The following is a 72089-nucleotide window of genomic DNA, read 5'->3' on the forward strand; positions in this document are numbered from 1 at the left end:
CAAGCATGGCATCTCCATCCAAACTAGAACATGGGAGAGGCTACAGGCAAAGGACAAAGTCTGAATGCCAGCTGAGGCTGTTACTATTGAAAGAGCCTTCCTGGAAGCCTCGACCGGTGACGTCTGCTTACATCTCTCTTTCCGGAACTAGAATACATGGTAGTTCTGGTGGCAAAGATTGGGCAGAGATGCGCATTTTTAGCAGGGTGCTTTGTGACCAAACTGTACGTTTGGTTAATAAAAATGGAGGGAAGAATGGAGATTGGGCAGAAACTAGCAGTGCCATACTTGGCGATTTAGGTGAAAATGTCTTGAAAGAAAGCTCTAAAAATGTGGAATATTCACCATTGACTCTGTTATAGGTGAAGGCACTAAAGTGCATGGTGTACATAACACTGTAACAATAATCATTCCAGCTAAGAAATGACCTACTTTGCTAAAAAAAAAAGAATGTTTTTCATTTTTCTACACTTCATTCTGGTCCCACGGAGTATGCCCCTGTGATTTTTTTCTTGCATACCTTCTACATACATACAGTCTAGGATAAATTAAATTTAACATCCTTTACTTTTTAACTTAATATAAATATTTTAAAACTTTGCTGTCCTGTTTTCTAAATATTCATGTAAAAGAATTATAGTAGATCCCACCAGTTTGATATTTTATTTATTTATTTATTTATTTAAATCTACAATGTTATGTATTTAGAGGTTTTTTTTTCCATTTTAAAAAGATAATATTACAAGGACTGTTTTCATATATCACTTTTTATTTCTTTAGGACTCGTCCTTTATGTATACATTTCAATAAAATGAACTATGGTTGAAGCATATGAACATTTTTATGATTGTCGGGAAAGGAAGCATGCTATTTTTGGGAAAAGTTTTTACCAATTTATATTCTCATTATCACTCCATATGTGTATCTCTTATCACAGTAAAAAAATGAAATAAAGAGAAACAAAGAAGGAAAAACGGAGAGTGGTCCAGGATTGAATCAGCCCTGCCCTCTTGTGGTAGATCTTAAAATTTCAAGGCAGGCCTTTTCTTTCTCTAGGGCTTGTGTTTAGAATGCTGTGCATAATGCTGTTGTCAGCCACTGACCTTTTCAAATAAAAAGTGGGGACCTCAGTATTAGTTTTACAGACTCAGAGAATAGGAATGATTTGGCCTTGAAATTCACAATAGTACCAAAGAAATGACTTACAATAGGTCTGTGTGGTAGCAGCTAAATTCTTGTTCTGTTGATTAGGAATTGGTGGTATTGCTTGGGAAGCAGTCTTCTGAAGGGGACAGTCCTTAAAAGATGATTTAAAGGAAGTGACAATATTTGGTTTAAGACTGATATCTATGCCTATATTTATGTCTATATCTATATCTATCTATATATCATCTATGGAGACAGAGAGAGAGAGAGATTCAGATGAAACAATAAGGATTGTCTAGCTTAATTATTTTACTTTGCAAGTGAAGAGACTGAGAATCACAGCAATTGGGGGATTTCCCAAATAAAGTCCCAATAAATAACACAGAGCCCGTAGTCGCCCTGTTAGCCCTGGATTTTGCTATTGGACTCCATGGTCTTTCCATTAGATTTCTTCTTAAACAGTATGAGCACCAAATGAGATAATACACAGGAAGTACTTTGAGAAATATTCAGTACAAACACAAGCAAGCAGAATTATTAGTTAATATAGCAGAGAGGCTATAGCAAAGTGTGATTTATATCTGTGGCATAGTTATTTTGCCTAAAATCCCCGAAATGGCAGAATTCAAAAGGTTTTTAAAAAATTCATTTTGCTGTACTCAACTTAATGGTAGAATAAATGCATCTGAACTAATTACACATGTAGTGCTTAGCATAGTGCTGGAGCCTAGCACTGATCTAAAACTCTTAATTAATAACCATTATACTATATGCTTCACCTGACCTAAGTGTTTTACATATATTAATTTTTTCTGTCGTCACAACCACCCTATGAAGTAGATTTTTTTTAAGTTTATTTATTTTGAGAGAGAGAGAGCAGGGGAGGGGGCAAGGAGAGGGAGAGAGAAAGAATCCCCAGCAGGCTACACGCTGTCAGAGTGAAGCCCGACGGAAGTCAGAGTTAAGGGTTCAGGCTTACCAACCATGAGATCGTAACCTGAGCTGAAATCAGGAGTTGGATGCTTACCTGACTGAGCCACCCAGACGCCCCAAGGAGATCCTATTTTTAATTCCATTTTATGAGGAACCTGATGCCTGGAGAGGTTAAGTAACTTGCTATGATCACACAACTTTAAGTGGCAGATCCAGGATTTGACTACAAGCAGCCTTACTGTCTCGCTAAACTACCTGTTATGACATCTAGTGCTCAGACTAGAAGCCCTTTTCCTGACTACTTGTTGGGAGCCGTTCTGAACTCAATAGTTGAGAAAACTCCTTGTGAGGTTAAGGCAGGTTTGCAAGGTCTCCTGCTGTCAGACGATGACCGATATCCATCCCCATTCAATTGTTTCTGCTTGAGCACCAACTCCCAAGGCACCTTGTTGATTGGTATCGGGAGTGACTTGTCCCCTTATTCTGGCCCTCGTATGATGATTGCACCTTGTGAAGGAAATTATTGTAGGAATTTCTTCTTTTGTGATTATGTGAGCAAACATTATGTTTCCTGAGAATCCTGTTTTTTCCCTTTAAGCAAACAAGTTATTGACCCCTACTCACAAAGAACTAACTTTTGCCTTTGCTATGCTAAAAACATTGTCTTGTTTGTATTTGAATGCTAAAGACACCTTCCTTCCCCATATGATAAGCATCTAAATCACCTACATCAATCACTATTGATAAAGGTTATGCATGAGTCTTCTACAAAACTATGTTCTGGGAAATTTTTACGTATCAAAGAAATTCATCATCAAAAATCATTGTCTAAGGCAAATGCCACTTCTGTGCTGTTCCCCATACACTTAACCATAAATAAAGCTAAGTCTCAGTCAGTGCAGAGATGCCTGCCTGGTGACCAGAGAGACTTCTTGGCGCTCTCATCCCTGGTCTCGCACACCGCGCATCCTTCAGGGACCCCTGGACTAGCTGGAGCACGACTCCCACAGCTGTTATTAACACACCGTGTCTTCTCTGTTATGCATGGCTCTATCTTATGCTGGAAAACAGGAGAGGGTCTCCTCAGACCTTTTTAGACAAGGAACAATGTAACTTTATTGAGAGTCCATGTATTATAAAAATGAAGTGTTACAGCAAAGAGTAAATATTTAATTTGTTTCCTTTAGTCATAGCAGTGGAGAAAGAGATATGCCAGGGATCTTTTTCTTCTCAATACCAGAGGGCAGATGATGTGAAGAGACTCCTTTTTCACTCAGAAGTCAACTAATGTTTATTGAGTGTTTTTTTTAGCATAAGGGCTGAGGTGAGGTTACCTTGATGAACAAAGTAGATGGGGTGTCTGCCCTTAAGGTACTTAGATTTTTGAGGAAATGAATGCCAATTAACTGATCACAAGGGCAAATGTGATAATTGAGAAAATATAAAAGAGAGAAATAGATAAAAAGAGAAAATATATGGCAGAGTATAATAACACTGACCCATGTTAATATGGAAAATTAGAGAAGGTTTCCGAAGAAAGTGACGTTTCAGGAGGAAGAGTACTTCAGGAGGAGGAAATAGGGTGTGCAAATCCTGTCACAGGAGGGAATATGACCCCAGTAAGGAACTGAAAGATGACTGGCAGGAGCACCAGACAGCAGGAGCATACAGGTGAGATGAAATGTAGGTGATGGACAGATCACACAAAGCTTTTTTGGATCTGTGAATAGTTTTGATCTTTCTCCCAAGAGCGGTAGGGAAACGATTAAAGGGCTTCAAGCTTACGGGGGCGGGGAGGAGCAGTGGGGATATGTGGTTCAGTCTTGCAACAGTCTGAAGAATGGATTAGAAAGAAGCATTGTTGAGAATGTGGCTAAGAGGTGCCCTTTCAGTACTAGATGGGAAGATAATGTTTTGAATCAAAGTAGAGGCAAGGCAAAAAAGTAAGTGGATTTAATAGATATTCAAGAAGTAAACTCAACAAAATCTGGTAATGGAACAGATAAGATAGATGGCACAAGGAAGCCTTCAGGTTTCTTGGAATGCAACAGATGGTGCCACCCTTCACTGAAATAAAGCATGTGGGAAAGATGGTGAGTGGGGTAACAGAGCTCCTTTTTGGACTTCAAGTGTCAAATCTAAGGAGGTAGTTGGGTTCAGGAAACTAGAGTGTCAAAGAGATAGCAGGAGATAAAAACATGGTCATCAGTGAAGTACAGAGTCATAGATGAGATTGCCTAGGGAGAGAGTGTATAGCAAGAAGAAGGTCTGGGTGAGTCTAGAAGAACTCTACTATTTAATGGCCGGAAAAAGGAAGGTGAGCTTGCAAAAGAGACAGAGGAAGAATTGAAAGATAAAGAAAAACTAAGGAGTGGTGTCACAGAGGATGCAGAATGAATATTTTCAAAAGGAAGTAAGTAATCAATTGTCAAATATGCTAAGAGGTCAGGAGAAGTAACACTGCAAATATCCACTGTATTTAGCTACATGAGGGTCTTAGATGATCTTAGCATGATGGAAGCCAGATAGGACTGTGTTAAAGAGAATAGATAAAGGAATGGAGATGGGAGAATAGAAAGGTTGCTGAATTAGTCAAGGTTCACCAGAAAAAAAGATCCAATTATATTTATAATTCATATGTATATGAAAGCATTTGTAAGGAATTGGCTCATGTAGCTATGGTGGCTGGCAAGTCCCAAGGCCTGAAGGGTGCAAGCTGGAGACCCCGGAGAGCCATGGTATACATCCAATCCAAATGCTGGCAGGCTCCAGACCCAGGAAACGCTAATGTTTCAGTTAGAACCTGAAGGCAGGAAAAAGCCAATGTTCCAGTTCAGAGGCAGTCAGGCAGAGGAATTCTTCCTTGTTCAGGGAAGGGTCAGCCTTTTTTGTTCTTTTCAAGCCTTCAACTAATTGTGTGATGCCCATTCACACGAGGGAGGGTAATCTGCTTTACTCAGTCTACTGATTTAAATGTTAATCTCTTCCAAAAACACCCTAACAGATACACCCAAAATAATGTCTGACTAAATATGTGGCCACACCATGGCCCAGTTAAGTGGACACAAAAAATTCACAGTTGCTACTGAGACACCAAATAAGAAGAGAATGGAAAATACCCACTAGGTTAGTTGACATGGTAGAGAGATGGAATCAAAGTCATATCAGAGTTAGTTGATGAGTGACTGAGAGGTAATGAACTATAGATGTTTATTTGAGAAGTTTTCTGTGAAGGAGAGGAAAATGGAATGTCAGACTTACTGTGAGCTTGAGGGTCTTTTTCTTTCTTCTTCCCTCCCTCCTTCTCTTTTTCTCTCTCTCTCTTTCTGTCTTTCTCTCTCTCTCTCTCTCTTTTTCTTTCTTTCTTAATAGCAGAGAATTGAAAATATTTTGAAGGGGAAGACCAACCAAAAATAAAAGAGATAATCAATATTATAAAGTTCTTGAGAAGTAGGAGAGGATGAGATGCTTGCCTTTCCTTCTCCATCTTCCTGCCACATCTCAATTCATAATGCCAGTGGGAACATCTAGGACCCTCACTGGACTAAACGTTGTTGTCATGATTTTCATCACCACCGTCCTTAGCATCGTCAAGAAGCATTGTTAATTTCTAAATGGCATAAAGTGCTCTAGAAGAGAAACATAGTTTTTGCTTTGTCTGCTCTATTTCAGACCCTGGCTGGAAGGGATAGTTCAGCCTGGTCTGCCTTAGACAGGATGTGCACAGCAGAAGGAAGTACAGAGTTTTTCGCTCATCTGTGAAAATTTCTTTTTTCATTTCACATACCAAGTTGATACCGTGTTCAGGAATAATGGAGATCACAAAAATCCATTCTGATGATGTTTCTATTTAAAATATTAAGGGTTGAACCATTAGGGTTTTCTGAACCTTTGTGCTAAATGTTAAAAATATGTATAAATGGTAAAATTTGCCTTTATTTAGTTTAATCCTTTCGCTTTCAACATTTATTGAAGAAGCATTATGGAGCATTTATCAGATGCTACCAGTATGCCTGGCACTAGGAATAGAATGTGAACAAGCAATGCTTCCTGCTTGCAAAGGACTTGCAGTGTGATATGACTAAGATAAATACAGACAAGTAATGAAGTCACTTACAAGTAATAGCATTAGTCCTATTGAGAACATGGTGTCACATAAGCACATAGAAGGGGCTCTGATTTTGGAGGGTCTGGGAGGCCTTGTTTTAAGATGTAATTTGGAAGTTGCGACCTGAAAAAAATGACTAGAGTCCTGGTGAAGTGAAAAAGGAAAAAAAAAAAGATTTTTCTCCTCTCTCTCTCTCTTTCCTCCTTCTTCCCCTTCCTCCTCCTCCTCCTCCCCCTTCTCCTCCTCCTCCTCCTCCTCCTCCTCCTGCCCCTCCCCCTCCTCCCCCTCCCCCTCCTCCTCCTCCTTCTTCTTCTTCTTCTTCTTCTTCTTCTTCTTCTTCTTCTTCTCCTTCTTCTCCTTCTTCTTCTCCTCCTTCTCCTTCTTCTCCTTCTTCTTCTCCTCCTCCTCCTTCTCCTTCTCCTTCTCCTTCTCCTTCTCCTTCTCCTTCTCCTTCTCCTTCTCCTTCTCCTTCTTCTTTACAGAGAGAACAACCTAGGCAACCCAGGTCATGGGGGAGGTGAGTCTTGGTACGTTCGAGTCACCTCAAGTTTAGCACAAAGTGCAAGGGGAAATGGCAAAAGGTGAGGCTGAAGTAAGCAGAGGAATAGTTCAGGAAGGGAAGATCCAGGCAATAACAGTAGTAAATACTTCTCTAGTGCTTAGTTGAGCTAGGCTTTATGCATAACAATTCACTTAATCTGTATAAAGGCTCTAAGGTAGGGAATATCATTGTCTCCACCACATAGAAGAGAAGTATAATAAGATGTAGCAACTTATCCAAAGTCACATTTGTGACTAGTCATGCTAGTAAGGGTGGAAGAGGAGCTCAGAGTGTGCTCTGACTTCTATACTGTACAGCCTCTCAACGACAAAGCCTTGGGAGAGAATCAGCCTGTGTTCCAAAGCACAGCAGTGATGTGTAGCCAGAATTGTGTTTTGGAAAGATCATTGAGTGTACTCTGGGGAAAAAATGCCTATGAGCAGGTCTGGAAGTAGGGGAGAAGTGGAAATCAAATGGGATTTCAAATGGGAGAATGGGAAGCCTAAATCATTTGAATGATTAAGGGTGCGAATTCAAAGAAGATGCCTCTTGGACAGTTATATCAGCAAGATAGCCAAATATGACATCTTTCACTAGTCTCCCTTCAACAACAATTTGGCATCCATCCACAGACAAAATATAAAAATTTAAGATATAAACTATTTTAGGGCATGGTTGTTTTGAATAATGTACATTGGCTTAAAAATCTTCAGTTTAATGAGAGGCAAAAATGAATGAAAATATGAGAACTAACATCAAATAGACAAGCAACTGTAGTGGGAATGTGCTTTGGGACATTTTGAATGGAAAACAAAGGGTGTGATTAGGGAAAAGTTCAGGGAGTGAGAAGCATGGTGTTCTTCTCCACGTGGAGGGCTCAATTTTCACTGAAGCTTCAAGCTTCCTTCCACTTTTCTCACCTAGGGCTCACTTGTTTATTCCTTTGTTCCTACTCTTTTATTTTAATGTTTTTTTCATTTTTGAGAGAGAGAGAGACAGAGTGTGAGTTGGGCAGGGGCAGAGACAGAAGAAGACACAGAATCTAAATTGGGCTCCAGGCTCCAAGCTGTCAGTACAGAGCCTAATGGGGGGCTTGAACTCATGAACCCCAAGATCATGACCTGAGCCGAGTTGGAAGCTTAACCGACTGAGCCACCAGAGCACCCTGTTCCTACTCTTTTAGTAGGAATCCTAAAGGATAGAGGAAGGTGCCTATGCCCCTCTACTTGAAAACTCTTGGAGGAAATCACTGGAGAAGAGCAAGTGGTGAGTGAAGGACAGAATAGAGCATTTTGCGTGGCAGGATAAGATTGTTTGTAGTCTTATGGAGAAATCATGCAAGAGGAGCGATAAGCTTGGTTTACCCCCTGAATATGGTGGGAACAAAATCCAGCTCATGTACTCTAAAGGACCTACTATGTGCTAGGCTCTGGACTACAGGTTTTACATACATTCTCTCCTTCTTTCCTCTCAGTTACCCAGTGAGCCATGCACTATTATTATCCTCTTTTTACAGATGAAGAAATTGAGGTCCAAGAATGATTAATAAGTATTTTTTTTTGTAGTTTCAAGTTTTTATTTAAATTCCAGTTAGTTAATATACAGTGTAATTCTAGTTTCAGGTTGCAGAATTTAGTGATTCATCACTTACATACAACACCCAGTGCTCATCACAACCCATGCTCTCCCTAATCCCCATCACCCATTTAGCCCAACCCCTTCCCACCTCCTTTCCAGCAATCCTCGGTTTGTTCTTTATAGTTAATAATCTGTTTTATGAAAAAAAAGAGAAAAGAAAAAAGAGCCTGTTTCATAGTTTGCCTCTTTCTTTTTTTTCCCTCTGTGCTCATTTGTTTCTCAAATTCCACATATGCGTGAAATCATATGGCATTTGTCTTTCTCTGACTTATTTCAGTTAGCATAATAAAACATTTGTCTTTCTCTGACTTATTTCAGTTAGCATAATACTGTCGAGCTCCAGAAATAAGTAAGTTTTTAAAATCACACAACTGGTAATTGGCAGAGGCATTTAATCTCAAATCCTGCTCAGATCCAAAGCTGTTCCTAGACCTGTCATACATGTCAGGGTGTGTTAGATGCACGCCAGGACAGGGCAGCAACGTTTCTGGTACCTGCACTTGGAAGGTACGCATCAATCTCTTGGGCCCGTAGTTCAGTCTTCAATCCTGCCTGAGGTAAATGTGGTAAATCAAGTCATTCTCATTTAGTAGCTTAGGAGGCTGAAGTACAAAGATTCAGTCTGTATTGTAAAGACAATAAGCGGATGGGCCAGTATTAGAGTTTTACTCATTTCCAGGGTAGATTATTTAATTATTTAGATTTATTTATTTATTTAATTATTTATTATAGAATTATTTAATTCTGTCGCGTACTGTGCAGAATTAGGTTTCTGTGCACTTAATTGTTTTTGGTCTCAAAAGAAACTTATCTATGAATAACAACTATGGAATGCAGCTTGTGAATAATAAAGTGAGAGCCTTCATTTTCCAGTTGTTTTATTCCATTCCTGTTCCGTTTGCACAGGGAGCTAGGGAGCAAGGATTTCAGATTAATTGCAGTACAGCACATTGAATAATGCAGGTCAGTGGCTGCCTTGCTCATGGGGAAATGCTTTTAATGGATCCTTTCAAAAGTAGATTTTAAACAATGTCCTGAAAGATTTACTTGCAGATTTTTAAGAAAGTGTGTCTTAACAAAGCTATTTTGGGGAGATTTTTTTCATTACTGTTCAGTATAAGCTACATAAATGCCTTTCACTGATGGCTCAACATTTGAGTATCTCTCATAAACTCACAAGCCTGGTGAACTAAAATTGGAATCTAGCATTGAAGTCTAATGCAAGAAGTCTGGGACTGATTGAGGCTACTCTGAAGATCATATTTTTTTTAACTGTTGTGGCTGAGAACATGGCTCATTGCCTGCACTTTCAAAATCTCCAGGAATACTGTACCCCCTGTTTCCTTTCTTGTTCAGGTTTTCTAGAACTGTTGCTGGGCTTCCTTCCATCTGCAAAGAGGCAACAAAAGTGCTAAAGTCATCTGTAAAGGCTAACCACTTTTATTCCTAGTAAGAATATTCTTCCTTCTACACCCAGCTTATGAAAAATAATATTCCGGCTTGGTAGTAAACTACCATAGAAAGAGATTAAATCTATTACCTGGTGAATAAATACAAATAGATAAAAATGAGTTTTCATTTCACCATTTGGAGTCTACTAGTTCAGAATTCCACTATCTAGGAAGATTTAATATTGGAGAAGTAAAAGCCCTGTTTCACCACAATTTCATGGGGATTGCTGTCACATAAAATGAATGTCTTATACCTTACCTTCTCTTTCTCAGCCAAGATTTAGGCTGCAGGATGGAAAGCAATAATTTTAGAGGCAATATGATCATTTAAGCGCCATCTCTAAGGTTTAGATTATTCAGACAGACTATCCAGATTCTTGATTTTTTTTCTTTCATATTGTATGTTTTATACCATTTTTGCCTAACAGACTAATACACTGGTTTAAAGACTTCCACAAAAATGGGTGGTTACTGCAATTAAGTAGGGTAACAATTGATTACTATATGATTTTTGATCAGATTGTGTCTTTTCACAAGCTCCCTCAGCCTCATCACTCATATCTTTTAAAGGTTTTTGTTTTTCTTTCTCTGTATTTGAATATGTATATGTGTTCTGGCAAGCTGTATGACCTTGGACAAGATATTGAACTTGGCTAAGTGGATTGTCCTCATCTATAAAATGAGGACATAGTTTGCTGTCTGCCAGAAAACTTCAAGGCTTGAATTAGGCAGCATCTGTGGAGCATTAAGTCAACTGTAAAGCCTCCCATACTGTAAAGTATTAATGAACTGTGCATTCTACTCTCTAATATATGTACTTTTACCCCTTCCAGTTGTGATGTCCTACCAACCAATATCTCAGATAGGCTTCCATTATTTTTTTAGTGCACTGCACAAACATCTGTCCCTGGCTTCTTCCTGCTTTCCTGGGGGGTGGGTCTCTTAGTCTGTTCCTGGCTGAAGGCTATCATCAGAGAAAGCATAACTTGCTTTTTCTGAAACCAAAGACTTTTCAACTTTGAATTTTTAGTCATTATGCTACTTATTGATTGCATACATGTTTATTATGTCTATTCTGTCAGGCCCTGTTCTCAGCACTGAGGTACGGTCACCTGATGAATGTCTCCCTTTGTCCCTGCAGATCTGGACTCCAGTCTTCTCCACTCTGCTCTGTACCCTCAGAGGCTGATCTGTGGGGAACTGTTGGTTCAGTTCCAGAAAGGATCAGCAGACAGTCTGAGGGATGGATGGAGGGAAGGATATTGAGGCATGTATTTTCCAGGCTCCCTTCTAAAGAGAGACTCCGGGCCGGCAGTGCTCTTCTACCACAGGTCCTCACTCTTGTTGTTGGTCCTCTCCAACAGCCTCTCCATTCTCTGGGCTCCAGTGAAGTTTCTGCTGTGCCCTTCTGGCTGAGGAGTGACTCAGCCCCGAGCGCTGCACTGCCCCTGTGCACCATAAGTCACGCAGTAGTCCCTTGGTAAATGGTCTCTTATTAAACTTTCTCCAGTCACTCATCTGCTTCCTACTGGAGCCCTGGTAGATTTAAGCAGTAAACAAGATGTAGAAGACCTTGCTCTTTATGGAACCTACATCCTAGAGGGGAAGGTAGATAATTAACAAACCACAATATGCAAAATCAATCATAATAAACAGTGATATTAACTTTGTGAAAAGAAAAGTTTATTTGATAGAAACTAGGGTGCTGGGCAAGGTGCAACATTAGATAGGGTAGCAGAAAAAACTATTTAAAAATTTTTAATGTTTATTTATTTTTGAGAGAGAGAGACAGAGTGCAAGTGGGGGAGGGGCAGAGAGAGAGGGAGACACAGAATCCAATGCAGGCTCCAGGCACTGAGCTGTCAGCACAGAGCCTGATGGGGGTGAACCATGAGATCATGACCTGAGCTAAAAGTCAGATGTTCAACCTACTGAGCCACCCAGGTGCCCCAGCAGAGGAAACTTTTTAGAGGAGGTAATAATTAATTTGAGATCAGATTGACAAAGTGATGAGGGAGAATAATGTGCAGGCAGAAGAAAGGCACTGGCACATAGGTCCTGAGGTAAGAATGAGAACAATGAACATAAAGAAGGCCAGGGTAGCTGGACATCACGAATTCAGAGTGTAATGGTGGGAAATAAGGAAGGCCTGATCACGTGTCAAGGCGCCCAGCCTAACAATGATGAAAATATGGCCATCTAGGAGATTGGGTTAGTAAGGTACATGCTCCAAGATGTTTTGTTACATATACCAGATATTTCTGCCTACCTGCCTGGAGATTCCAGAAGGACAACAGATGAATAATAATTTTCTCCCACTGGAAAATACGAGTCTTATTCATATCTCAGAGTTATATTTTTCAAAAATTGCACTGTCTTTTTTAAAGGTCTGGGCAAACATTCTCCATCCCTCCTACCTGAATTCTCTTTTTAAAAACATACCTTGGGCCTCTCTTGAGCCTGCCATTTTCCATCTCCGTGCTTGTCATCCACATGTCTGGACCTGGGAATGTTTTAGGCCTTTTCAAGACTCTCTTCCAGAAAGCAACCCAGTCATGCTTACAGCTCATTACTTCTCAGATCGAGCTTCCCTTGTGATTTACCCCCTTAAAAAATGTAGAACCAGTGCCTGTGATACCATGTTTGGGAAGATCAGGGTCTCACTGCAGGTGTCCAACTCTTGTAAAACTTTTTTATCTCACAACCTTACACGCCTTGAGGCTGTCTCCACAGGGCTGCTGGGAGCCTCCAACACAGCAGCTGAATCTAGAATCTACAGTTGGACTGCCTACAACGCCCCGATGATCACAGATATGGTGAAGGGGAACAAATTCTACCACCTCAAGATATGCCTTTTTGGCATATTGATTATTTTGAGCTAGTTGTTTTTAAGAGACTGCAGACATGGGGGAAGCACTGAAAACTGAGCAGATGTTACCCTTTCATAAGAGACATTTACGTTTCTAAGGGAAATCTTCATTTGTAAGAGTGTCTTCTTCTCTGTTCAGGAAAAAAAGGATGACTAAATTCCAGAAACTCTTCTCAATGAAAACAGCAAGGGCTTAAAACCTGATCAGGAAGGTTTTCCTGATACCTTCCAATAACTGGCCCCCTCTTCCCCAACATTTTTTGTTTGTTTGTTTTTAGCTGGAGATGTTATTTGAGGTGGTGGCTTAGGCCCTTCGAAGGGAGTTACTCAGTTTTCCTGGGCCTTTCTTATGTATTCGGGAGAAATATATGTCATTAAAATTCTGAGGGTTTTTTTTCCTGTTAATTTTTTTCCTGTTAACTGATATCACAGTGGGATCTCAGCCTAGAACCTATAAAGGTAGAGGGCACATTATTTTCTTCCTATAAAATGGAAAACACTTGTCTTTGAGAAAAAATTTTGAAGCAAATTCCTTAAAATTACAACTTAAAAAAAATTCCAAAACTGAGACTATATCAAGTATAATTGAGTCTCTTTACATCAGCATAAAAAGGGCAAGTGATGTTTGTGATTAATGAATTAGTACCCATAGACTACACTTGTATTTGATTAGTATATTTGACTCTTGGGTTTAATAGTATCTTCCAAGAAACAGAATTATATTGGGTCATTCAATATTTAGGAAGAGCAACTTGTTGAAATGCTAGAATTTAAAGATATAATCATTATCTGGGAACTTGCCCAATGTGGGACTTGGTAAGTGGAAACCTTGGAACTTCTTAAGATTCATTCCATATTTGGAGTCTTGGCTCTCTGTTGAAATGCTGTGGACATTTACACACATGGAACATTCATAATCATGTCTAGACCAGAGAGAGAGGGAGGGAACTTGTGGATGAAGTAAACTGTTGGGTGACTGACATCCTATTTAAAAACTTGTATTTGTGAGGCACCTGGGTGGCTTAGTCGGTTATGCCTCTGACTTTGGCTCAGGTCATGATCTCATGGTATGTAAGTTTGAGCCTTGCATTGGGCTCTGTGCTGACAGCTCAGAGCCTGGAGCCTGCTTCCGATTCTGTGTCTCCCTCTCTCTCTGCCCCTCCGCTATTCATGCACTATCTCTGTCTGTCTCTAAAATAAATAAATATTTAAAAAATTAAAATTAAAAACAAGAAAACAAACTTGAATTTGTGATTTCCAATTCTGACTTCAGCATTGCTATATGATAACCACTAGATGGCAGGCATGAACAACATAAAAAATACAACATGGCTTCTAACTGAAAAAACTAGTTTTATGTATCTCTTGCTTTCTCCACCTCCCCACTTCTCATAAGCTCTTGTCTCGTCTTGTTTTTTCATTTTTCCTCTTTCTGTTCCTCATTGCATTTGTGTTTCTAGTTATCATTTTAAATAACTGATCCTTGAGAATTACACTGTCGATTGTAAAGAATCAGAGCTGAAAAAGTCACATATGTTTGTAATTTGAATAATAAAGTAGAAATTATTTTCTCTAATTCAAGAGGCCTTGTATAACTGCTTTCTTTTTGAGCTGAGAATAAAGCTTCAGAGATTATTGAGACTCAGAAAAGCTCATGTTTCAGTCCTGTCCTCACACTGGCAGGTTGGGGTGGGTGGTGGCTTGTGTGTACAGATAAGCAGGACTGAACCAGAGAGAATGAAAAAGCACAAAGACCTTGGGAGCTCTGTGTAAACTGATAAGCCATATTCCTTCTCGGTGATACTATCAAAAGGGTGATTTGATAATGATCAAGGTACTGTGCTGAAGTCATTCCTAAAAAGGTCCAACACCCACCCCCTCAACCTCCAAAAAAACCAAACAAACCCACAGCCCTACAACACAACTTGACTGCAGGCAGAATTTGAGAAAAGAGCTACCATTTTACTAATCCATTCAAAGGAGGAGAAAGTCATCAGTCGAAATAACAGCCATACAATAGAGCCCCATGTTTGAGAGGTGTGGATTAGGCTCTCTCTCTCTCTCTCTGTTTCTTGGAGTCATTGTTCTCTGCTCAATAAATCTTCTTTTCTTTTTTAAAATTTTTTAGGGGCACCTGGGTGGCTCAGTTGGTTGCATGTCCAACTTTGGCTCAGGTTGTGATCTCACTATTTGTGAGTTTAAGCCCTGTGTCCAGCCCTGTACTGACAGCTCAGAGCCTGGCGCCTGCTTCAGATTCTGTCTCCCTCTCTCTCTCTGCCCCTCCCCTGCTCACGCTCTGTCTCTCTCTCTCTCTCTCTCTCTCAACAAATAAATATTAAATAAATAAATTTATTTTTCTATTCTCAAATCCTTGTTTTGAAGACTAGGGCTCCAGTTTCAGAAGCCCAGCATTTGCATTTTGTTTCCCAATCCCTTAGTAACTCAAAGGCAGGCTTCAGAGAGCTTCTTAGACATTAGCAGTACCTCTTGAGGGTATTCTTTAAGCGCTGTTGGTATGTCAGGAGTTTTGCAAGGTTTAGCTTTCATAATGTTTCAGACGCTGGGAATTAAGAAATTGAGGAAGAGCCAACTCTCCTGTGGTGTCTAAATGGGGTATCTGTCCGTTCAAATGGGGGCCTCCAAATGTGGGGCAACAATTGGGTAGAAGCCCGGGCAGTGAAAGTGTTCATCTGAGGCAGAACACAAGACATAGAGTTTATTGAGTACATGGCAAGGGAGTGGGTGGGCAGGACAGCAGAGGAGAGGCTGCAACAAGGCAGTGGGTGGGGGATGTTTTTAAAGAGAAAAGGTGAGGAGGTATGGCAGCATCCAGAATTCCCCCTTTTTTGGTGTAAGTAGCCCATTGGTCAGTTAAGGCCTCTGGATATTTTGAGGTGGGTCACCTTAGGGGCCTGTCTGTATTCAGCCAGAGGGTGGCTGTGGGCTCTTCCTACATTCCATTGCTCAAGCTTATTTGGCTAAAACTAGCCTCTGCATCTCCCTCCCTGTAGCCTTCTCTCTTTCCTTGGATCTTTCTGTCTCTGTCTCTGTCTTTTTGTTTCTGTTTCTCAGTCTCTCTCTCTCTCTCACACACATGAACACTGTGCTCACAAACATATAAACAAGAGAAGGAAAATGCTTATTCCAGTTTGAAATTAAACATGGCCAAACAAATGAGATTATGAAAATCCCCTCTGTGATTGTCAACATGCTGTCGATTCAGTTTTCCCTTGTAGACGTTAAATATTAGGACTTGATAGGAGGTTAAGAGAGAGGAATAGCTTATAAAATGAAATAATTTCTGGGATCATTAAAATTCACTGAAAAGAGCTGTATTAGCTCCAGCAACACTCAGAATTCAGGATATAATTGTTCATTCCAACTGTTCTACCTCTGAATTGCAAAGCAGTACATGCACAATTAATAGGATTGCTTTATCCGTATCAACTAGTTCACACTCTGATACTGTCACTTACTAGGTGTGGGTTCTTAGTCAAGGCATTTAACACTCTGAGCTAGTTTTCTCATTTATAAGAGAAGATTGATAATGTCTACCCCACAGTGCCATCCTGAAAGTGAACTGAGATAACATGTGTAAAGTGTCTGCTAGTGTGCCTGGCTCACAGTAGGCCCTTAATGATTGGAAGTTATTAATTTTGGGGTAGTGATTAAGGAGTAGTGGAATGTGGACAATGGAGTTAAACAGGCCTTGCTTTAAATTCTGTACACTCTTTTTAAAAAATGTTTATTTATTTTTTGAGAGAGAGAGAACGTGCGTGTGATCAGGGGAGGGACAGAGAAAGAGAGAGTGAGAGAGTGAGAGAGACAGAATTTGAAGCAGGCTCTAGGCTCTGAGCCAGAGCCAGATGTGCAGCCTGAACCATTAGCTATGAGATCATGACCTGAGCTGAAGTTGGACCCTTAACCAACTGAGCCACCCAGGTGCCCCGTAACCCTGAAAGCCTGCAAGACCTTGGGAGAGATATTCCATTCTCACCTGTAAAGGGGTGATAATATCACATTGTTTACTGAGTTACTGTGCCTGCCATGTGGTAAAAATTCTGTAAATGATAACTGTATTATTGATGTTGCCTGTTCATTCCTTAAAATATTTAGTGAAACCAAACCATATCATGTGTTTGGCACTATGTCGAGTCCTAAGAGAGAATATACAAAAGAGTCATGTGACAGCACTTACTTTCTAGAAGTTAAGAGGTGGAAGCATGGTCCCTTAATGTAACAATATGATAGTCAAATATCAGTAGTAAGTGACATGGTGTATAATCATGTGTGGTGGATTTTAGAAAAAGGAGAGAATTGGGGAGCTGCCATTGTAGGGGAGGGCATAAAGGAATAGTCAAGTCCTAAATGGCTTTGAAGGATGAGTAAGATCTGCAGATATGGGGACTGGCATGAACAGATATAAAGTGTCAGATAGTGACATGTGATATGGAGAAAATAACAGAGAAGGAGCAGAGGGAGTGCTGTGGGATGTTTTACAATTTTAAAGAGTATAAACAGGGAAGGCTTCGCTGAGAAGTCCTCTGGAGATGTTGCTAGCTGAGCAAAGGAGATGAAGGAATGAGTCATGTGAATGGATATCTGGGGAGACAGTATGCCAGGCTGAGGGAACTCTAGGTGTAGAAGTCCTAAAGCAGATGCATGCTTGAGATGTTGGGGAAATAGCCAGGAGACCAGTGTGGCTGGAGTGGAGTTAGCAGTGGGGAGAAAGTCAAAGGAGGTGAGGTTGGAGAGGTAGCACTGTGGGATTGATAGTTGAAGAGAGTGAGCCGATCATGTAGGGTCTTGTGTGCCATTTTAGAGACTTTGGCTTAACTTTGAATGACATGGAGAATCACTGAAGGATTTGAGCAGAGAAAGGGCAAAACCTGACTTCTGTCTGCAAAGGATTGTCTGCCTGGTGTTTTGAGAAATAGGCTCTAGGGAGCCAAGGATGGAAGTGGGGAAATCATTTAGAAGAAATTTGCAACAATACAGGTGAGAGATGATGTCTTGAACTGAAATATCAGATGTGACAAGTGACTGGATTCTGAAATTCTGGATATGTTTTGAACTAGCATAAAGAATCACACAGAAACAATGATCTCAGGAGGTACTCTTGATATAGTTAACCTTTGAGCCCTTTGATTTAGATTTATTACAATTTAGGATGAAGAGGGACATTGTAGATTTTAAAATTTTCTTTACTTCTACAACACTGTTCTGATTTGAGCCCTCTATCTCACCCTCCACTCTGTCTCCTTCATTATATATCCGTCCCTTATCCATTTATTAATCTCTCTGCCCTTTGGAAACCATGATGTGCTAATTTTGGGAACTGATACTGATGATTGACAGATGAATATGGCTCCTGATCCAGCCCTTAAAATGCTTATAGTCTAATAATGGAGATAGGCAGGTAAACAAAAAGTATAAAAAGGAGAACAGTCTGATAAGAACTGTGTTAGAGAGATTGAAGACATGATAGAGCACAAGATGTTTAGCACTTATCTGCGTGTCAAAGAAATCTTTACAGTTGAGATTTTCCCCTGTTCCCTTAAATGTTAAGTATTCACTGAAGTTCTGTCCTTCAACTTTTATTTTCCTTCTCCTTTTGAGATCTCATCCATTCCCATGACTTTATTACCCCAGTTAGTATGTTTTCAAATTCTTCTTCTCTAGCCCCAAGCTTTCCTTGGATGGCCTCAACTGAGCTTGAAATTGTATCTTTTTTGAATATTTGGACGCTCACCCTGATGGCTGTTTGTCTAGTGCACAAGGTCTAAGCTTCAGTCAACTTTGCCCTTTCTTCTTTGTTTTCTATACCCAAACAAATATGCAATCAATCATGTAGAATCTATCTCTGTAGTGTCCTTACCCATTCCCCCTTGCTCCATTTCTGTTGTCACCAATACGTTACTTCCTGGCTTGACTGTTGTGATAGACACATGTGATGACTATGGCAGGTTTCTCCAATCTATCCTACTGTTGGCCACTAAACTTACTTTCATAAAAATTTACCTCAACAGCTACCCACTGTCTGTGTGAGTTTGAACTCTGGCAAAACATGACAGAGGGCCAAACCTTATTTCCCCACTGGTATGTGTCCCTCTGCTCCTGCCAAATTGAGGGTCTCTTGGTTTCTTGCTTCTATCCCATGTCTTAATTTCTTATGCTTTTCCAAATGTGCAGAATTCTCTCCCTTCTCATCTCTACCTTTTAAAATCCTACACATACTTCAAACCCCATTTCCGTAGGTTGCCTTTTCTGTTTCTCTCTCTCTCTCTCAAAAAAACAAGACAAAACAAAACAAAACAATATATATATATAAAACTGTATAACAGATAAATCAATCATACAATTGTAATGTTTACATATAAATTCAGCAAGCATATATCTACTATGTGTTACAGTATATCTAGGTTGATGATGTTGGAGATTATCTATCTATCTATCTATCTATCCATTATGATACTGGTAGACATATGTTATTTTTTTTTTTTTAATTTTTTTTTTAATGTTTTATTTATTTCTAGGAGAGAGAGAGAGACAGCGTGAGCAGGGGAGGGTCAGAGAGAGAGGGAGTCACAGACTGAAGCAGGCTCCAGGCTCTGAGCTGGCAGTCAGCACAGAGCCCGACGCGGGGCTCGAACCCACGAACCGCGAGATCATGACCTAAGCGAAAGTCGGCCGCTTAACCGACTAAGCCACCCAGGTGCCCCAAGACATATGTTATTAATTGAGCTGGACATTGGAAGAGTCCTTCACCTGGCCTAGGTAGAGTTTGGGAAAGCCAAAGAAGTTTTCCTAGAGTAAAAGGAAAGTGGGTTCTTAGGGCTCTTTTCTTCTCTATTTTGGAGCTCAGATTTATTGAAATCAGAAAACTTTGAGACCAGATGCTTGTAGTTCTCCAGTGTCATGTTCTTGTAGAGATTTTCTGGAAGTTCCTACTTGAATGAAGTCCTAGTCACATCTTAGAAGTTTGGTGTGATGAGGGCGCCTGGGTGGCTCACTCTGTTAAGTGTCCAACTTTGGTTCAGGTCATGATCTTATGGTTTGTGAGTTCAAGCACCACATCTGGCTTTCTGCTGTCAGCACAGAGCCTGCTTTGGATCCTCTGTCCTCATCTCCCGCTGCCCCTTACCTCTCTCTGTCCCTCCCCAACTGTTCACTCTCAAATAAATAAATAAGTAACTTTAAAAAAAAAGTTAAAAAAAAAAGAAGTTTGGTGTGATGAAGTCTGCAGTGATTCCTACTTTCTTTGTGCTTCTTGGGAAGGTAAGAGTCCTGGGAATGTTCATTCCACACATATGGTGATTGGTGTTGGTAATGGAAGTGTGTATGTGTGACCTCCTATAGGACTGTGTATATTACTCATATTTTTCAGATCTTATCTGCCTCAGGGATTTACCTTATCACCTCTGTTAGAAAGGGCCTGGATGAGTTGAGCTTCACTTACTTCAAAACCTCACTTTTTCAGGGTTATTGTGATATTATATGAGGCCCCCTTTGCCATGAACCTAGCATAGTGCCTGGTCCACAGGAGGCACTCATTGTGATATTGCCCATCTTGTCTCCTAGGTTTTTACTCCCCCACTGTAGTAAGCTTCTTAAGGGCAAGAATTGAGCCTGACATCCCTTTAATCACTTAGCACAGAATAAGGTGCTTACTAGATGCTCAATAACTAAACATAACATCCTTTATCTTTCGGAAAACTGAATTGAAATCCAAACATGCTAGTTCTCAGATTTACTGTTCATTAGATTATCTAATAAAGCTTGTAAAAAATTTAAATTTATGGGCTCTACACTGAAGATATTCCGTTCATCTGGGGTGGAGTCCATAAATCCTCATTTTTAATAAGCATTCCAGGTGATTGTTGTAGGTAATCTAAGACAACACCCAAAAACAGGAGACAATTTGCCTAAGCTCATGTAACACACCCAAAAGTCACACTTAAATCTGGCTTTATTTGAACATTAGGGAGATCTGGTTGAAATATCAGTAAGTAATGAGGCTGGCTAGATGGATGCTCTCTCTTATCTATTGAAACTTCATATACCTAGGAAGGGTTTGTTTGTTTTTTTCTTCTGGTACCTCAAATCTTAGCTAAGAGACCTCGTATCTTAGATACATTTGGCTCTTTGAGTAAGGTTTGTTTGACCAATTTCAGCTGATATGTCAATTTTGTAAACAAACCAACCCTTATGCTCTCTTGTTGGGAATGTAAATTGATTCAGATACCACAGAAAATACTATGGAGGTTCCTAAAAAAGTTAAAAGTAGAACTATCATAAAATCCAGCAATCATACTTCTTGTTATATATCTGAAGGAAATGAAATCATTATCTTAAAGAGATCTCTGCTATCCCATGTTCATGGCAGAATTATTCACAATAGTCAAGATATGGAAACAACCTGAATGTCCATTAATGGGTGAATGGATAAAGAAAGATATTGTGTGTGTGTGTGTGTGTGTGTGTGTGTGTACACAATGGACTATTATTCAGCCATGCAAAAGAAGGAAAATTTTTCTTTTTTGTGTGTGACAACATGGATGGATCTTGAGGGTATTATGTTAAGTGAAATAAGCCAGACAGAGAAAGACACATACTTTATGACCTCATATGTAGAATCTAAGAAAGGGGGACTCATAGAAACAGAGAGTAGACTGGTGATTAAAAGGGGTGACAGTAGGAGAAATAGGGAGATGCTGGTCAAAGAGTAGAAACTTATAAGATGAATAAGTTTTGAGGGTGTGAGGTATGGCATTGTGATTATCATTAATAATACTGTATAATCTAAATTGCTAAGAGATAAATCTTAAATGTTCTCACTATATAGAAGAAATGGTAATTATGTGACATGATGAAGGTGTTAGCTAACGGTGTGGTGGTAATCATTTTGCAATATATGAGTATATCAAATCAATTCTTTGTATACCTTAAGCTTACACAATGTTATATATCAATTATATCTCAATAAAGCTGGAGAAAAAAGAAAATGAACAGAATCACTTAAAGATCTCAACATATCCCTTTTGATTTCTACATTTTTTAGAGACTTGATATACAATAGAAGTTTTATTTTGAAAATTAAATATATTGGCACAATGTTTTTCATTTGAGATGTTAATTGTTCAAAAGAAAATCTGTTATGGAGCTCCATCAACCAGACAGTAGTAATTTTGTTTGCATTTTTAACCTCTTGTCAACAACAATGATAATTCTTAGAAGATAAAGAGACTGGGACAGATTTTTATTATTTCAAAAAGAAAACAAAACCTATACGTTTAGTAAAAATACTCCTTAGTTTAGAGGTTCCCATTTGGTAAGAAAATAAATATTCTCTTTCTCTGTCTCTCTGTCTCTCTGTCTCTCTCTCTCTCACACACACACACATACACACACACACAGAGTGGGAGAGAGAGAGAGAGACTTTTCAAAATATATGAGATGCCAGGTGCATATGACTCATGCCTTGTTGAATAGAATTGATATACATCTTTTTCCCCCAATAAAGTTTCTGTTGCTTCTGTTTGTGGTCAGCAACTTTTCTAGGCTTCAGTGTCTCCTTAGTCTAACAACTGAAAATCCGTATCTATATTGGATGGAGAGTATGACAATTTAATCTTCATAACCGTGCCTTAACTTGTCTTTCTTCTCAGGCCGGTGTCCCAACAGGTACCCAATATGAGAATACAGACTTACTTTCCTTTTTTTGAATATATACTTTTTCAACTCTGTTTTCGCTTGCTATTTCCTTTATCTGACATATATTTCCCTCTCTTCTTGGTTAGGTAGAATCCCGTATTCTTCAGAGCTCAGCCCTACTGAAATACTGCCACTTCCACCATTAACAATAGCAATAAAACAACAGTTATTTACAGTGCAGTTACTTTGTGCTAGGGAATGTTTCATCATCAGATCAACTCCACAAGGTAGGTGTTCTTAAATTCTTATTCTGTCACATGAAAAAATTTAGTAAACCAGAGAGATTAAGTGACCTGCTAGGTCACACAGAGAATAAGACTAAGAATCAGTGTTTGTCTTTTTTTTTTTTTTTTTTTTTCTGAGAGAGAGAGAGAGAGATAGCATGAGCAGGGGAAGGTCAGAGAGAGAGAGAGAGGGAAACACAGAATCCGAAACAAGCTTCAGGCTCTGAGCTAAGTGTCAGCACAGAGCCCAATGCGGGGCTCGAACCCATGAACCACAAGATCATGACCTGAGCCAAAGTCAGATGCTCAACCTACTGAGCCACCCAGGCACCCCAAGAATCAGTGTTTGAATGATATGTGACTGAGTATAAAGTCAGTGATTTTAATCATAATTCTCTGATGGACAGGTATTCCCAGTGAGCCAAAAGCTCATTGTTCAAATATGACTATAGACACTATCTCAGCAGTTTCTAATTATCACACTAGATAGTAAGCTCTTTGAAACTGTAAACCATATTGCAGCCTAGTGCCTGGAGATAAGAAGTATCAAATAAATATTTACTAAATGAATTGGATAGATGAACATCATTTACAGTTTTGAAACTTACAAATAAAGAATATTTTGAGTTTCTAGAAGTGTTTTGTTCAGCAGTGTTTATAGTTTGAAAATAAACTCATAAGAATTTGCCCAGAGATTTCCTATACCATACAAAAAACCATGAAAGTCACAGAGTTGAGAATAAAGTTGGCTGGCAGGAAAATAATTGATATCACTAATACTTCTTTATAATAATTACTCTATGACTGCACATGATTACAACTGCAGTATAGGGATTTTAATTATTCCTGAGATGTATACTCATTTTATTTCACCTAGAAATCAGGAAACAATAATTATTATAAACAAAGATGCTAAATTTGTCTTTGTTGTTATATCTGATACTCTTTGCTAATAAATATTTATGTTTTAGAATTCTAAGAGATTCAACATTGAAAATTCTCTTGCTTGTTGAGGAGTTCTAAAGGTTTTTATTTCTTTTTTTTAATTTTTTAAAATGTTTTAAAGGTTTTTATTTGTGATCTGATTGTAATTTTACATTTGATATAAAAGGTCCAAAAGTTTCCACATTAAGCAATCTGATAGAGTATATCCTGATGCAGAATTTTAGGGGAAATTTCCCTGTCTCCCTGTCTTCACATTTTCTATTTTATAGATTTCCATTTTTAGCCATTGAGTGGCTCAGTTGGTTAAGCATCTGACTCTTGGTTTCAGCTCAGGTCATGATCTTATAGTTTGTGAGTTTGAACTCCGCATTGGGCTCTGTGTCAGCATGGAGCCTGTTTGGGATTTTCTCTCACTCTCTCTTGCTCTCTCTCTTTCTCTGCCCTTCTCTTGCTTGCACTCTTTCTCTTTCTCTCTCAAATTAAATTAATAAAAGTTTTTTTAAAAAGATTTTCATTTTTTATTGGTTCACAGTTTCTAGCATAAAAAAATTCCAGTTGCCTAACACTCTTGATAAAGTCTAGCTCACAATGGCTTTTATAGCAAATATTAGGCTAAAATTATGTTAAAAAACAGAGACATACACATAGAGAAATAAAGGAATGAATACATATGGAATCTTCTCTGTATAACAGGGTTCACATTAGATCTCCTTTACATAAAATGAGTGAATATAACATGGTTTTACTGATGAAAACTGTAAGTTAATACAAGTTTTCAGGAACACTAACATCTGGCATAATTCTTTGCTAATAATAGGCATTGAGTAAATTTTTGTTGTTGAACAAATACAGTGAAATGGACACCTCAGGGCATATTTGCAGACTGATACAAAATCAGTGCCAAGATCTGGAAGAACATTGGTTAAATGTAGGAAGGGAGACCAGAAACTTGGCTGGATGAGTACTGTGTGTTGAATGAGTTTTGGACTTCATTTGCCACAGAATGAGGAAACTATGCTGGATTTCTTTGCTGAGATTTAACCTGATTAAAACAATATTGGAGGAGATGGATTAAGTGCTAGTATACAGTACGGAGGACAGAAGAACTCAGGGCTCTTAATTAGAGGACAGTTGTAGTAATCTAATGGAGAGGTATTGGGGGATAGACAAGAATGAAAGCTGACATTTCTGCCTCTCAGGTCATAATCAAACAAAATAAAGTCAGAAAGGAATTCTTTAAAGTAGTAGAAGGATAAAGCTTCCACGCATTAATTCCCATTTATTCCTTGAGCCTTTCTTTTTTTTTTTTTTTTTTTAATGTTTTACCATGTGCTACACCCTGTGTTTACCCAAGGTTTGAGAGATGAATGAGATGGAATTTTTGCCTCCACAGAGCTCATGGTCTACGAAGGGAGACAAAAAATATAACCCAGTAGTTACATAAATTTAGAATATTGTTTTTCTTCCAACGGTGACATAGTTTTCTCTCTAATCCTCATTTTCTCTTTGGGTTTGTGCTTCATAATGTTTAATTAGACTGACCAGGATTAAGGAAAAGTCTGTGATGTGCCGTCTATGGAAAGAAGGCAGCCTCTGGTTGATTTAGGGGTGTTTTTCAGATCCTGTATACTGCCTCAGTCTCCTTGGCTGATGGTTAGCTAAGGATAAAAGAACTCAGACAGATGAGGAAAGAGAGAGGGGGAAGCATCAAACCCTGCAGACACATCTAACTGGCTGACTTCCAAAAATATCCTCAGGTTTCCTTAGCTTTGATGAAGTGTTAAGATCTTGTTTTCATGGACTGAATGTCTTTCAAATGGGTGATAGGTATTCTTGCCAGGAGTAAAAAAAAGAAAAAAGAAAAGAAAAAGAATAGACCGAGCCTTCTTAGTCTACTTCTGCCATCATTTTACTTTATTTGTACAGCAATCAACTGATGAAGAGGACTCAGACTTCTGAAAAGAAGGAAAAAAAATGCTTCTTTATTACTGACCAGTTTTGGGGCTCTGTCAGCAGTATTGAGAGCACTTGCCAAGTAAAATGATTTAGCAGGTGGAAAATAGTTCATAAGTGCAATTTCCGCCCTTTCTCCCTGAAGGTAGGTGATGACGTAGACACCAGCAGTATCTCAGAGTGTAAATTAAATCCTCTGGAGATCTCTTGCTGGCTTGTTCACTGGCACAAGATGGAACGAACCCGGTGTTGCATTGGCTGGGATGCGCTGAAGCATGTAAGAAGGGCGTGGATGAGTGCCAGGCACATAGTAGGTGCTCAGTTAGCTCTTACGGAAGGCTGCAGTGCATTTTCATCATTCACATCTTTTTAGGCTCTCTTCTCAACCACTGTAGATTGCAAATACACAAAAGGTGACAGAACAAAGAAGACGTATTGAAAATGAAACAAAACCGATTAAGTAGTTTTAGGGGTTTTAAATGCAACTTGGAAAAATAAGTCATATGATACATGTTTGTGTGCGTGTGTGTGTGTGTGTGTGTGTGTGTGAACTAAAAAAAGGAGACAGTTAGGCTGTGGTGTGGCACAAATGCTGTGCCAGCCTTTGTAAGCAACCCCACAGCTAAACCTATATATAAATGGCTTAGGGTTATAAAATCAAAAAGCTATGGCCATCAGTCACAAACAGCGAACTAGCCTTTAAACTGTCACCAATCAAATAATTTCCTTTCGTTGTTTCCTCATCTTCTTTATGTAAGTCTTACCCCAACTTTTGTTAGTGGAGTACTCCTTACCACTTCTGGTCTGGTGTTACCCCATTCCAGTAGATTCTTGCTCAAATTAAGTCTTTAACGCTTTTAATATGCCTCAGTTTATGTTTTAACTATCAATATAAAGCATAAACTATTATGTATATTGTAGTTTGTATTTTGTATATGTAAAGTTCCTCATTCTGTGAAAACATTTTATTTTATTTTTTTTTTTAATTTTTATTTATTTCTAGGAGAGAGAGAGAGAGACAGCGTGAGCAGGGGAGGGTCAGAGAGAGAGGGAGATACAGACACTGAAATAGGCTCCAGGCTCTGAGCTGGCAGTCAGCACAGAGCCCGACAAGGGGCTGGAACCCACGAACAGCGAGATCATGACCTAAGCGAAAGTCGGACCCTTAACCGTCTAAGCCACCTGAAACTAAGCCTGAAAACATTTTAGACTGAAAAAAATACTGAGTCACTTTTCTCCAAATTCAGGCGCAGTCTCTGCATATCTGCATAAGAGTCATTGGACATGATCAAATGTATAAATTAAATAGATTCACCTCCTTTTTTTTCCTTTTTGCTATTTGATCAAACACTAGGTAAAATTAGTGGATTAATTTTAGACTTTTATGTGTTAACTCAAGTAAAAATCTTACTTCCTTTTTTTTTTCAAATAACAGACTACTGTGTCAAAATTAGGTGACCTTTCTAGTTGTTAATATTTACTTATGGAGTCTTAATTCCTTACATATATTTTTTTGTTCAGATTTCTTTCAGTTAGATTTTTTTTAGTGTTTTCTATTTGTTTCTGAGAGAGAGAGAGAGACAGAGAGAGAGAGAGAGAGAAGGGGAGGGTCAGAGAGAGAGGGAGACACAGAATCTGAAATAGGCTCCAGGCTCTGAGCTAGCTGTCAGCACAGAGCCCCATGCAGGACTTGAACCCACGAACCATGAGATCATGACCTGAGCTGAAGTCGGAAGCTCAACTCACTGAGCCACCCAGGTGCCCTACAGTTTGATCTTTAAAGTAAAAAAAACAAAAACAAACAAAAAAAAAGAAACAAAAAACAAAAAGACCCCTGCACATTAGTAAAAGAGAGGATATAAAATAATGACTGAAAACGATCTTCAGATTTTTTTCACTCCAGTTTCATTTATCCAAAATGTATGTGCAGGTTATATACCTATTCATCAGAGTGCAGAATATTCTGACTCTAATTATAATTACTAATTATAATTAAAACTAAAATCATTATTCTTGTTTCCAAAAAGAAAAACAAGGACATTCAATGGTATCTGCTTTATAAGGGGCTCTTTCACTTGCTATGAAACTCCCATGGCCAAAACAGCTAATTATTTCTGCAGCTATTACACCAAATATATGAGTTTTCAAATAGATTTCAGTATTCACATTCTCCTCAAATTTTAGTAGACAGAAGCAATACCGAAGGAGTACTTTTAAAAGAGACAAATTCCAGTACTCCGTCCACACAGATTCTGGTTTTGTAGCTTTGACATGATGTTCTGGAGGTCTGCATTTTTCTCTGCTGCTTCTTGGGATATTCACACTTTGAGAAACACCCTGGGCTTTCAAAGCTGCTCCAAAAGCAAATCTTAGTCAAATGTGCACTCTTACCTCCTGCCACTCATAATATTCACTCTCCTCTGTACAAATATAAGCTCCATCAAATTACACTCTTGCTCAGAAATAAAGTGTTTCATTTTTGTGGTTTTCAAGTCGTTATGTAATTCTTTGTGAATTTAGGAACAGTCTCAATAACTTTAATTTCTTGGTTTCGAATTTGCATATGAGTGAAGGAATTACTCATGGATAATTCAACATTTAGATGAAATGTGAAATAATCACCTGCCATTCACAGACTTGACCACAGTGTTTTAGAAATGGAGGAAGAATCTACAGTGTTGAAGAGTTTCTGGAATAATTTAGAATTTATGCTGGGCCATTTTAGGTTATTCAAAAATGTTGCTCATGTATTAAAATTAGTAATGTGTCTTCATTAGTTTTTGGTTTTTCAAAAGTCACACTTAGCCTCACTTGAGTTAAGTTGAAAATGCCAAGGGAAATTTTGAAAGGAGTTTTCAGATATCTATATCTGTACCACCTAATATAGTGGCCACTAACCATGTGGGCACTTGAAATGTGGCTAATGCAATATAGGCTGAATTTAAAAATTTTTATTCTTATTAAATTTTAGTAATTTATATTAAAATAGGCACATGGGACTAGTGGCTTCCAACATGAACAGCACAGATCTATGTAATATATTCAGAATCCATCTATAGCCATGTATTTAGAACTTACATATACCAAGCCTATACAAAATTCAAAGTCCTTAAAAAAATTCATGTTTCTTTAAAACATGACAACTGGAACAGTGGCCTATTAAATTAACCATCCAAGGAAAAGGCACTCAACTTTTAGGCCTTTATTTCCCTCAATGGAGTAAAGAGAAATGTGGCCTGAAAAGGTTTCTCCAACTTTAACACTTTAGAATTTACATTTAGAGTGTTTCTAGATACTTAGTGAAGAACACAGAGAAATCAAGAATACATTTTTCTTGGCTTGCTGCTGCTATCTCTATAGATTTTTATTTTGGGAGGCTTTTTCACTTTCATGATTTCAGTTACCATATCAGTTCTAAATCTCTGCATATGACCTCTTACACATACTCTTGCCCTACAATTACAATGATTTAAGATTATCTTTTTTTTTTTTTATTCTACTCAAACTCGTGTAAATGTATACATTATGTGCTGAATTGGGAGCCTCCCTCCCCATTTATGTGTTAGAATTCTAACCCCCAGTACCTCAGAATGTACTATATTTGGACATAGTTCTTTAAGAACATAACTGTGTTAGAATGAGGCCGTTAGGGTGAATCCTAATCAAGTATGGCTCATGCCTTCATAAGAAAAGGAGATTAGGACATAGATACACACAGAGGGACGACCATGCAAAGACAGAGGGAAAAGATGGCTGTCTATGAGCTAGAGAAACCCAGAAGAAACCAATCCTGCTGACATCTTGGACATCTAGCCTCCAGAACCATGAGAAAATAAATGTCTGTTGTTCAAGTTGTCCAGTCTGTGTGACTTCTAGCAAGCTAATGTCCAAAACACATTATCCAAAACTTCTTTACTTTTTTAAATAATTTTTTAAGTTTATTTATTATTGACAGAGAGCACAAGCTGGAGAGTGGCAGAGAGAGGAGGAGACACAGAATCTGAAGTAGGCTTCACTCTCTGAGCTGTCAGCACAGAGCCCAATGCAGAGCTCGAACCCACAGACCGTGAGATCATGACCTGAGCCAAAGTCAGACACCTAACCAACTGAGCCATCTAGGCACCCCAACTTCTTTAGTTTTTTAAAGGGTAGAAGCATTTTATCCATTCCACATTAAGGAAATAAACAAACAAATATTTGAATAAAATGTTAACAGTTTTTAAAGCTTTGGAACAGTGGTATTTCTATTACTTTTTTCTTCCCTCTTATTTTTGACAACTCTTGTTTTCCCTTGCTCTGTTGCCAAGATTCCACCTTCTTAGAATCTCTATATCTTCTCCTTTTATGCTTGTTCTAATTCCAGTTAACTTTTAAGACCTGGACCAGGTAGTCTTTAAATTCAGGGTGAGCGACCACTGTTCTCAACTTCCATTGCATTTCACATAGCTCTTCATTTATCTTATTTACTTGAGTACAGGGTCCCTGTTATAGTGATTTAAAGAAAAATTCAGTGCTCCAGCTATAGGGGAGCTCTTGATGATTAATGGGCACTCCAGAAACATATTTTGAAATAAACATACAAAATAGTCTTGCTTCTTTACATACTAAGTTCCTTGATAGTTATTCTTTCTCATGTTCTTCAGATATGCAGTGTTTATTGAGCATTTACTGTATGTAAGACACTATAATTATTAACCTTTCACTTTATTTGGGCTCTATGCAAAGCTTTATTCATGGTGTGTTTTATTTTTGCTAGATTGTTTAGTTGGGTAACCTTCAAGCATAAAAAGTGTTTGCTTAATTGTGCCATGTTATTTAATACTGATTTAAAGTGAAATACTTGTACAAAAAGTGGGTAACTGGGATAGTTTGATTTATCATGAAATAATATACTCTTAAATGTATTTTTGCTCTTAAATGCATCTATGCTTTTAAGTGTATCTTTCCTCTGCCTATCCATTCCTGAAAGATATACAGTAGTTGATTAAATTAAAAGAAATCCCAAATCTGTATGGAAAATCAGAAATTCATATGACTTTCAGGCAAGCAGAGTTCAATCTATTGACGTTGGTTTTTATTTTAACCACAAATGACCATTTGGCCTTAAACATAAGGTCTCTGAGCTAAATGTTCTGGGAAATTTTAATAGAAGAAATATTGAAGGATGAATGCAGTAGTGGTTTCCTTTTATTTCATAATATAGTTCTTTTTTCTTATTTTACTTGTATACATTTCTGAAAAGTTTATTTCAAAGTGGGAATGAAGGCAAGCCTGAGAAGTAATGGTCCTTCAGTCTGTAGCTTTTGTTAATTGAAAGACATATGGGAATTTCCCAAGGAAATAAGATAAAAGAAAATCTGAAGCAACAAAAAGGAGAGCTAAACTTCATGTCTCTGTTCGGATCACATAGGACATAAGACCAGAGACACCATGTGCTTGAAATTTTGTTGATTTGGTATATAACTTCAAAAAATCATGAGGTGTATCTGTGCCTAACTAAATCTTCTGCATCCTTCCTCAACAGAGGAAGCAGAAGATTCCTGATGAATTCAAGGTCAGAATCAGGGCCGGAGTAGGGAAGCAGTTGAATGTATTATCCACTTCTGTCTTTACCACACAGCATCATCAAGATGGTAAGAGCCTTATGAGGTCTTTCAGTTCAGTTCTCTTAACAGATGATAGAAATGAGGCCCAAAGGAGTTAAGATCTGGGACAAAACCAGATGTTTTCTAATTCACCATGTGTCATTTTCACCCTTTAGAAAATGCAAATGATTAACACTCATTTGAACTGAGCTACTATTGTATGAAAAGTGGACAACTGTGGTTTCTAAATATCTATGTACAGATTGAGACAGTTCTTATTTTCACACATATCCAGAGAGAAGTGTCAGGCAATTTGATCTTATGATTTAAAGGTTGCTCATCATTAACCTGGTTGAAAACCAGAAAAGGAAATTTTGATGAATAGAATAAAGCAACTGACACCCAAGTTTCAGAAGCTTAGATAATTTAAATGAAGATGAACTTTCTCTTTTTCTTCTGATGACATTTACTGACTAGAAAGTCAGTATTGTTATGGGGAGGATTAACGCAAAATGGCATTGTATTGTTAAAGGTACTGTTTTTCATGTGACTCATAACTGAAAAAAAATCAGGTCGATATGACAAATGTATAAGTTGATTAATGTCCAGTTATCTCAGCAAATAAACTACTTCCTGGAGGAAAGCTTTCCTTTTTTATTTCTTAACTATTTATTATAAAAACAAAAAAAAATTGCGGTGTTTTTAAATTATGGAAAAGCACACCTATAAATTCATTCTGTCCTAGCACTATTATTAGTTTGGGTATCCCTTTGTGTTATTTTAAGTGACATTCTTTTTTAAATTTTTTAATATTTATTTAGTTTTGAGAGAGAGAGACAGACAGAGCATGACTGGAGGAGGGGCAGAGAGAGTGAAGGAGACACAGCATCCAAAACAGGCTCCAGGCTCTGAGTTGTCAGCACTGAGCCTGATGCTAGCCTTGAACTCGGGAATGGCGATATCTTGACCTGAGCTGAAGTTGGATGCCCAACCGACTGAGCCACCCAGGTGCCCTTTAAATGGCATTCCTTAAAAAAGAAACTTAATTTTTGTCCTCAGGGGCAGAGAGTTGAGTTTATTACACTCTTTGTCGTAGCAGAGTGTGTCATGGTCTGGGCAAGGGCATTCTCATATTATTTTATTTTTCCCCTTCGGTTTTGTCCCTTTTCCAATGTCATACCTCCATTAGTCACTTATCTTTTAATCTGTGTTCATTGTGATGAGTGCATATACATGCTCTGGAAAGATCTGTACTGCTATTTTTTTTAGCTGTGCTGTTCTTTGGTATAAATGGTTGTATACAAATGTCATCTATCTCATCCTATATTTTTAAGGGGCTTTCTTCATAATTTTTGTTTTTCAACTCCTTTTTAGAGGTTTATATTTCAACTATTATATTTTTCATAGTCATATACATATTCTATTCATAATTCTAGATTCTACCTCCTTATGACTCGGTTGCTGGTTCATGTTTATAATATCTTCCCTTGTTTCTTTGAGGTTATATATTTTATTTTAAAACTTAAAAAAGTATTATTTTAGCCATTTTAACAATTTGGCTTCTATTACAGAGCGTTGAGCCTGTTAATCTCATTTCTATAGAATGTGTGCCCCTTCTATAAAATTTAGGGAGGAGGCTCTGGAGAGATACCGTAAGGTGGAGAGCCTCTGATGTCACCACCTGGGACAGCCCATGACCTCTTTCCATGGCCATACTTCTAAGCCATCCATTCTATATCTATCTATCTCTATTTCAGGGCATCATTCTTCACTGATATTTGCTTCTCTTGGATTAAATCACCTAGACTAGTTGTTCTCTACCTATAGCATGCATCAGAATAATCAGGCATGCTTGTTAAAGCACAGATTTTCTGATATGGTAAGTCTGGAGTGGAAAGGAGTATTTTCATGTCTCACAAGTTACCAGTTGGTGATGATGCTGCTGATCAGGAACCACATTTTGAGAGCTACTGACTTAAATAATGGGATAGAAAGAGAAGTAAGCAAATAATTAGGTGTTGGCTCATCTACTGCACCTATTGTTTTCTGCTCCTCCTTACTAGTTCAAAGATCCATTCCTGTATAGATATTATCCTGAAGCCTCTGTTTAGCTCTGACTGATCCTTCAGCTAATTGGGTAGACAGTCAGGGCAGTCCAGGGCAATGTGAGATAGAATCACAGGCCAAGGAAGAAAGTTCTTCTTAGTCTAATACCCATGATGATGGTTTGGGGCCTTTTTCTGCTCTAGACTGTCTTTCTCCTCCCTCATTTCTCCTCCCTGATTGGGGCATAACCAAATGCTGTTTCATCAGAGCTTTCTGATAGTTTTGTGTTCTTAAAATTTTTTATTTATTTATTTAGTTTTGGCTAATAAAATGATATATATTTAAGGTGTACAGTTGATGTTTTGATATATGTATATATTGTGAAATGATTACTGCAATCAAGCTAATTAGCATATTCATCACCGTTCATTGCTACTATCTGTGTGTGTGTTGAGAACACATGAGATTTACTCTTAGCTAATTTCAATTGTACAGTCAATTATTATTATTATAGTCACACGTTGCATAGTAAGTTTCCAGACTCATTCTTCTTATCTTAAATGAAAATTTGTATGTTTTGATCAGTATCTCCCTTTTCTACCTTCCCCCAGCCTCTGGTTGCCACCATTCTTCTATTACTATAAATTTGACTTTTTTTTTTTTTTAAAGATGCCATATATAAGTGAGATTGTGCAATATTTGTCTTTCTGTGTCTGGATTATTTCACTTAGCATAATGACCAGGTTCATCCATATTGTCACAAATGGCAAGATTTCCTTCTATTTAAAGGCTATTTGAATAATATTCCACCATATATATATATATATATATATATATATATTTCTTTATCCATTTGTCTATTGATGGACACTTAGGTTGTTCCACATCTTACTTATTGTGAATAATGGTCAATAAACATAGGCATGCAGATGTCTCTTTGAGACATATATTCTTCGTATACATACCCACAATGGGGCTGCTGGATCGTATGGAAGTTCTCATTGTGAGGAGTCTCTGTACTGTTTTCTGTAATGCCTATACCAGTTTACATTCTCACCAACAAGGTGAAGTCTCACCCTTTTCTTCACATCCTTGCCAACACTTGTTATTTCTTGTCTTTTTGGTATAGTTATTCTAACAGGTGTGAGGTGATATCACATTGTGGTTTTGATTTGCATCCCTGATGATTAGTGATGTTGAGCTTCTTTTCATATTCCTGTTGGTCATTTAGATGTCTTCTTTGAAAAAATGTGTGCTTTGCAGATTTTTAAATTGGGTTATTTTTCTGTATTAGGTTGTATGAGTTTCTTGTATATTTTGGATATTAGTCTAACAACCTAGCTTACAGTTTGTAATATTTCCCCCATTTCATAGGTTGCTCTTTCATTTTGTTGATTATTTCTTTTATTATGCAGAAGCTTTTTAGTTTGATGTATTCCAATTTGTTTACTTTTGTTTTTGTTGCCTGTGCTTTTGGTTGAATCCAAAAAGCCATTGCCAAACCAAGACTAATATCAAGGAGCTTATTCCATTTGTTTTCTTCTAAGAGTTTTATGGCTTCAGGTCTTACAGTTAAGTCTTTCATCCCTTTTGAATTGATTTTTACATATGGTTTAAGATAAGGATCCAATTTTATTCTTTTGCATGTGGATATCCAGTTTTCCCAGCACTATTTATTGAAGAAACTATTCTTTACCCATTGTATATTCTTGGTGCCTTGTCAAAAATTAGTTGACTGTGTATGTCTGATTTTATTTCTGGGCTATCTATTCTGTTCCATTAGATTATATGTCTGTTTTTATGCCAGTAGCATACTGTTTTGATTACTGCATCTTTGTGGTATAGTTTAAAGTCAGAAAGTATAATGTCTCTAACTCTGCTTGCTCAAGATTGATTTAGGTATTTGGGGTCTTTTGTGATTCTATATGAATTTTAGAATTATTTTTTCTATTGTTCTGAAAAATTCCATTGGAATTTTGATAGGGATTGCTCTGAATCTGTAGATTGCTTTGGATAGAATGGACATTTTAACAATATTAAATCTTCCAATCCATGGACATGAAATATCTTTCCATTTGTATCTTCTTCAATATCTTTCATGTATGGTTTGTTTTTTTTCAGTGTACAAATCTTTCACCTCCTTAAATATTTTGGAGTATTTTATTCTTTTTTTGCCTTTGTAAATGGGATTGTTTTCTTAGTGTCTTTTTTGAATAGTTTGTTCATAGTGTATAGATACACAACTGAATTTTGTATGTTGATTTTGTGTCCTGAACTTACTGGATTCATCCATTAGTTGTAACACTATTTTCATATTCGTTAAGGTTTACTACATAAGATCATGTTATCTACATAGTTTCATGTTCTGAAATCCATTGATAGACCTCTCATTTGTTCAGCTTCTAGGCTCAAGCACAGGGTCAGAGCCACCATCTTGTCTGGCTTCCTAATATTTGTATGAATTTTTTAAAAACATAGCATATGTGTCATTTTGCAATGTTTTATTTTATATCTAGCACCTGTAATTGCTATTTTAAGGTTTATAATTATGGCACATAATCATCTTAATGATTACAGAATACTGTAATACTTTACTTGGATAAACTATATTTCACTTAACTATTCCTTATTGTGGACATTTAGATGCTCTCCATTGTCTCAACATTAGTAGTAGCATTAAATGTATTAAGTTATTATAGCCACACAGGTATTTTTGGATACTTTCCTTTTTTTGTTGTTGTTGTTTCTCAGTATTCTGAAAGAGTTAAGGCAGCTCCCAGAAGTGCTTTAAGTTCTGGGAGAATCTGGCTCTTTGTGTCTGATTCATTTTCTGAGTGGGTGGTGTATGGTTCTGACCTTGTCACTGACAGGAAAGTTCAGATTTCACACTGTAAAGAAAGAAGAAGTCTGTCCTTACAGATCTCTTTGACTGAAGTATTTGCCTTCAGACAATGATTATACGCACTCTTCCATCATCAGACTGGTACTTGCTAGTGTCAGTTCTTTGAATCGAAATTGCAATTTCCTTTGTTCATTTGGGCTATTTTTAAACCTTGGCAGCTCATTTAAAAGGCACAAGTTGTGTTCTAGGTTAATCCTGTCCAAATTTTATAATAATGGGTTATACCATTGAGTCCAACCAAAATAATCAAATGAAGGAAAAACACATATTTTCTAATTTATTTGGCCAAAATTGGATGCTCAGATAACATGACTTTAGTTCTTATATAAAGATAGTGTTTTGGTAAGCAACATCTGAGAATAGGTTGATGAATCATCATGGGAGGAAACTAGAGAATCTTTGACTTTATAAAGGATGTTTGCAGTTATTTAAGTGAACCTACCACCCAAAGCAAAACTGTCCACAGTGTGCCTGATGGTCTATCTGGTTTTGACTAAACCCCTTTCATGGCTGGATTACCTACCTCATCAGAAAGCCCATTTATTCTTTCACAGCTGTAATAAAAATTTCTCTTTTTTATTTTTTTTAGTTGAAACTTTTTCCTTTTTTTAGATATTCAATTGTTCCTTCTTTTTTTTTGTACCTCTACTTTTACATCCATTTTCAGAAATATTACCTATTCTTAAATGTTTAGTCTTCTGCAGAACAAGCTGCTAATCAGCTTTTCTTATCATATGTTCAGGAACCTACTTTCTCAGATCGATGGTGCTGTTTAGGGTAAGGGTTAGGGTTAGGGTAAGGGTTAGAGTGAGTGTGAGTATGTACATCCTCTCCATAGGGTTAGGTTTAAGTTTAGGGTTAGTGGTTAGGAGTTAGGAGTTACAGGTAAGGGTAGTGTTAGGGTTTGAATTAGGTTTAGGGTATTTGCTTGGTATTGTGCAGTGCAGAGAACTCTTCAGAGAATAAAACTCCAGGCTTCTGCTGAGGTGAAATGAAACTTGTCTTTTTTAAACACCTACTTAATGATACACTGACTTCTTTTTAGAGCCATGCAGAAAATGTGTGTATTTCTTCTTTCTCCCTTAAATATTTGAAGACATCTATATGGTTTCCTTCTTTGAGATAAATACCTTTAGCCCATGCCGGCTTCCGCCCCCCCCCCCCCAAGATGATGTTGTTTCTATTCCTAATCATCTCAAATACTTTCCTGGGTATTTTCTAATCTGTCCATGTTCTTAAAATAAGGATTGTAGTGCAGAAAATATTGGCTCACAGATACAGTGAAACCATTTTGCATTCCTGCGATCTTGACTTGAGATATTTTGCTTTACGAATATCTTAGAGACCCCCTCAAAGTTTGTTATCATGTAAGGTTTCCCTGTGTTATACCTATAAGTACATGTTATTTCCAACAGTCTTATCTTAGAACATAGTCGCTGAGAGATGGCACCTTACTCACAAGAGTTAGGTGTAAAGTTGGTAATTACTAAGCTCTTTTATAAGGGCTCTGTTATAAAGCCACAGTGCTTTTGATAGGAAGTGTGGTTCATAATAGATAAAAACATTATCATTTACACTAATGATAGCTAGTGAGATACTAGTGAGATGATACACTAATGAGAGCTAATCTTTAATTGCACCTTGAATTTCATGGTCCATAATGGGAGAAAATAAAAAAAGAATTTGTCGGGGCGCCTGGGTGGCTTAGTCGGTTAAGCGTCCGACTTTCGCTTAGGTCATGTACTCGCGGTTCGTGGGTTCGAGCCCCGCGTCGGGCTCTGTGCTGACTGCCAGCTCAGAGCCTGGAGCCTGTTTCAGTCTACGACTCCCTCTCTCTCTGACCCTCCCCTGCTCACGCGCTCTCTCTCTCTCTCTCTCTCCTAGAAATAAATAAAACATTTAAAAAAAAAAAAAAAAAAGAATTTGTCAACACACCACAACTAGAAATAGGCAGTGCTGTATGCCTAGAGGATTTGTGGTCTAATTATTTGTAAAGCATATCAGGCTTAGATTAAAAGGTATCTTTCACATCACATCCTCTTATTTGCTCAGATCTTGACCACTCCTAATTTATCTCAAATACCTAGGAATCATTTGTATTTTGAGAGATTATTTGATTTCACTTTTTTACCTTTTTGGTTTTTTTTTCTAGTTCCTACTCTACACAGATAATTATTTTGATCATTTTGAACATCTTTATTGAATTCAAACAATCTGTCTATTTAATAGAAAACAAAATCAGTTAATGTTTATTGACATTTACTATTCAAGTTAGCCACAAGTGTCAATCTAGCAATCCCTAAACGATATAAAAATAAAAAATATGTTGTGTACTTAGTGGTTTGTCATTTTTTTAAATGTGTATTTATTTTTGACAGAGAGAGAGAGAAAGAGTGTGTGAGCTGGGGAGGGGCAGAGCGAGAGGGAGACAGAGGACTTGAAGCAGGCTCTGTGCTGAAAGTGGAGAGCCCAGTGTGGGGCTTGAACTCATGAACCATGAGATCATTCCATGCTTAACTGACTGAGTCACCCAGGTGCCCCATTGTGGTTTGTTGAATTAGCTTTTAAGATTTTTTAATTGTGAAATTTATATACAAATGCAATATGTATGTAATATGTAATATGGATGTAATTATATATATTATATGTATACAAATATATTCATATATCTCATATAACTCAGTTGAAGAAATAGACATTATTAATGCCAGAAACAACTTTCCCTTTCCCCACCATGAACACCTCCTGATTCAGACCTCCTCCCAGCAATCATCCTGTCCAAAACACATTCTTAGTTTTTATGATAATCACTTTCTTACTTTTTTAAGTAAGTGTATATCCATAGGCAATACATTGCTTAGTTTTTCCTATTTGGGGCCTTAGTATAAATACAATTCAATTTTGTATATTTTTCTATGGCTTGCTACTTTTGTTCAATGCTGTGTTTGTATACTGTATCCACATGGATATGTGTAGTGTGTTTCATTTATTTTTTATTGTTGTATGGATACAGTATAATTTACTCAGTTTGCTGTCAGTATATAATTAGATTATTTCTAGTTTTTGCTCTGTTTATTTTTGTTTTGAGGAGCCTGAAATTAAGTTCTCCATTAAGAGCAACCTCGGGCTGCACGTAGCCCCAGTTCCAGGAAAAGCCTCAGCTGAAGCCACCCTCGGAACCACCCTCGGATCAGCCGATCAAAAGAAATGTGGAACATTCCTGTGGTCTGAGTCAGGGCTGGGAACTGCAGGTAGTTACTCTGTACAAACTAGCCAATCACTCACCGCTTGCCTAAACCCCAGGTAGGCCCTTTGAGCTCATCTCATAATTGGTCATTTTCAAAGGATTCTCAAAGGTCATGATTGGGTCCTGCCAAAAGTAACGGATGCCTCACAGACACTGAATGGTCCAAACTGTTACTATGGGTGCTATATAATTATGATTGGTGCTTATGTGATGATGCTATACATACAACGTGTGCACTGTAACACCCCTGTCCCTTACCCCATAAAAACCCTGCTCGCTATTGTTCGGGGCTTCACCTTGCTGCCGCTACACCGGTAGACAGGTGAGCCCCTGCTCGAGCTTGTAATAAAGACCCTTATGTACTTGCATCGGTGTCAGCTCCTTGGAGGTCTCAGGGGACTCGTGATTCGGGCACAACAGTTTTTATATATTAAAGATACTGCTGCTAGTAATACTTTTTATATATCAACTGGTCCACAGGTATGTTTTTATATCTAAAAATGGAGGGCACTGGGTTGTAAGGTATGTGAATGTTCAACTTTATACACTAGACCAAACCATTTCATAGTAATTATATTAGCCATATATGAACATTCCTTTTATTCCATATCCTTGCAAATCCTTGATATTGTCAGACTTGAAAACTTTTGCCAGTCTGGAGGATATATTCTGTACGTCATTGTGACTTTAATTTGCAAATCTCTGATTACTAACAAAACTGTGCTTCTTTCGGAGTGTTTACTGGGCATTTGAGTGGTCTTTATTTTTGAAGTGCCTGATTAGGCTTTTTTTTTCCTTTCTGATTCCTAAACTTCAAAATTATATATATTATATATATATATAATATATAATATAAAGCTTATTTACTTATTTTGAGAGCGATAGAGGGGGTGTGAGCAGGGGAGGGGCAGAGAGAGAGGGAGACAGAGAATCTCAAGCAGGCTCTGCACAGTTAGCGTGCAGAGCCTAACGTGGGGCTCAAACTCATGAAACCATGAGATCATGATGTGAGATGAAATCGAGTTGGATGCTTAACCAACTGAGCCACCCAGTCGCCCCCAAAATGATATCTTGACATTGGTTATTAATTGTTACGAATGTTGCAAATATCTTTTACTAATATAATTTTTTACTGTCTTTAACTTGTATATTTTTGGAACTGAAGATCTTGATTTTAATGCAGTTGAATATATCAGTTTTTTTTCTTTTTTGGTCAGGATGTTTGGAATTTTGAGTTCTGTTTGAAAAATTTTCTTCTCTGTTGAGAGCCTGAAGATAATTTTTCTGTAAGGTGTATCACTTTGCTTTCAATTACTATGTTTTTGAGTGGCAGGAAACATCTGTCTGTATTATATATGGACAAATTAAAGACAAAGAAAGATATCCATTTCTTTGTCCTAAGCGTAGGACATTTGGTTATTTATGGAAGAGACTTAGTGTTCTATTTAGTGCTTAAAAACCAATTTTATAAATAACTTGTTTCTGAGGGCTTTTTTTCCTGTGTATTTCACTGCTTAGAAACAAACTAAAAAATCTGACTCTTCTAGACCTATTGTTATACTTCACAGTACCAAAAGATTTCTGGAAAGTGCTAGGAAAGGGTAGCTCTGAACTGTGCAGAACACCTGTTCTCTGAAGATTCCAGAACACATCACTTAGTCAGGTACAGATAAATACTTTCTAAAGTCACACTGACAGCCACTCTAAGAACTAAGTGTAGCCATTGGAAGGGAATTTCTCATTGTTTTAAGCTTTCTATTTAGGTGATGATAAATAACCCCTTTTAGCATAAAAAAAGTAAAATTAACACTTAAGTTCATGAAAGCAATTCTCAAAAGAGGTAATGCTTTAGAATGGCTTAGTGGTGCCTGGGTGGCTCAGTCAGGGTTAAGCATAGGACTTTAACTCAGGTCATGATCTCATGGTTTGTGAATTTGAGCCCCAAGTCGGGCTAAGTATTGATAGTTCAGAGCCTGGAGCTGCTTCAGATCCCTTGTCTCCCTTTCTCTCTGCCCCTCCCCTACTTATTCTCTACCTTCCTCTTTCTTTTTGTCTCTCTCTCTCTTAAAAAATGAATAAAAATAAAGATAAATGGTTTAGAATACTTTCTTGTCTTTTGGTGTTATGTCTAAGACTTTGCCTAACCCAAGGTTACAATTAGTCCTGTTTTATTCTTAGAGTTCTATTGTTTTAGCTCTTAGAATCAGTCCATGATCCATTTTAAGCTCATTTTTATGTATGATGTAAAGAAGGGGTCCAACTTCATTTTTTTTTTGCATATGTGGATATCCACTTCTTCCAGCACCACTTGTTGAAAAGACTGTTCTTAATTGAATTGTCTTAGCACACTTGTCAAGAACCAACTGACCATGAATTTAAGGGTTTATTTATGAACTCTCACTGATGTTTCATTGATCTATATGTCTGTCTTTGTTACCACATTGTCTCAGTTACTATAACATCAATCTAAATTTGAAATCAGGAAATGCTCTAACTTGGTTCTTACTTTTCAATATTATTTTACTTGTATTTTCAAGATTGGGTCACTTGTATTTTCACATTTAGTTTAGGATAGGTTTGTGAATTCTCATAAGAAAGTTAGCTGGGGGGAAGGGGTGCTAGGGTAGCTCAGTCAGTTAAGCATCAGACTCTTGATTTCAGCTCAGGTTATGATCCCAGGGTCATAGGATTGAACCTCGGGTTGCACTCCATGCTAAGCATTGAGTCTGAGATTGTCTCTGTCTCCCTCTGTCCCTTTCCTCCACTTGCATTTGCTCGCTCTCTCTCCCTCTCTCTCTCTCTTTCCCTCTCAAATAAAATTAAAAATTAAAAAACAAAAAAAGAAATCTGAGATTCTGACAGGAATGACATTTAATCTATAGATCAATTTGGGGAGTATTGTCATCTCACAATATTAGGCATTCTGATTCATAAATATGGATTTCTTTCCATTTATTTAGGCCTTCAATTTCTCAGTAGTGTTTTATAGTTTTTGAGTATAAGTTTTGTACTTCTTTTGTTAAGTTTGTACCCAAATACATTATTCTTTTTGACACCAGTGTAAATGAAATTGTTTTCTTAATTTAATTTTTGATTAATTTTTGGATTGTTTATTGGTAGTTTATATAAGTACAATTGGTTTTTGTGTATATTGATCTGGTATGCTGCAGTCTTTTATTTTTTTTTTTATTTTTTTTTTTTTTACAAATAGTTTATTGTCAAATTAGTTTCTACATAACACTCAGTGCTCATCCCCAAAGTGCCCTCCTCCATGCCCATGCCCCCCTCCCCCCCACATCCATCAGTCCTCAGTTTTTGTCAGCATTCAAGAGTCTCTCATGGTTTGCCTCTCTCCCTTTCTCCCACCATTTCCGCCCTTCTTCTCCCCCTTGTTCCTCCGTCAAGTTCCTCCTAATCCTCCTATACGTGCAAACATATGGTATTTGTCCTTCTCTGCCTGACTTATTTCGCTCAGCATAACACCCTCAAGGTCCATCCATGTTGCTACACATGGCCAGATTTCATTGTTTCTCATTGCCATGGAGTATTCCATGGTATAGATAAACCACATCTTCTTGATCCATTCATCTGTTGATGGACACTTAGGCTCTTTCCATGTTTTAGCTATTGTGGAGAGTGCTGCTATGAACATTGGGGTACATGTGCTCCTATGCCTCAGCATTTCTGAATCCCTTGGGTAAATTCCTAGCAGTGCTTTTGCTGGGTCACAAGGGAGTTCTATTGTTAGTTTCCTGAGGAACCTCCACACTGTTTTCCAGAGGGGCTGTAGCAGTTTACATTCCCACCAACAGTGCAGGAGGGTGCCCGTTTCTCCACATCCTCGCCAGCATCTAGAGTTCTCTGATTTGCTCATTTTAGCCACTCTGACTGGCGTGAGGTGGTATCTCAGTGTGGTTTTGATTTGTATTTCCCTGATGAGGAGGGATGCTGAGCATCGTTTCATGTGTCTGTTGGCCATCTGGATGTCCTCTTTGGAGAAGTGTCTGTTCATGTCTTCTGCCCATTTCTTCACTGGGTTGTTTGTTTTTCGGGCGTGGAGTTTGGTGAGTTCCTTATAGATTCTGGATATTAACCCTTTATCTGATATGTCATTTGCAACTATCTTTTCCCATTCCGTTGGTTGCCTATTAATTTTCTGGGTTGTTTCCTTGGCTGTGCAGAAGCTTTTAATCTTGATGAGGTCCCAACAGTTTATTTTTGCTCTCGATTCCCTTGCTTTTGGGGATGTGTCAAGTAAGAAGTTGCTGCGGTGGAGGTCAAGGAGGTTGTTTCCTGCTTTCTCCTCTAGGGTGTTGATAGTTTCCTGTCTCATGTTCAGGTCCTTTATCCATTTTGAGTTGATTTTTGTGCATGGTGTGAGAAAATGATCTAGTTTCATTCTTCTGCATGTTGCTGTCCAATTCTCCCAACACCGTCTGTTAAAAAGGCTGTCTTTTTTCCACTGGATATTCTTTCCTGCTTTGTCAAAGATCAGTTGGCTGTATACTTTTGGGTCCACTTCTGAGTTCTCAATTCTGTTCCATTGGTCTATGGGTCTGTTTTTGTGCCAATACCATACTGTCTTGATGATGACAGCTTTGTAGTAGAGGCTGAAGTCTGGGATGTTGATACCTCCCGTTTTGGTTTTATTTTTCAGTATTACTTTCGCTATTCGGGGTCTTTTGTGGTTCCATACAAATTTTTGGATAGTTTGTTCTAGTTTTGAGAAGTATGCTGGTGCACTTTTGATTGGAATTGCATTGAATGTGTAGAGTGCTTTAGGTAGTAATGACATCTTAACTATATTTATTCTTCCTATCCATGAGCATGGAATGTTTTTCCATTTCTTTGTGTCTTCTTCAATTTCCTTCATAAGTTTTCTATAGTTTTCATCATACAGATCTCTTGTATCCTTGGTTAGGTTTATTCCGAGGTATTTTATGGTTTTTTGTGCAATTGTGAATGGGATCAGTTTCTTGATTTCTCTTTCTGTTGCTTCATTATTGGTGTATAAAAATGCAACCGATTTCTGTGCATTGATTTTGTACCCAGCTGCAGTCTTTTAAAATTCATTTATTAGTTCTAAGAATTTTTGTAGGTACCTTAGAATTTTCTATATACAAGATCATGTCATCTACAAATAGAGATAGTTTTAAGCTTCCTTTTCAATCTGGATGCCTTTTTTTGTTTCTTGCCCAGCTGCCCTGGCTAGAACGTCTCATACAGTGTTGAATAGAAGTGGCAGAAGTGGATATTCTTGTCTTACTGCTGGTCTTAGAGAGAAAGCATTTAGTTTCTCACTATTAAGTATGTTAGCTGTGGGTTTTTATAGATGCCCTTTATCAGATTGAGGAAGCTGCCTTCTATCCCTAATTTCCTGAGTGTTTTTATCATGAAAAGGTATTGGATTTTGTCAAAGGTTTTTATTTTCTGCATAATGGAGATAAGAATACATTTTCTTCCATTTATATCCATGTAGTATGTTACATTAATTTATTTTCAGATGTTAAAACAACCTTGCATTCCTGGGATAAATACCACTTAGTTAAGGTAAATATATATTTTTAATGTTTTAGGTTCCATTTCTTAATATTTTCTTAAGGAGATTTATGTCTCTATAAGAAATATTGGTCTGTAGTTTTCTTGAGATGTCTTTGTCTGGTTTTACTATCAGGGTAATACTGACCTCAAAGAGTGAGTTAGGAAGTATTCTCTTCTCTTCTATTTTTTAGAAGAGTTTGTAAGGAATTTATTTTTTGTAAATGTTTTTTAAATGTTTATTTATTATTATTATTTTTTGAGAGAGAGAGGGAGGGAGGGAGAGGTTGAGAGAGAGAGAGGGAGATACATAATCTGAAGCAGGCTCCAGGCTCCAAGCTGTCAGTGCAGAGCTAATGCAGGGCTCCAACTCCTGAAATGTGAGATCATGACCTCAGCCAGAAGTCAGCCGCTTGACCGACTGAGCCACCAAGGTGTCACTCTTTTTTTAAATGTTTGATAGAATTAACCAATAAAGTTATCTGACCATGGACTATACTATTTAAGAAATTTTAAAATAATTAATTCAACATCTTTACTTGTTATAGATCTATGAAGATTTTTAATTTTTTCCTTGAGTCAATTTTGGTAGTTTGTGCATTGTTAGGAATTTGCCCATTTTATCCAAGTTATCCAACTGGTCATGTATTAGCTTTTTCTTCATATTATTTTGCAGTCAAATGAGGGTTCTCAACAGTGTACTTACTGTTTGGAATGGGGTTTGGAATTAAAAAACACCAGCTCCATCCCAAAGCTGGTAAACTAATCTGATATAACTCCCTAAAGGCAATGGGTCAGACTTTTTCTTTAAAAGTGAAGTCTCTATTACTTCAAACTATAAAGGGGAAAACCAAGGGGAACAAAGAAATGTTTATATTCAGTCTTTTCTATCAGGATTTTTTCCCCCCTGAGGCTTCTGTTTCAAGGATTTCCTGATTCCCAGGATTGTACAAGTCTCTACAGAACCATTTTTTTTTCTGACTAGATTGGGCTGGGTGAAGATAAGGAAACAGCTATGGTGCTATTTTTATGAAGGAAGGACATTTTTTAAACATCCTTCTTATGCAAATTATATATAGCTCTTGGGTCGCAGAACTGCATTTTATCCAGGACTAGCCTGCTGACTAGCTTAGGACTGTGGAGTTTCCAGATCTGTGAGTGTCTTATGTAGTCCTGGGTCACATAGTGCCTGAGGACATAGCTTGAGTTAGTCTCCCTGGCCACAGTGTATCCAGCTGAGGCCAATTATGTACAGTCAATCCATATGCCTTAACAAAATAATAGATTCCAAAGGCTTTGAGAGCCTACTGTGTGACATTCAAGCCTGGGGAACCAGCAGACTGAACAGGACTAAACACTTGGGGTCACAGATTATAGTCAGTTCAGATGGAGGATGCAGAGGGAATCTCCTTTGGGTCCATCTCAAGAAAGAGATTTAATGCAATTCTTTTATTAATACACTTCTGGGCTTTGGGAGCTTTAGTGCAGGGGACATCAAGTTTCAAAAATTGTGACTGGCCAATGGCTTCATAAGGGGACAGGGACCTCAACAATGTTGAGGTCAGGAAGTCTGCTTGGAAATTAATTGAAATGTCTTCAAAGGAAGAAAGAGGTGCTGGAAGTCAGTGATTAAGTAGTCCTAATCATTCATCTAGTAGTAAAGTAGAGCTAGGAGCTGGCTCATTTCTGTTCTTTCAGAGAGAATAGACCATTCCTAGGAATTGTACAGTCTGGAAATGTTTACCTGTGAGGAAATCATTCCATTTAAGTTGATAGATTTATGCCTGTCCTTGTCAGAATTGTCAAACTTGAGGGTTTGGGAGATGTCTTTATGTCTATTTGTGAGTTTCGTCAAAACCCAGGTGACTCCAGGCCTGTGCTCTTGTAATACACATTTTCCACAGCTGTACAGGAAGGGTTGCAGGACATGTCATTTGAAGTCAACAGGTGTAGTTAGACATTAAGGGAAGGGAGAAGAGCCTAGTTAAAATGACCTCAGCCAGTTCCTGTTCCTATCTGGCTTTCAAATGGAAACCACGTCTTCCAAAAATTTAAATAACTTTGTAAGTTTAAACTTTTTCTCTCCCTAGCTTAGACCTTCTGGGTTCTGACTCTCTGTCTTAATAGGGAGTTCAATTTTCTTTAGAAAAATCGTGTGTGTGTGAGTGTGTGTGTGTGTGTGTGTGTGTGTGTGTGTGTGTGTGTTTTAATCTGACCTAGGTCTCTCTTTTCCGGCTGCTTGGTAGGTTCTCTCTCTCCTTTCAGGCAGCTCGCTCGGGACCAAGAAAAGCCCGGGGAACCATTTGTTTGCTTTCCCAGGAAAGGCCTGATATTGATCTCTGTGCTGCTTCGGAGACTTTGAAGATCTCTTGCAATGCAACTGTTGCTTCACCTTCGAGGCTGTGGCTGCTTCCTTGCCCTCTTGACCAAATCCCTCCGCTTACTGTGCTCCCACCCCTCTTTCTCTCAGCTTTTCACATTTTAGTAACAGATTATGGTCACTTTTGCATCTAGTTTAGCTCTGTGGATACTGTATAGGTACTGTATATATATATATATATATATATATATATATATATTCAGCAACTAGAATGAATCGCCTTACAATGTCAAGTACATAGACTCACTGTATATATATGAGTCTATGTACTTGACATTGCAAGGCGATTCATTCTAGTTGCTCAATCAAAGTCTTATAGTATGTGTTTAATTATTATTTTCTTTTTATTTTATGCTAGTGCTACAAAAATGTAGATTCATAAATTGTAGTAACTAAGAATTTGGATTAGAATGATAACCACAGCAGCAAAGATTGGGGTGGGGGAACCCCAGACGTTATCCCACCCTCTTTTAATTCTTGCATATTACATTTTAGTTTTTGAAGATGTAATTTTTCAGTGTATATATTGTTTTATATTCCACTTTTCTAAGTAATCATTATTTCTATAAGTTTACATAATTATTACTTTTAGTGGACTTAATCTTATCTCTCATTTAGATATATATGAACAATTCACTATATAGTTGATTTTAATTTCCTTCCTTCCTTCCTCCTTCCTGGCTTCTTTCTTCCTTTCCTGTGTTAGAACTCCATTTGGAATAGAACTCTTATTAAGGTAGGTGTGTGCTTTTGTTAAGTGTATTTCCTTCAGAAACATTCCTATGAACATGGTTGCTGGGTAAAAGGACATGAACATAAGTGGTTTTACAAACAAAAATAATTTTTAAACTTTTAATGCTTCCAGCCATGCAAGTCTGTACAAGTTTCACCATGGCCTTGAGCATCATATAGTATCACTTAAAACATATTGTATTCATTTGATATGATAAAATTGTTACCTCTAGTTTGCTATAACTTTTTTCTTTTCTTTTTCTTTTTTCTTTTCCTGTTTCATTAGGACCATGGTGAGCTGAGGTTACAGAGCTATACCGATTGGCCTCCCGGTGTCATCCACTTGATTGGTTGTAAGAAAGTAGGCCCCATGTCAGAGAAGGAGGTGGCCTGGCACGGATGGCCTGCCATTCCTGTACCTGGGAGACTTATCCTGCTCTCCAAATGAGTTGCTAGCCCTGGACACCAAAGATTTATTACAGAGCCCTGACAGCAGCCCCACACATAAGAATGCCCTTTAACCAGTTGGGAGCTTTCCTGGGAAATAAGTACCTTGATATCAAAGCCACTCCTTTCTATCAGTGCAGCCTCCAATCAGAAGTGCTGTTTAAAGGGGCACCTTGAGGGGCGCCTGGGTGGCTCAGTCGGTTAAGAGTCCAGCTTCAGCTCAGGTCATGATCTTATGGTTCAGAAGTTCCAGCTCCATGTTGGGCTCTGTGCTGACAGCTCAGAGCCAGGAGCCTGCTTCAGATTCTGTGTCTCCCTCCCTGCTCCTCCCCCCTTTATGCTCTGTCTCTCAAAAATAAATAAATGTTAAAAAAATTAAAAATAAATAAAGGGGCACCTTAGAACCACAGAAGATTCTATGACCCAGCAGAAGAAAAGGTACAGCCTTCTGAAAAAGTTCCAGAGAAGGAAGTTGGCTCCCAGCCAGAGGCTGTGTTGGGAAAACAAAAGGCTGCTAGATAGCTTCCTCTACCTTTAGAGCTTCTTGCACCATCAGAGGAAATCCAAAGATACCAGTTTGATGGACGTATGCCAGTTGGTTCTGGAGGATTTTGTCTCTGTCTTTCCTGTGCGCATCTGACCCAAGCCAGTCCTTCACAGAAGGAAAGCCTCCTGAGAGGCTCTTTGTTTCTCCCAGGCCTCCTCATGTGGTTCTCTGCCTCATAAGTGTGCATAGCTCCTTTTCAACACATGAACGCCCGAATCCAGGCTGAGCTCCGGAAGAAGAAGCTGATTCCAGAAATGGCCATCCACAGGGATAAAAGCCAGGAGCCAAAGACTAAGAAAGAGCAACAAGATTTTCCAGCCCCTTGTCATGGGCCTCACCATAGAAAAGCACAGATTGTCTTATGCCCCTAGTGAAGGTCACAACTTGGAAGCTGGTTTTCATTCTTGCTGTGACTCAGGTGAGACTGATAAAGATGAAAACATATGCTTAAGCTCTCACAGGTCTGCTCGGAAGCAACTAGTGACACTTCTTAGTTAGATACAGCTCTTATTTAGAAGGTAGCTCCCTGAATCCAGAAGCCATGCAGCAAAGTGGGCCGGCCATATCTACATATAGTTGCTCATCCAACAGATAAGCTGAAGACATGTGAATCACCCAGTAGTCTCCTAGATCTCTTAAAAACAATTTCTGCTAAACTGCCAGCTCCATTGAGCCAAAGCTCCAAGTAAAACATGGCCTACACTTGGCTTCTGTCTTCAGTCACAGTATTCTCATGCCTCCATCTGAGTCTAGTCCACAGAGGCATTTGACACAGAGGACGATATGAGCAACTTTTTCTGAGACAGAACTTCTTGCTGGCTCCTATTTGGGGCAGAATGCTACCATTGGTCAGTCTTGCAATAATCCACAGGTCATTCCAAAAAATTGTAGGTCCTCTTTGTAGAAGAGCTGTTGTCTCGCATCAGGGATGTCCTGGACTGGTCTGCACCAACCACAGCTTCCTCACCGCACATTGTCAGGGTCCAGTGAATTTATGAGTCACCAGTCTGTGCTGATGAACCTGCTGCCCTCAGTGGGAGACCTTCAGGAACCAGGCCTGGGCATGTCCCACCATCTCCATGATCTGTTGCAGAGCTGTAAAGGTCCAAACCTTCCTAGGTTGCTGCAACTCCCTGGTTATGTCTTCACCTTATTCCATGCCCTATTCAGATTTTCATTCTTGGCTAGGGCTGGGTCAGTAGCCAGACCGCTATGGAATGATTTCCTTTGTTCCATCTAAGCATGATAGAAATAGCCCAAGGATTGGCAGATTTGGTTTTGGATTTGATAATCTGAGAATAGATATTTGATAGTACAATATTGGTATTTTTCCCTACATCTACAGCTCAAACTTTCCAATTTTGGCTTCTTTGACATAGTGTCTTACATTTTTTTCTCTGGCTCCCAGATATCTTTTGGGGCTTCTTGTCAATCTCCTACTTGGCATGTACTCCAGCGGGTAGCTCTTTTCCTGCCACTAGTAGACCTCAAATGTGCACTCTGTAAATACTGGACATCAGTTGAAATTCATAACTGCACTCAGGCTGGCATGTGTTGAAACTAGTAACATCACTCTCCTAACCACCACCCATCCCCAGCAGACTTCCCTGATAAACCATCACATTTCAAGGCCAAGTTTAATATTCTTTCAGGATCCCTAGTTCATAAGGCATCAGAGTCATCGTCTGTCCAGTGCACTTTTCACTAACAGCCTCCAATCTAGCTGCTTCCTTGAGAAGCAGAGAAATTCCATTCCTAGCTTTCCTTCCCTCTGGGGTTCTCACTTCTCAGTTGTCCTAAGCTGAGCCTTTGCATTTTGGTTAAACTTCTGTTACTTCCCTTTCTCCATGTTTTTTAAAAAAATTTTATAATATTTCTTAGAAAAATTTCAACAAACTAAAGAAAAATAGAAAAAAAAAAGAGAAAACCCCAAAGGTAGTTTCACCCAAACATTGCCACTTCTGTTGTTTTGAGTTATTTATAACCTGCCATGCTTCCTCTGCATACATGTTTTTCTTAGTTGTAATTATATTCTGTAAACATTTTTTCAGCCTGGTTTTCTTCAATTACAAACACTTCTTATATTATTGCATTATCTTTGTTGCCCCTTTAGCAGCTACCTCCTAGCATTTATTGTTAACATTTTAACATTTATTTTTTCTAACATTTTTAGTATTAAATTATCAATAATTATGTGATAAAGATTTTTGATCCGTTAAGATTAATTCCTTAGGATAGATGACCAGACATTGAATAACTGAGTTAAAGCTCTAGATCTATATGTAGATATACATATACTTTACATTTCATTATATTCACATGTGTATATATAGGTATATGTACATATGAATATAAATATAACTTTTCATGAGACATTGTCAAATGGATTTCCAAGAAAGAAGTTATTGCCAAAAGGATAATAAATATTTTATACAGTTTTATAGCCTATAGTTTTCACTGAGTATATTATGATCATTTTCTTACATATTTATTTTTTAAAGATGATTTTTCAAAGTGACCATCATATAAGTATACTGTAATTTACTTAACTATCATATTATTTTGAAGTATTTGTTTCTACATTTCTTCTGTTGTAAATAATGTAAATACATTTTTGTTTATTTTTTTAATGTTTTTTTTTTTTTTATTTCTAGGAGAGAGAGAGACAGCGTGAGCAGGGGAGGGTCAGAGAGAGAGGGAGTCACAGACTCTGAAACAGGCTCCAGGCTCTGAGCTGGCAGTCAGCACAGAGCCCGAAGCGGGGCTCGAACCCACGAACCGTGAGATCATGACCTAAGCAAAAGTCGGACACTTAACCGACTAAGCCACCCAGGCGCCCCTGTAAATACATTTTTGTATGTGTCCTTGATTATAAGAATAAATTCTTGGAAGTAGAATTACTGATACTACCTAATGATACTTAATGATACAAGGATTAGAATGCAGTAAGGCTCTTAATGATACTAAAAATGATACTAAATAATAATGATAATGATACTAAATTGGACTTCAAAAAGGTTGAAACAATTCTTATTCCCAAAAATGAGTGGACATATTTCACTGCATTCAATTCTGAGAATTTTAATTTTTTTCTTGCCAATTGTATAAATGAAATTATCATTGTGTTCTTGACTATAGGAGATTGAAGTTAATAGCTTAGTGGTTATATTCGTTTTTAAATTTAAATTTATTTTATTTATTTATTTTTTGAGACAGAGAGGACTAGCAAGCAAGAAGGATGGAGGGAGAGGGAGAGAAATAATCTTAAGCAGGCTCTAAGCTCACTACAGAACCTCATGTGCAGCTCAATCCCATGACCCTGGGATCATGACCTGAGCAGAAATCAAGAGTTGGGTACTTAACTGACTGAACCACCCAGGTGCCCCAGGAGTTATATTATTAATTTAAAAAGTTTACTCATGTCTCTTTTCAGTTCAAAGCAGGATTTTGTTTTTGTTTTTGTTATTTCTTATTGTTATAATGTACAACCAATTAAAAGCATATGAGAGTACAAATTTAATTGGATGCTAATTACAATCATCTAAGTAGCTGACTGTCCCCCATGTTCTTTGCCTTTTTTGCTGCAACCTGTCAGGTATAGTGGTTCATTCAAAAGAGAGAACTGATGATACTGATGGCTTGAGGAGGGGATAAGGTAACTCAGAGCATTCTGTGAAGCAGGAAATAAGAGAAAAAGAATAAATCGTTTTTAAAAACAGAACCAGAATTGTTTTTCTGGTGGGAGGTAGTTAGTTGTTTTCACATATGTAAAAAATACATTCATCGTTATGGAAGATTCTCCCTTCAAGAAGCTTAGGTGGGAGGCTCCAAACTGCATTTGGGAGGTTCTAGGGTAAATAAGATGAATGGAGTGAAAGCATGAGAAGCTAGAGCAATGCTTACTGTCAACACCGTGGGAAGTGTAATTATGTCTCTCAGTGGGTTTTGGTTCTTTTACACTCAGGACTCAGTCCCAATTCTCCAACTTACTGCTAAAAAGGTGTAACTCGAACATGCCTGGTCAGCTGCAGATGCTAGTGCCAGGGCAAACTTTGAGAAAGCCAGCAGTGGTAGTACCAGCCAGATCACCATCAGTCTGCCTTTTTTTTTATTTGTTATTGTTTTATAAGCAGGGATCATGCAACCCGAGAAAGCCTCCTGTTGTGTTCCATGATATTTCCTTGCTCTCCCTGTGGGCATTTTGGAACTTCAGGTGTTTGGCTAACATCAGCAGATACGCTGGTCTGGACTTAGGGAAACACTGAGAAGCACCAGTGGGCCACCTTGAAGATGTCATTGCTGTGAATTCATGACACCTGTCACAGATATCTCTTGCATGGCTTGCTGATTCCTGGATGCCATACCAAGAATCTTGCTCAATCTATGGATGAGCTGTGAGGCAAAGAGCAAGAGAGTTTGTCATTAAATGATTGAACTTCACTGGGTTTACTTGAAAGATAAGCACAGTTCAAGTCAGCCTCTGCCAATAGGTGACTGAGGTAAAACCCTTTAAAGAAACATTTTACACTACTTATTGTTTCTACTCATCCTAAAAGTGTTTGTCTCCTAAAAGTATGGTCTTTTGGGTTAGGCCTAGGGGATTGTAGACCAAATTTTATATACTAGGAGACTTAAATTTTCTCTTCATAGAGTTTTTTTCTTCTTTCCATCAATACATGTTAGGAATGCTATACAAAACAGCAGGTAAAATTTTAAATAGAATAAGTGCCTAAAACCTTAATATTTGTATGGAGGCTCAGCTGAGAAGAACTTTTCCTCAGTGCGTTACGCAGGATGATACTGTTTAATGCACACAAGTTTAAAACTAGATGTGGCTATTGCTTAAATGGCTGTAGTGAGAAGGGAACCAACTTCTTCTTTTTAAAAAAATATTTATTTATTTTCAGGAGAGAGCAAGCGGGGAAGGGGCAGACAGAGGGGGATGGAGGACCCAAAGTGGGCTCTGCGCTGACAGGGTGACAGCAGTGAGCCCTATGTGGGCTTGAACTCAGGAACTGTGAAATCATGACTTTAGCTGAAGTCCGATGCTCAACGGACTGAGCCACCCAGGTGCCCAGAAGGCAACCTTCTATGAGCAATTGTTTTCTATTTTTTTAAATTATTTTTCTTTTTTAAATTTTTTAAATAGTTTATTGTCAAGTTGGTTTCCATATAACACCCAGTGCTCATCCCCACAAGTGCCCTCCTCCATACCCATCTCCCCATCTGCCCTCAGTTTGTTCTCAGATTCAAGAGTCTCTCATGGTTTGCCTCCCTTCCTCTCCCCCACTATTTCCCCCCTTTTTCTCCCCCATGGTCCTCCGTTAAGTTCCTCCTAATCCTCCTATACACGCAAACATATGGTATTTGTCCTTCTCTGCCTGACTTATTTTACTCAGCGTAACACCCTCGAGGTCCATCCGTGTTACTACACATGGCCAGATTTCATTCTTTCTCATTGCCGTGTAGTATTCCATGGTATAGATAAACCACATCTTCTTGATCCATTCATCAGTTGATGGGCACTTAGGCTCTTTCCATGATTTGGCTATTGTTGGGAGTGCTGCTATGAACATTGGGCTACATGTGTCCCTATGCATCAGCACTCCTGTATCCCTTGGGTAAATTCTTAGCAGTGCTATTGCTGGGTCCTAGGGGAGTTCTAGTGTTAATTTTTTGAGGAATCTCCACACTGTTTTTCAGAGGGGCTGTAGCAGTTTACATTCCCACCAACAGTGTAGGAGGGTGCCCGTTTCTCCACATCCTCACCAGCATCTAGAGTTCTCTGATTTGCTCATTTTAGCCACTCTGACCGGCGTGAGGTGGTATCTCAGTGTGGTTTTGATTTGTATTTCCCTGATAAGGAGGGATGCTGAGCATCATTTCATGTGTCTGTTGGCCATCTGGATGTCCTCTTTGGAGAAGTGTCTGTTCATGTCTTTTGCCCATGGCTTCACTGGATTGTTTGTTTTTTGGGTGTGGAGTTTGGTGAGTTCCTTATAGATTTTGGATACTAGCCCTTTATCTGATATGTCATTTGCAACTGTCTTTTCCCATTCTGTCAGTTGTCTATTAGTTTTATGGATTGTTTCCTTTGTCGTGCAGAAGCTTTTAATCTTGATGAGGTCCCAATAGTTCAGAAGCAATTGTTTTCTAAGTCCTTTTACTCTGGAATGCTGGAAAGAACCCCAATTTTACAGATGAGTAAGGTACAATCCATCAAGTTAAGCTACTTTTTCAGAGACATGTAGCGACTAAATGACTTACCTGAGATTTGATTCCAGATATACTTGGCTGCAAATTTGTCTCAAGTAGATTTGACTCCTTTCTAAGTGCACAAAAGCATAGAGCATCCAGTAATTAGGCAGAAAGAGGACTCCTAGTGAGAGTCAGTGACAAACTAACTACAGGGCAGCCTGTGAGGCCCTGAAACCCTTACTCCTCTGCCACCTGACTGCCCAGTGATATGCAAACTTTCAACTTTATCTAGATGCCCCTGGGGAAGGGGAAGTTAATGAAGGGATAAATAGCCCTGAGAGGGAGTTTCAACTGTGACTTAAGAGGGTATTTACCCAAGAAGAAACTGCTTTAAGTGGAAAGACGGAGTTATTTTACTAGGTAAATTTACATTTTGAGTAGAATAGGTTAAAAGGTAAGATATATTCAGACAATAACTAGAGCTAGATATTTCTTTTCTATGCATAAGTTCTAGTGTATAAATTTCAACCTCACTATAAATGTGTGTTATATGTACTTTTCAAGCAGCTGGAACCATACTTACTCAGGTTGAATAATATATCTTGACAATAATATTTTTTCTTATGAGCCTAAGACTCATAATTCCATCTGCCCCCTCTACATATTCTGCTGGAGCTTTTCCACATATCTGAAATTCAACACATCTAGCAGTGAAGTTATTTTATTTATTTAATTTTTTTTTTTTTTTACCTAAACTGACCTTTTCTTTGTAGGCATTATCTTGATAAGTGGCATTTAGGTAGGCTTGAAACACTGGTTCTATTCTCTCTTTGGTCTATCTTCTTCCTCAACCAAAACATTTTACTAGAAGTATATATGCATAAACACAAGTACACACGTACATATGAAGATAGATATTAATTTCAAGGAATTGACTTATGCAGTTGTGGGGGCTGTAGAGCCCACTGCCAGGCTGGAAACTCTGAGGCAGAGCCCGATGCTTCAGGCTTGAGGCATCCTTTCTATTTCTTCAGGGAAATTAGAGTTTTGTTCTTAAGGCCTTTATGGTCTTTTAGCTGATTGGATGAAGCCCACCTCCTGATCCTCATTATTGATATAGTCTCCTTGAAAGTCAAGGAGACTTTCAAGATGTGATATTTCCCACATCTACAAAACACCTCTACAGCAACTCTAGGTGCATTCAGTTCAGTAACTAGATACTGTAGTCTAACCAAATCGATACATAAAAGAAACCATTGGACATATGCAATTTCTCAATTTTCTGAGCACATAGTAAACAATTATCGACAACTTCCTGAGTTATTAGTTTAACTTACTGGTTCCAGATATTTGCTGCTGTGGATACATGAAAAATAAGGCATATTTCCTGTCCTTGAAGAAATCACAGTCCTAGAAGTAGAACTTGACATCTAATCAAATACGCTGTAATCATTGTAGTATGAGCAAAAGGTTAGGACACTAGAGAGGAGGTAGTGACAATGTCATCTAGGGAGTTTACAAAAGAGGATATTTCTAGTCAAAGCACCTCTAAATGTGCTGTTGCAATCCATTGTCACCACTGTAACTCAAGTCCTCTTCAGCAAGAGCTGAAACATTATCACATCCTCTTAACTCCTATTTCCTCTGGCACTTTCAGCTCTTCCTGCCTCCAGCTAGCCACCAGGATTACTGTGCTCTTATTCACCTAGTTAGTTCTCTTTCTTGGAAATGCAATGGTCCCCTATTACATATAGACTCCAAATTCCTTAGGATAGTGTAAAATATTTAGGACTAGATGGCCACAATCTATTCTTTCTCGGTTTATTCAGAGTTTCCTTTCTCTCAAACATATACTCCATTCTCCAGCCACAGCAAGCAGCTTGACATTCTCTGAGCCTACATTTCTCTTCTTGTCCTATCCAAACATTTCACACACAATTTCCTTTGTCCCACTTTATATGGTAATATTTTATTTATTATTCGAGACTCGATGTAAATATCCCATCTTCTGTGAGGGATTCTTCATTTCTGAGTGCAGTTAGTTCTTTAACTTTGTGGCTTTATTGTACATAGTTCATAAACTGTTATATCTCACATTTGAATTGTCTTTCTCTCTTCTTAAACTGTGAGCTCCACAGTGGCAAGACCTGTATTATTAATTTGGCATCATCCTCTCTCTTGTACTTAGAATCAAACCTGGAACATGTTAGATATCTAATATTTATTTATTGATCAAAAATTGTACATTTTTTTCTGAACTAATGCCTCAGTGTTACTCCAAGTTCATGTGGACATTAAAAAAAAGCCCAATGCTGTTTAGAACCATTCCTGATAATTAGGTATTGTTTCTTGCCTCTGAGGTTGAGGCTGCACCCAAATTCTGAAGATGTCAGTACAAGTTTTTACTTCATCCCTTACTATGTAATCTCAATGAAGCTAGTTCATTGCTCTGCATTTGGTTTCCCCAAATATTATCTCCTTCATAATATTCAGAGAATGAAATTAAGTCACATAAAAGCTTTGTAAATGAATGCCCTAGTAAACATCTCTGCTGCTTATGAGGCTACTTCCTGTGCAGGTGTTCTATGGCCCCTGCATCCATGGAAGATAGCTTATTCCAGTATCAGATGGTTTTTATAACATTTGGGGGAAAGTTTTTTCTTTTCTATCTGGGTCTAAGAGTAGAAGAAATTACATTACCTAAGAGACTTAGGGAAACGTACATTTCTTTTTTGTTTGGGCTTGCTGAATCAAGACCAGGAGATATAAAATCCTGGTGATTTCTTGTTTGCTGTCTTATTACATGGCCATTTATTGTCCTTTTCTTTTTATCACTGTGTATAAACCTTCTGAAATTAAAGGTGTAAATGGCCATAAGGATTACTTTGTACACTAGGGACAAACACTGAGTTTTGTTTCCTAAGCATACATGATTATGTGCCTTAAAACATTTAATGAGCTCCTATTTAGTATGTGAAATAAAAAGTAAATAGACTATATGACACCTATTCATGAAAAGCTTGTAGGAACTGGTACATTAAAATATTGTCATGTGAGAGCAACAGTGCACCTATTAAGAAATGCTAAAATAAAATCTTTAATTTTGTGGATAAGTGTATTTAAATGGCAAAATTCAGAAAACACATTGATGTTTATGGCATCTTAAGTTTCTAAACACAGAAAAATATATTAATGTTAGCCTATCGCAAACTTAAAGGAAATTAATATAACTGCGGTTCTCAAAATAAGTCATATCTACAAAAATAAATTGATCCTACTAAAACTTCTGGTTCTTGCTGAAAGCTTTATAGGAAATATTTTGTTGCTGTTTTATTTTTGCTTGATCCTTTTTTTTTTTTTTTAAATTTCATTACCTTTTCTAAGTGTTTATTTATTTTGAGAGAGAACAAGTGCACAAACATAGGAGGGGCAGTGAAAAAGGGGAAGAGAGAATCCTATGTGGGATTTGCCCTGTCAGCACAGAGCCTGTTGCGAGGCTCCATGTCAAGAACCATGAGATCATGAGCTGAACCAAAATCAAGAGTCAGACACTTAACTGACAGAGCCACCCAGGTGCCCCTCTGACCCCCCTCCTTTTTTTTTTAAATGAGACTCAGTTGACATATAATATATACAGTTTCAGGCATACAATAAAAGGATTCAATATTTGTACATATTGCAATATTGCCTGATCTAAACGCAATCTATGCTTTTATCATTCTGAAAGAAAATATGAGATGACTTGATACAAATATGTATTCTTGATGTAATTATGAAATCAGAATGAATTTTAATGTATTGGGTAGAACTGCTTGTCTTTTCAGATAATTCACATCTTAAATGACTCTTTCAGATGTATTGTTTATAATCTGCCATTGGATTTTATACATTGTGAATTGAGAGAACACTACTTAGTAGTTCATCGCAAGGGTGTCTGTCTTTACTTTGCTGCACACCTGTTAGTACTTCCTGGTTCCTTAGGAAATACCACACACACCTTTCCAAACAAACTTTTGGATTCTCCTACTGAAAGTTAAGTGTTTTTTTCTTTTCTTTTCTTTAATTAAGTCTCTATAATGCAGTGCTGAAGAGTATGGGCTTTGAGTCAACCATTCCTACCTCAGTCACTTTACTTTCTAAAGCTGATAAAATGGGTAAGTTTTTTACTTTTCTCAGTTGATTTCCAAATGAGCAAACATATGCCAAGCAGTTTATAGGATGCTGAGCACAGAGTGGCACACTTTCAGCTATCAGTTCTACCTCTCTTGAATTATAACTAACTGGAAAACCTGAATGGTTTGTTCTCTATCAAAACCAAATAGAGAGGATCCTGGACAGAGAATTTATGGGTGAACATTTCATTCTATGTTCTCAGTTTTATAGAGAAACTCTTGCCTCTGACTTGGAATAAAATGAAATAATCTGAAATCTGATATCAACATAGAAAAATTTGTCATCATTGAATGATCACTGAATATTAGAGCTGGAAGTTTCATTACTATTGATATAGGGCAATCAATCTCTTTTCTTTAAAAATAAAGCATCTGAGCCCTAGAGAGGTAAAGCAACTTGCTCATGGTTGTATACTAAGGAGTAGCAAGGTAAGAAGCTCCACTTTGGTTCATTCTTGCAAAGAACATGACTCACAACTTTTTTCCTCTTTAACTTACTAATGCAGCATGTTTATCTAATAGAGGAAGCTGTATTTTTCAAATAAGTTGGTATCTATACAATATTTATGCAATATTTAAAATATTAATGACTTGTAAGGGTGAATAAAATATTTTAGAGAACACACTTCACAATAATTTATTTATATTCTTTATTTCATAATAAAATAGAGGTATATCAGGTTGTATGAGTTTATTTGTAACTAGCTTGACTCTGATTAATTTACATGGTACCCAGTTTAAGCACTCCCACTCTCTGCTTTCTGGGGGCTTAGTGTCAGGAACAGAGGCTGGCATTAAATTCAGAGCAGATGTGCAATCACTTCCTCCCCTCTAGCTTGGCTTAAGCTGCTAGTATAATCACTAGTCTATTCTAACACTCAATTTTTGGATCACTGCCTTAAAAAGTAATAACATTCTGAATGAGACTCTGGTTCAGAAATCCTGCCCCAAATGGAGTGATCCTTCTTGTATTTCCTTGACTGGTAATTTTGGGAGGAGTAGACAAGTTGGGTGGGCATGTAGTTAATATAATTCCTCTTTGTGTGGAATTTGCTCTGTCCATAGGGAAATCTCCTTATTGGTAATTTACACCTCGCAGATAACATTTGTTCTGTGGGTCCAACCCTGATTTCATTTCCTTTTCTGGGTGTATAACCTGTTTCCCAACAGGGGTGGCTATTCATTGTTTGTGTGTGTATTCTTCTTTTTTTTTTTTCTGAGTCTCCCAGACAAGTTTAAGCAAGCAGCAAATTCTCAATTAGGTTTTCCCAAAGTTTAAACATGCTAATGGTTAATAGCATCTTAACTTGGTGGAGCAATGTTTTTTCATTCTAGTTGAGCAGATTCTGAAGAGTCTTCCTACAGTTTTCAGTTTGATTTCTCTGTTGTCATTTGGCTTAGCTATTTCTATTTATTATGCTTTAAAAGAGAAAAGGATGAAAATTCATAGCAAAAACTGTGTACTCTGGAGGAGCCACAGAAAGTCATAGAAAAGCCAAAATGATGAGTTGTTAACAGGGCATCACAAGCCTAAGAGTAAGTGTATTTGAAGTAAGGACAGAATGAAGACATGTCTGAGCCATTTTAATTTATGAAGAGAAATCCTGCCACTTTCACATTGGAAGATGGTTCAAGTAATCTGGAAATCAATGAAAGTCACTCATTTGAATAATGACAATAGTCAGATTTTTGAGAGACAGATGCACCAGGGTTTTTAACCATGTTTTGTCCCAGTAGGAACTAGCTTCTTTCCATCTTGATGAAGTGCCTCCAACCTTTTACTGGGTTTCTTCTATAGCAGGAATTCTGGATCAGGAATGAGATCAGATTTTTAAGTTGCCACTAAGTGAACCTCATTTAGCATTTTCATTCTTCTAAGAGAGCTCATCAAGTAATTGCCCTCTAATAGCAGGCAAGCAGGATGACGAACAGGATAAGGCATCATGAAGCTAATGAAACTTTAAAATGGTCTCCATTTTCCACCGGCCTGGGAAAAGCACATCAGAGCAATGACACACCCCACAGAAAATGACACACCTCTGAAAAGACATGCAGAAAGCAAGATGAGTCTTTTGGTTCCAAAAAGCATAGCAGTGGCTTGACTTGACAAATCCAAGAGCGAAAAATCAGTAATTAAGATCTCTGTAACTGAAAAGAATGGAGCTTCTCTTTAAGTAGGTATCTGCAAAAAAGATGGCTATGAAACTTTCACTAAAGCTTTCTCCTTTTAGGTACTTATCAAGCCTACATATTTCTGAATCTGTCCCAGATGATTTTTCTTAATTCTAACTTCTAGTCCTAAAAAATACTTAAGTTTTATTAAGGGAGGAAGGACATCGTTTTAGGTTAGGTTGACCCAAAATCAGACCCAGAGAAAAAGAAATAACCACATATATTTCATTTGGGAGGTGATCCCAGAAAGCACAAAACAAAGTGTGGGGAAATTAAGAGAGAAAAAGGAGAAAGCCAGGGGAGCAAGCAGGAGTGAATGGGTTACCAGTGTGGACAACTGGGATTCAGTTCCTCTGGGGGATCTTCTGAAAAGCCATGATGGACTTCAGTATTGTCTCACCAATGCAAGAGGAAACAGGGTTATTTGTCCATCAAGTCTCATCCTGCCTTGGTGTATGGTTACCTGGCATCTTGAGCCGCCTTGCATATAAGTTGAACCAGGTCTTGTGGCACTTGAAAAAGCCCTCAGACAGAGAAACACAGTCATACTTGAGAGCACCATTCTCATGACCTAATATCCTTCTCAGTGTCCCATCTTCAAACACCATCACATTGGGGTTTAGGCTTCAACATATGAATTTTTTATTGAGGGGTCATAATAATTCTACAGCATTCTGCCCCTGTATCTCCCAAATGTGTGACCTCACATACAAAATATTTATTTCATCCCCAGACTCCAAAAGTCTTAACATCTTCCAGCATCAACTCTAATGTCTAAAATCTGAAGTCTTACTTAAATTTTATCTATATTAACTATAGGAAGACTTAGATGTGACTTGAGATATGATTTATCTTGAGTAAAAATTATTCTCCAGCTGTGGACTTTTGAAACCACACAAGTTAGATGCTTCCAAAATATACTGGGGGGACGGACAGACATAGGATAGACATTCCTGTTCCAAAAGAGAGACGTAGGAAAGAAGTGTTAAATTAATTTTATAATGAAGCAATTGCCCTGAAGTGGCTTTAATGCCTTAGTAGCTTACATAAGCAAACCAAAACCTAAACCTAAACCTGTAATACCTCATGTTTAAGAAACTATAACCTGAAGACAACCAGTTACAAGCAGGCAACTTGACTTTCCCAAATAAGGCAACTGCTTAAGCTATAGCTAGTCATCTAATTTTCTTGCTTTGCTTTGTTTTCCTCATCTTCTCTATACAAGGTTTTCCCCTAGCTCCTGTTGGTGTAGCAGTCCTAACAACTTCCAGTTTAGTGATGCTGGATTCAAACTGGTTTTGTTAAAATAAACTCTTAACATTTTAATATGGCTCAGTTTATCACTGAATGGAAGAAGAGAATGACAGGTCCCAAGGAAGCCCAAAGCCTAAGGAGACAAATTTATTAGACCATAAGGCTCAAAAAGAATGCTCTTTGACTCATTTTTTTTTGAAACATTGACATGTTTTCAAATGCATAGGGAGTAGCAATGCCACCTACACACGTTGGTGGGCCCCACTCATGCCAGGGCTCTCTGCTGGAACATAGTGGCTCTGTCAGATGGTGCTGTCCTTTGAAACCTAAGTGAAGATGTCATTGATTCCTCAAAACTATCAAATCCCAAGATAGAATTAAGTATCTTTATTCTCAAACATTCCTTTGTTTGTGTTTCTTATCTGAGGGAGTGACACCATCCAGTTGCCAAAAACGGAGTCATAATGGTTTCTTCCCTCTTGTCATCACTCACATTCCAGGTCACAAAATTCTATAAATTTTGGGAAGGTTTGGTATTCCCTTACTAGTACATTCCTTGTTTCTTTAGTGAAGGGAATGTCATTCAGAGCTTCCAGAAAACATAGATTGGTGGCTTTCTGATTTCATTCCAACTTGCTCACCCTTCTGTTCCTTCTGATCTTCTCTTTATTACTTTGCCAAGGCAGTTCTGCATCTCACCCTTGGTGACTGCAGGCTATCATCATATCCAGTCTCTAGGGACATAATAATATCAAGGGAGAGTACTCCTATGCCAATAAACTCTGACCTCCTCAGTCCTACACCCTAACTATTCAAATCCATGTCCCTGTTTCTTGCTAGTATGTATTTGCCAGATGCTACAGCTTTTTTTTTTTGGTCGGTAAGCTATTTCTTCACATAGGATTATGCTTGTCTGCTCAGGATATGCTAGTTATTGATCTAGATCATATACTCTAAACCAGAGTAAAATAAGTTTTGGGAGCATGAAAGATGTTTATATACATTGCAAGTTTGTGTGTTCCTCCAAGGGACTACAAAACATAGATAGATATATGGTATAACTGAGGTACTAAAATTTAATTTAATTGGGGGTTTGTTGTTAAGGACAAAATATCCAAGAAAGTACTTGGGTAGATGAAATGAAAAAAGACTGAGAAATATTTGTCTAGGTGCTACAGCTGTGTTCTTCAGCCTTGGCAATATTGACATTTTGGACTGTATCATCTTTATTTTGCAGGCTGTCCTTTGCATTACATCCCTAGTCTCTATTCACTAGGTGCTAGTAGCATTTTTCTCCTCCTTCCCAAGTTGTAACAACCAAAAATGACTCCAGATATGGCAGTGGTTCTCAAACTTTAGCACACATCACAGTCCTCTGCATAGATTTCTGGGTCCTACTGCCTGAGGGTACCTGGGAATTTGCTATTCTAAATAATTTAAGGAAAGCATGGGTGATTTTAGAACTCCATAGGATTATTTTGAGGATTAAACAAAATAAGGCTGAGGTCAGCCAGTACAAAAGCCCTGCAGCTGGAGTATGCTCAGTTCAGTCAGGGATACCAGTGGCTGAAGCAGAGTGAAAAAGGAGGAAAGTAGAAGTAGATGAATTAAGAGCAGTAGTAAGGCACCATATCACAAAGAGCATATCGACCACAGTAAGACTTTAAATTTAAGAGTGATCAAGAGCCACTAGAGTATTTTGAGCTGATGAGCGGCATGACCTGACTTACATGAGAAGGTTTACGCTGTCTGCTTTGTAGGGTGTAGACTGAATGGAAGCAACAGCAGAAGCAAGAACATTAGTTAAGAGGTTACTGCAACTCAAGAAGAAATGTTGGGGTGTGGATTTATGGTGGAATTGGGGAAACGCATCAGGTTATGGAGACACTTCCAAGTAAGAGTTGGCAGAGTATGGTGGTGGATTGCATATCATGTGATGGTGAAAGAGGGGAGTCATGCGTCAAGGACCTCCCCAAGGATTTTGGCCTGAACTGGATTATAGAGTTACCATTTGATAAATTAGAGAATAATGTGGAAAAGGGAGGTTTTTGGAGAGAAGATCAGGAGTTTAGTTTTGGAATGTTAAGCTTGAGGTATTTCAAATGGCGATACTGTATAGATGATTGCATATGTATGAAAGCACTGAATCCTAACCACTAGACCATCGGGGACAGTGATGACTGGAATTCAGGAATGTATCTGAAATATTAATACAAATGACCATGTTTAAAATTTTGATACTGGAAGAGGTTGCCTAACAATGAGTACAGATACAAAAGAGGTAACATCTGGGGCCTGAACCATGTTAAGCTAAAAACATTTTAGTGTAATTAGAAACTAAGGTTATTTGTAATAAAATGAATCATGAAGAATTGTTTTGCAAAACTTTACAAGTAAGGTGACTGAAAAACACACCAGTCCAATGTCCCTTAGTAAGACAATTGGGGCAAAAGCCAAAAGAAGTTATTAACCTTGGTATTTGGAGTTTAGGGTAGGTCAGGTTTTTGAAAAATTGAATTTGCATGTATATCCATGGGCTATAATAATTACCTCCGGAAACCAATTATAGGAATTAGGAGTAGTCTAACACAGTTATTATTTTACTTGAAAAAGAGTACTGAAATTTGTTTTATGCTGCATAAAGAACTTGTTTGATATATATTTCATGAGCCCCAGTTGAGAGGGAACATTTCATATTGGAATATATGAAAGCTTCTAATCAAACATTTATGTCAGCAAGAGTTTTCTTTTGTGGAAGAAAGTTAATGTGATAAAAAAGTAAAAAGGGCATAATAATGCTCTGAAGATGCTAATCTATTTTAGAGAATATAGAGGGCAAGGAGGAGCCTTGGTAAAGGACAGATCTTGACATGTAGACTGAAGTCAGGAGCCTGAGCCATAGACACAGCTTTTGACCTCTGCTTCTGCAAGAACCTTCTTACCCTTCCATTTCTTAGCTAACTCTGAACTCATTCTGTTACACCTGCTTAATAACACAGCACTTGTGAGTGGTTGCCTTTAACTCTCAGACTTTTATATTTGAATGGGAAGAAACAATGAAATTTAGTTTAAATGAATGTAGGATCTAATGTGAGCAATTTCTGAAGGGGAGATAAGATGATGTAAAATGTATTTATTTCACTTGGTGTAATATGTTTCTTTCCAGCTATTCCAAGCTGACCTTCTGATGGCTTCTGGCATAGACTCACACTCTCCCTGGAAAGCGAAGGAATTTTCACAGGCCTGTGCTTGACATCCACACCTTCACCAAAGCTCTCTTTTCTCTATCTTTTTTCATATTCTCCATGGCTGATTGGAGATTGGAATAAATCTAGTGTCCTAGTAATGACAACTGGGCTCTTGATTTCAACTTTATCCCTGTACCATGCTCCCTTCTCCACCCCAGTAAGTTTTGTTCTACCCATAGACTTGGGATCTGGTACACAAGGGAAGAACTCTGGGTGTATGAGCAGGTCAGAAGACCAAACATCCTCACTTATTTTCCTCTTCTCACTTTTTTTGTCCAGTCCAGGTCTGGACCCAGGTTCCCATCTCACTCATTCTAAGTAGTGTCCCTCTCTGGTCTTCTCCTCTCTAGAACTGGAGTCTTGACCTTCACTATGTATTATTTGACTACTGGACCAGTTCTCCTGAGATTGGACTATCTTTCTGCTTGGGGTTAGCTTATATTTACAGATCTCTTGTTAATCTGTTTCTTGCTTGACAACCAAGTGTTGATCTATTTCTTGCTTAACAATCAAGTGTGCAGCTATCACATGGTTGCTTTCTTCTACCTTCTTAATTATAGAGCACAATGCTAATTAGTTTCAGAACTTTTGTTTTGAGAGTTGGATCGTAAAACACTGTGTCTTGACCACGTGGGCTTCCTCTCTGGAATGATCTGGGAATATGTGCCCCAGACTCCCTCCTTCTCGTCTGGGTCTCAGTCTTGTCCTTATTCCATCCCCTTCCATTTCTCTCCACCTCTCTTCTGGAATGCTGTAGGCTTTTAATCATCTGTTCAGTAATTAAATAACTTGAGTTAATAAAGTATGAGTGCAGTAATATTCATTTATTATAAAAATTTGTTTTTAACTAACACCAAATTTTAACTTCCAGACTTAAGTGGAACACAATTTTGAATCCCTCTCTGATGCTCAGATTTACTGTCACTGTAGTTGTGTCAATTTAGTGAACCTTTCTGAAGTCAGAAATGTCTTTTCAGGACGGAAGTGAGAACAATGATAGATCTTGTGTGTATTCCCCATGAGGATCAATCAACACACATTTCCATGCACTTTTTTCCAATCAGAAGTGAGCGATTTTTCCTATTTTTTTCCTTTAGCGTATGTTAGAAACTGATTTTTACTGGTAAATTTAATTTTACATAACCTTGGTTCTATTACTGTCTCTGATCTGATCACTTCTGAAAGACAATTGAAAGACATCTGGATGGCTCAGTCAGTTAAATGTCTGACTTGATTTCAGCTCAGGTCATGATCTCACGATTCGTGGGTTTAAGTCCCATGTCAGGCTCTGCACTGAGAGTGTGGAGCCTTTTTGGGATTCTCTCTCTCTCTGCCATTCTTCCTCTCATGCTCTCTCTCAAAAGTAAATAAATAAACTAAATTAGAAATAAAGGTATTTGAAACTACTTTAATGACAGCCTAATCGAATGCCTGACATTTGACCATTACATGATAATATTTTAAGACAGAAATATAATTTCTTTACATCCTACTCCCAAAGTTATATGCTTCAAAAGTACAAGTATCTTTGTTATTCCTGGAAGTGAGAAAAGCTCTGAGAATACTGTGCCTCTGTTGTCTGATCCCCAGAGCCTTTAGCATAATTATGATGCTTGCATTTATGTACCATTTTATTCATTAAAAAAATGTTAGCCTAGCAAGCAGCCTAGCGAAATAAAAGAGCATGAAATTTGGAGTTAGGCAACCTTAGACTTAAAGCTCAGCTAGCATCCTACCATCTATGTGGTCTTGGTCATGTTTCTTAATCTGTCTGCACTCATTTTTTCAATTCAAAAAATGGGGGAGATGCTACTTATTTAGGGAAGTTGGAGGATTAAATCACATAATATATGCACTGTTCCTGGCACATGTAGGCTCCCAGTACCTCCTGGTTTGATAGCAACCTTGGAAGATTGAGAGGAGTTGAAATAATAACCCACATAAATAACTCGCAGGGACTTTTTATATGTATAATAGGTAAGTATTTCCTCCTCACACATCAGCACAAGAAATGTTATTTTGGTTTAATTTTTGAAGTCAAATGAAATCTCTGTGCCCCTACTCTCTATGAAGGTGAGAAATTAAATCTCAGTCATATGTTTTAGTGTCTTCTCGCTCCTCGGATTCCAAATTTGGAGGGAGAAGAAGGATGCTTATGTGCATATAGAAAGATGTGGGAGGTGGAATGGCCTTCCCAGTTATTATAGTTCCTCTTTCTACAAGAGCTGGTTTTCATTTTTCCCTTCAGAGAGAACTGATGCTCTCTATAAGCTCCAAAGCAAGTTCCCTAGAGATCCTGTCCATGGACCATAGGCTTGGTCACTGAAGATCTCTGCAGATCAGTGCTTGGCTTCCATCAGTATCTCATAAGAATAATCCATCAGAGATAAACTCTGTATGCATGGTATCTCCCCAAGTCCCTAGACCCTACTCTGTCTAGGAAAATTTCTTCACTGGTCTATGTTCCCACCACCAACCTTTTATTCCTGTTTACTCCAAGGGTCTTCACCTCAAATTAAACCTGTGGAGGAGTTATTCCTTATGCACAGAAGATTTTACTTTCAAATATCAGATTCTCTGAGGCAGTGGAGCTCAGAGCAGAGGAGCAAGTTTTGGTTACTTTTGGGAGAAAAGGGAAAGAAACAGTACCACTCATTCTTTTGAGCACCCCGTATTAGTGAAAATAATATGTATGTTAATACAATAATAGATCATTGTGCAGTGACTTAGTTCTTTCACCACTTTGGTGAAGTAAGTTCTTCAGCCACCACACCATTCTCAAAAAGGAGAGGTAAATGCTGGCTTCCCACCCCATGAGGATTTGCCCCTTCCTAGACTGCAATACTGCTTCATGGTTATGAGGGAAGAGGTCCTTCAGTGACTGGTAGTTCTGATTAAAGCCCTCCAAGAGGGTGTTCACTCATCTGTTGGCCTCAAGACATCCAACATGGACATGACTGCTCTCTCCCCAGACCTTCTCAGAACTGATCCCATCATGACTCACATACCTCTTCCGATGGGTCACCACTAGAAACTCAACTGCCTTTGTTATCCGTCATTAGGACCCTTATCACTATACTGTTCCAGTGCTCTTATCCATCGACCTCCATTGTCTCTTCACAGGTTTCCCAATCCTTTCCCTGTGTCTTCTGCCATTGGAAAAATACCCTTTTATCCTCATCCCTATCTTTTCCCATCTTCATTCCCTTCATCTTCTTTTTCTAATAGAAACTAGCCCTTCCTTGATGTCACTTACCTCTTTCAATCCTTTTAAATGGAAGAGGTGTTTTGTTCTAACTTTCTTACCTCAGAACCTAGAAGTGGGGTAAATATGTTCCCCTTTACCTCTATTTTTTCCTATTGATTCTAATGAAATAAAGTCTAGAAAATATCATCCAGTTTTTTGTTGTCACCTGCACTTCATCATTCAAGTCGACGGACCGTGGGGACAAGGATACAGCCATACAAAGAGTCCCTAGCACCTTCTCCCCAGCGGCAGGAAAAGGAAGGCATTGTGCTTAGGTTGTCGAAGGAGCAGAGCCTACATTTAGACAAAGAAGTCATATCATATGTCAGAGGAATATTTTGGAACCAAAATGACTTTTGAGTAAAAAGATGAACCAAATGTACTTCAATGAGCTTTTCTATCACCTCTGGAACCAGCTTTTTAGATTAAAAAATATTAAGTTTTCTATAAATTTACTTCTTGTTAACTACATAACTATTCATAGATAAACAAAGCAAACAAAAGGAACAAAGGAACAAAGCAAGAGAAGAAGATAAGAAGGAAACAAATGATATTCCCAGATACCTCATATAAATATAGGACTGAGGTCTGGTACTGAAGGGTAATTATCATGAGTAATGGCTGTATGCTGAGTACATATTTTGCTAAATGTTGTCTAAGTATAAACTCAAAGTATCTTTTTTAATCATAAATTGAGCCTACACCCTGAACAGCAAAAGAATAATTTCCCAAATACAATTTTAGTAGCAGTTCTGTTTTCTTGCTTGAAAACTTAAAACTTAAAAAAAAAAAAATTGGTCATTGGTGTTGGATTGACTATAAAGAAGTTTTTTTTTTTTTTACCTTGTCTTATTCTGAGAGGTAATGATTTTGGTGGATTGATTATTTTCATGACAGTTTCCCAAAAGACACTGGCTTGAGATCTCAGCCTAAAGAAGATGAAGAAAGAGCATGTTTTGCCACCAGATGGAAGCCTGTGGTAATCAGAGAAGTCAGGTTTCTGTCACCAGGCACACATCACCCAGATGATGAAAGCCCCTTTTTTACATTGTGCACCATTTCCAGAAAGCATTAGTTAAAATTGGCTAATCTTTGCTCTGCATATATTTTTTCAACCTGATTATGTTATTTTCATGGACCAAGATGAGGTGCTCGGATCAAAATGTTAGATTCAAAATGAGATATTTTCCATATTCATAATCCTTAGGTCATTGCCATATTCAGAGCTATATTAGATAATAAAATTTAAAAACTCATTTTCATTTCGAGTTACTCAATTTTAGTAACTGTTGAATTTCACACACCACCTCTTATCTCTGTACCAACTGCCTACAGGAAACACAGAAACTTAATTATTGACAGACCAAATATTTGCATACTGTGGAAACCAGAATATTCCATAATTTAAGAATGTAGCAAATATTTTCCCTAAAGCCCAATTTTGCACTTAGTTGTGGGCTGCATTTAAAACTAGCAGTATAAATTTTCAAGCTGCAATTGGGATCTTTTATCTCTTTTGAGATCTGAACACGGGTTATTAGTTTTTCTTCCTTTTAAAAATTTTACTCTGCCTGCTTCTGCCATTTCTTCATTCATGTGCTATGAAATATCAGCTTACAAATTGGTAAGATGCTATGTACTATTTTATTTCAACATGTGAGTAGTTTCTGTGCCATCTATCCACCAATTATGGTTTTTCTGTGCAAGAAGATCTCGTTTCAGAATGTCCATGATCAGATTTTATTTTCTCTTGCTTAACTTGCAGCTTTCTGCAAAAGGTGTACTTCATACGCATGTCACTGGTGTGAACATGTTGGTTTGCTTTACAGGGGCCAATGCTAGGGAGCTACAGTCATATGCAAGTGCTTAAGAAATGTAAAGTGCTATGAAAATTTAAAAAAAAATTTATTATTTTCTTACGGCTTATAAATGACTTGCATTTTAAGAATGACATTTGGGGAGTCCTCCCAGGTTTTAGTATCATAGAAACAGCTCTGCTTCATGGAGACTTTCCCGTCTGGTTTTCATACATCCAAACAAGGCTGCTGTCCCCGGGACACAGAGGCTGGAGTCCTTTCTGTGCTTTGCCAGTGGTCTGTCCATTTCAAAGTAATGCTTCTGTGAAAAGGAAACAAGATTAGAGAAAGGGACAAGAGATTTAGAAATAGTCTCCGCTCTGTTATTTTTCTCCTACATAACTCTGGGCAAATCATTGAGCCTGGTTGAAACATACCTGTTTCCGTATCTGTAAAATGAGTATGACTATACTTGCTACACCTAGCTTTTGAAATGAAAATTAATCATGAATTTCAAAGTACTACACAATGTTGGTTATTACTAGGATTTAATTACTAGTATATTGTTTCTCATCAGAAAGCCACTCATCCAAGCTGAGCTATTTTAAAACTGCTTGCACTAAACTGCATTTTAGTGTTATTCCAGTAACCAAATTTGAGGGATATTGTAAGAAAATCAAAACTCTCTCCTATTTGCTTTACTGTAAAAAAGTAACAGAGGAAATTGCTTACACCTCACATAGTGTCCTTTTTTTATGAGGATCTAAGGAGGTGACAAATTTTTCTCAGATTATTTGGGTTTCTTTTAAATACAGCTTTCTATTTTTTTTAAAGTCCTATAACTGATTGTGTTTTCCTCCTCACATGAGCTTCTAGGCAGCTCTGAGTTAAATCTATGGTTCATATTTAGCAAAGTGTGTATGACTTTATAACATGTATTTAAATCTCACAACTGTCTTTAACTTATTGTTTCTGTGTTTTCCTTTTCTTCATGATTTCCTCAGTTTACCCTCTTCATATGCAGCGTGTATTTTGAGAATGACATGATTTTTGGAA

The sequence above is a fragment of the Hyaena hyaena genome, unplaced genomic scaffold (assembly GCF_003009895.1).
Source record: "Hyaena hyaena isolate Hyena2069 unplaced genomic scaffold, ASM300989v1 scaffold_482, whole genome shotgun sequence".
NCBI lineage: Eukaryota > Metazoa > Chordata > Mammalia > Carnivora > Hyaenidae > Hyaena > Hyaena hyaena.